Below are 72089 nucleotides of genomic sequence, written 5' to 3'. Positions count from 1 at the left end.
ATTAATTTCAGTATATCGAACCTGGCGCCTCATGATTCACTAGGCACAACCAACTTTACGTAAGATCCGATAATTTAATTTATTTTGTCGACTACAGTATTAATTTATTATTATAATTACATTATTATTTAACGAGTTCTTACAAATATTTTTTTTACTAAAATGTGTTCCCGACAATTCGTCGATGAGCCACGGCAATAAAGTCGACAATCTTATGTTGTAAAGTGTGGTATGTCTTTCACGGTGTGTTGTCTATGGGATCCGGTGACCGCTCAACAGGTAGTACTCGATCTCAACTACAGTACCCGGCGATAAATATTGCACATCGACCGTGGGAAAGAGACGGTTAATTTTTGCTTCGTAGATCGTTATACCTGTCGCACATTACCTAATTGACATTTAGTCTCCATAGATACCGGACCGTTAGTGTTTCACCGCACACAGCTAACGCTCTACAACAAAAACAAAATTACACGAATGTCTCTTTCTAAATATCGATGTGCAATATTTATTGCCTGGTACTACTGTAAACATGTTGGCAAATAAAAACTGGAGCATAAGTATGTTTTCATTTTGTATGCATAGTGTGTATGCATACCGTTATACAGATTCCGATAGAGGCACCCGTCACGTGCGGACGTGCTCATCGTCCACTCGATCGCCCGGTCTTTGTTCGCCCGGCTTTTGTTAGCCCGGCCATTGTTCGCGCGGCCTGTGTTTGTGGTACATCTGCCGACTAAGTGCTCTTTCTGGAAGTTTTTATTTGTTTTGTTTCCTTTTGTTGTTTCTGTGTTCGTGGTACATCTGCCGACAAAGTGGTTTCCTGCAAGTATTTATTTGTTTTGTTTCTTTTCGTAATTTCTGTTTTGTTGTGCTTTTTCTTTGTCCTGTAGTAATCGCGCCGCATTGCCACCTGTGTTCAATAGAACCGCTCAGGTCCGAGAAGTTGGGGCCTCGCCGCAAGGCGAGTGTTTTCAAGACCCGGGGCCGCCCCACCTGGGTACTCAGCGATCATGGACGCTGTATTCGCGGAATTCCTCCGACTTCGCCACCCACAGCTCGCCTCGGAGTTTTTGGCCTTCAAGGCCAATCACACTGCGAGCCCTCTCGAGGACTCCGCCGCGCTCGCTGATCCTGCGTCGCCTGTACCTGCGTGCAGAGCTTCTGCATTGAGCACCGCAGCCTCTGTCGTGCCTGCCGCTCCCGTGTCACCTATACTGGCGAGAAAAGCTGCTGCGTCGTCCGCCGTGACCATCGTTTCAGCTGAGCGATCATCCGCGGCCTCCGTCGCGCCCTCTAAAACACCTACACTTGCTCGTAGGTCGCCTGCACCCGCCTCCTCGTGCTCCGACTCTGACTCGGACATGGAGGTCGACCTCGCCCCCGCCTCATCGACGGATGGATTCACCCTGGTACAGAAGGGTAAGAAGCGTGCCGCGGAGTCTCGAGCTCCCGCGGCCGCTAAAATTAGCAAAGCCGTGAACGCGTCGCGCCCCCGCCCTCAGACTCCCGTTGCGCCCCCAGCCCGTGCCACTCCGTCGCCGCGTCCGGTGGCACAAAATAAAACCCAGACCCCTCCCCCGGTTATCCTTCAGGAGAAGGCAGCTTGGGATCGAGTTTGCCTGGCCCTTAAGGCCAAAAATATAAATTTCACGAATGCCCGTAACCTCGCGAACGGCATTCAAATTAAGGTTCAAACACCCGACGACCATAGGGCCCTCTCTTCTTACCTCCGTAAGGAGCGTATAAGTTTCCATACGTATACGCTCCAGGAGGAGCGCGAACTCCGCGTTGTAATACGCGGAATCCCTAAAGAGTTAGATGTAGAGCTCGTAAAAGCCGACCTGTTAGAACAAGGCCTACCAGTGAATTCTGTGCACCGTATGCACACCGGTCGCGGTAGGGAGCCATATAATATGGTTCTAGTCGCTCTCCAGCCTACCCCCGAGGGTAAGAAAATCTTTAACACACAGACCGTCTGTAGGCTCTCTGGTATCGCTGTCGAAGCCCCCCATAAAAAAGGCACTCCTAGCCAGTGCCATAACTGTCAATTGTACGGGCACTCTTCCCGTAACTGTCACGCGCGCCCCCGATGTGTTAAGTGTTTGGGCGATCACGCCACGGCCCTCTGCGCTCGCGACCAAAAACCGCGACGGAACCGCCTAGCTGCGTCCTGTGTCGAACACAGGGTCACCCCGCAAATTACCGTGGTTGCCCCCGAGCCCCTAAAATAAATCGCCGCGTCGCCCGCCAAAACCGCCTCCGAGCTTCCGGCCCAGACATCAAAGCCTCGGCACCCTCTGCGTCGCAGGCTAAGCCAGCGTTCGTTCCGGCGGCGGTGCCCAGTGTCTCGGCCTGGGCAAAACCGCTGCCGTACACGAACACGGCTACAACTCCCTCCTCCGCGATTCGTCCCGCCCCCGCGACTCGTCCCTCTCCCGCGACTTGCCCTCCGACCGCGTCCGACAATCTCGCTTTAGCGATCGACTTCTTTCAGTCGATCAACTTTGAGCGCGTTAACGCTTTGGGCGACGCCATTCGCGCTGCCTCCACTGCACAACACTTTATCGCCGTTGTGCAGGAATACGCCGACGTATACGCGTCATTAAATACGTACGTCCTCCCCTCACTCCGCCGGTAATCAATGGCGTATATAAGTAGAATAAAGCCCCTATCCGTAACGATAGGATTTTTTAACGCTTACGGTCTCGCAAATCAACGTGATCAGGTTTCTGACTTTTTGCGTGACCACCAAATTGATATCTTTTTAGTGCAGGAGACCCTACTTAAGCCCGCGCGCCGTGACCCTAAAATCGCGAACTATAACATGGTCAGGAACGACAGGCTCTCTGCCCGTGGTGGTGGTACCGTCATTTACTATAGAAGAGCCCTGCATTGCGTCCCGCTCGATCCTCCCGCGCTCGCTAATATCGAAGCATCAGTGTGCCGAATCTCACTGACGGGACACGCGCCGATCGTTATCGCGTCCGTTTATCTTCCACCGGATAAGATCGTTCTAAGCAGTGATATCGAGGCGCTGCTCGGTATGGGGAGCTCTGTCATTCTGGCGGGCGACCTAAATTGTAAACACATCAGGTGGAACTCACACACCACAACCCCGAATGGCAGGCGGCTTGACGCGTTAGTCGATGATCTCGCCTTCGATATCGTCGCTCCGCTAACCCCGACTCACTACCCGCTAAATATCGCGCATCGCCCGGATATACTCGACATAGCGTTATTAAAAAACGTAACTCTGCGCTTACACTCGATCGAAGTAGTTTCAGAGTTAGATTCAGACCACCGTCCCGTCGTTATGAAGCTCGGTCGCGCTCCCGATTCCGTTCCCGTCACGAGGACTGTGGTGGATTGGCACACGCTGGGCATCAGCCTGGCTGAATCTGATCCACCATCGCTTCCGTTTAGTCCGGACTCTATCCCGTCTCCTCAGGATACCGCTGAAGCCATAGACATCGTAACGTCACACATCACCTCGACATTAGATAGGTCATCGAAGCAAGTTGTAGCGGAGGACTTCCTTCACCGCTTCAAATTGCCCGACGATATTAGGGAACTTCTTAGAGCTAAGAACGCCTCGATCCGTGCGTACGATAGGTATCCTACCGCGGAAAATCGTATTCGAATGCGTGCCCTACAACGCGACGTAAAGTCTCGCATCACCGAAGTCCGAGATGCCAGATGGTCTGATTTCTTAGAAGGACTCGCGCCCTCTCAAAGGTCTTACTACCGCTTAGCTCGTACTCTCAAATCGGATACGGTAGTAACTATGCCCCCCCTCGTAGGCCCCTCAGGCCGACTCGCGGCATTCGATGATGACGAAAAAGCAGAGCTGCTGGCCGATACATTGCAAACCCAGTGCACGCCCAGCACTCAATCCGTGGACCCTGTTCATGTAGAATTAGTAGACAGTGAGGTAGAACGCAGAGCCTCCTTGCCACCCTCTGATGTGTTACCACCCGTCACCCCGATGGAAGTTAAAGACTTGATCAAAGACCTACGTCCTCGCAAGGCTCCCGGTTCCGACGGTATATCCAACCGCGTTATTAAACTTCTACCCGTCCAACTCATCGTGATGTTGGCATCTATTTTCAATGCCGCTATGGCGAACTGTATCTTTCCCGCGGTGTGGAAAGAAGCGGACGTTATCGGCATACATAAACCCGGTAAACCAAAAAATCATCCGACGAGCTACCGCCCGATTAGCCTCCTCATGTCTCTAGGCAAACTGTATGAGCGTCTGCTCTACAAACGCCTCAGAGACTTCGTCTCATCCAAGGGCATTCTTATCGATGAACAATTCGGATTCCGTACAAATCACTCATGCGTTCAACAGGTGCACCGCCTCACGGAGCACATTCTTGTGGGGCTTAATCGACCAAAACCGTTATACACGGGAGCTCTCTTCTTCGACGTCGCAAAAGCGTTCGACAAAGTCTGGCACAATGGTTTGATTTTCAAACTATTCAATATGGGCGTGCCGGATAGTCTCGTGCTCATCATACGGGACTTCTTGTCGAACCGCTCTTTTCGATATCGAGTCGAGGGAACCCGCTCCTCCCCACGACCTCTCACAGCTGGAGTCCCGCAAGGCTCTGTCCTCTCACCCCTCCTATTTAGCTTATTCGTCAACGATATTCCCCGGTCGCCGCCGACCCATTTAGCTTTATTCGCCGACGACACGACTGTTTACTATTCTAGTAGAAATAAGTCCCTAATCGCGAAGAAGCTTCAGAGCGCAGCCCTAGCCCTAGGACAGTGGTTCCGAAAATGGCGCATAGACATCAACCCAGCGAAAAGTACTGCGGTGCTATTTCAGAGGGGAAGCTCCACACGGATTTCCTCCCGGATTAGGAGGAGGAATCTCACACCCCCGATTACTCTCTTTATACAACCCATACCCTGGGCCAGGAAGGTCAAGTACCTGGGCGTTACCCTGGATGCATCGATGACATTCCGCCCGCATATAAAATCAGTCCGTGACCGTGCCGCGTTTATTCTCGGTAGACTCTACCCCATGATCTGTAAGCGGAGTAAAATGTCCCTTCGGAACAAGGTGACACTTTACAAAACTTGTATAAGGCCCGTCATGACTTACGCGAGTGTGGTGTTCGCTCACGCGGCCCGCACACACATAGACACCCTCCAATCCCTACAATCCCGCTTTTGCAGGTTAGCTGTCGGGGCTCCGTGGTTCGTGAGGAACGTTGACCTACACGACGACCTGGGCCTCGAATCAATTCGGAAATACATGAAGTCAGCGTCGGAACGATACTTCGATAAGGCTATGCGTCATGATAATCGCCTTATCGTTGCCGCCGCTGACTACTCCCCGAATCCTGATCATGCAGGAGCCAGTCACCGTCGACGCCCTAGACACGTCCTTACGGATCCATCAGATCCAATAACCTTTGCATTAGATGCCTTCAGCTCTAATACTAGGGGCAGGCTTAGGGACCCCGGTAACCGTACTCGTCGAACTCGACAAAGAGGTCGACGTGCAACCTAACCCATGCATCAGCCCGCTGAGTTTCTCGCCGGATCTTCTCAGCGGGTCGCGATTCCGATCCGGTAGTAGATTCATTCGCGAAACAATTGCTCTTGAGTTGTTAGGTCTCCTTCGGAGGCGCTCGGGCAGTTGTTAGCAAATCCCACCCCTCTTGGCTGAGCCTTTGCTCGCCCACCTGTCCTGGTGAAACTGGAAAGGCCTTCGGGCCACCAGTAAACTTTCAATCATAAAAAAAAAAAAAAAAAAAAAAAAACCGTTATACAAACTTATAGGAAATATTCATCACAACGAAAGTGAGTGAGCTTTTTCCTTGTAAATCTACTTTTAAAGCGAACGGAAGTGGTGTTTTGAGTTTCATCCGTCCGTGGGGAGTTTCGTCAATCCGATGCGCGACTGGGACCGATTTCGTGGTCGACTGCTCGTTACACACCGCTGATCAGCAACAATGGATGTCGGAGCACTGCCCTCGCGTTTCATCGTCAGACATACCAAGCTATTGTTTTTGATTAATCACGCATAATATCACAAAACGCTTGACACTATTTCTAACGTAACAAAAAATTTAAAATAGCTTACATCTTCTTTCCTAAGTGACTTTATTTTAAAATGTTCATAAGCTACTTCCAAAGAAAGTTCTATTGCTTGGTACGTCTTCCACATAAAAGCGTCTCATGTCTGGCCGCATTTCGTCCCGATAAATATGAACGTCAGAACCGCTAACGTCATTTTGCTGATAAGGTCACCTGAACTCTAATACTAAAAAGATGTCCTTTTGTTTGATTTTTACTTGATGTAACGTGTATATACCATATATACTCTAGGATTAGCTTCGACATATTATACACATCAAATACGGTCTAGTAGAATTTTATAATAAAAGTTATCGCATACATTAAAAGTTTTTCATTATTATTTCATATGCATTATATTGATTGTAATTAATTTTTCATGCAGCTTTTTGGACACCAAACATAATTGGATTACATAATAAAACCACAAAAATAGCTCAATACTATATGAGGTATAGCCCCTGCTGGTAATCTCCGAAGAATTCTCCGAATCTGTGCCCGTAATTAATTAACTTTTTATCAGATTTCCTGTGTCGTCTCCTTAAGGATTTCTTTGTTAGTCTCACGTGCAAAATGAAACGGAATACATTTAAAAAAAACTTTTATACACATGAAATTACAAAGAGGTCATTTTCAAGAAAAATATGGCTATTTCATAAATCTGCAACTCAATTTTATGAAGAAATTTTATAATTGTATTAACTGAATTGACAATGATCCATATTCTAAAATTACATTAAATTCGGTCGGTTTTCTCATCGCCAATGACGGTAATAAAAAAAAAACTTTACCAACAACTTGCTTATTGTCAATAACTCGTTAACGTATTAACGTGACTTTCATAAATAAAACGGGTGCTCGCATCTGCAAACACTCCTATACTCGTAATGTGAAGAGATGTACGCTTGATACCACGGAATAGATTATTTATCTATTCCGTGCTTGATACGGCAGATCCACAGCGCGTGAATAAAAACGAATCATTACGCAAATGTTTTAGTAAAATCCTGCTAACCAGATTTGTTGTTAAAACAAAAGCTCCCCATAAATCGAGGTCATTTTCTGTTTTAATTGTAAATTAATTAGTTTTTGGGCTGCGGTTGTGTGGTACGCGCACTCCGAACAACTGCCAAACTTACTTGAAACCTTTACACGGGACACATTTAATATAATTTTGTTATGGAAACTGGCACCCAGTATCGTGTACCAGAATTCATGTCTACTACGTTACTCAGAAGTTTGTCTGAACAAGAGCAAGTTAAATCGGTGTCACAGTCTCGACTTCAAACAAGTTTAAACTTGACTATTAGTTTAACAGTTAAATTTTATATCGAAGTCGTGAATTCCTGTTACGCTTCACTGTGTTTTCCGATTTCTTGACACATCTCTGTTTCTTCAACATCTCATACATACGTTTATGATACCTATTATAAGAACCTGAAAAAGCAACAACTGTACAAAATTTCAACTTGAACGTATACACAATTAAATAAACACATGGTCAAATGTTTATAAAGCAAAATTAAATGTTCGTTGATATTTTGATATTCCACCGGAAGATACAAAAGTCGCGATTTTGCATGTCTACTGTCCTAGGAAAAAAAAAAACGTAAATGTTCTATGATTTATGAACTCTTAATGTGAATTCACGTTAAAACAAATGATGAAAACCATTAAAGTGAATTCAGTAGCGTAGTTATTCATATGTGAAACATTTATCAAAGGTCTAAAGTTATTCTAATAGGCAAAAATCGGATAAAAGTTGGGTGAATTTAAATATGTAAGTAATTTATATAAAGATCATTTAATAATATAAATGTGCAAGATTTATAGCTTCAGATACCGTGCTCTAAGTCTAAACGGGAATAAACTACTAATGCTGCCTACTATTATTATTGATTTCTGCAATTATATAAATATATAATACTAGCGACCCGCCCTCGTTTCGCTTCGGAAACTGTAATTTACTATTGATTTCTCCACTATTTAATGGATGTTATTATACATATAGACCTTCCTTTTCAATCACTCTATCCATTAAAAAAAATCGCATCAAAATCCGTTGCGTAGTTTTGAAGATTTAAGCATACATAAGGATATAGGGACAGAGAAAGCGACTTTTTTTTATACTATGTAGTGGTAGGCTTTAACAAACAATGCCACTCATAAGAAATAGCTCGTAAAACTAACTCGTAAAACTAAAAATTAACTAATACATCATCCTTATGATGACCCAAGCTAAGTTGGCAGACTCACAAGCACCGTTAACCTCAGATTACTAATTGACATAGAATATTAATACTCAAAATTAAACGAATTTTAGCAACGAAAACGCATCTATTTATTTATTGAAATGTAATTGGATTCGCAGTGTAACGCTATTTACGTATTATGTGCTCCGAGTTTTCGCGACAGCTTACATTTCGGGCACTAGCAGAGGCTTAATGTTACAGAGCGTACAGTGAAAAAGCTAACTGTGATCCGAGAGAAATTCTTTATTATCAAAAAGGTACTCTAAATCTAAAAGTATCATTTAACTTTTTTTTTTTTATTGCTTAGTTGGGTGGACGAGCTCACAGCCCACCTGGCGTTAAGTGGTTACTGGAGCCCATAGACATCTACAACGTAAATGCGCCACCCACCTTGAGATATAAGTTCTAAGATCTCAGTATAGTTACAACGGCTGCCCTACCCTTCAAACCGAAACGCATTACTGATTCACGGCAGAAATAGGGAGAATTTAAACAGTAAATAGTACATTATAGAAACAAAGATAAATAACATACCAAAGTTATACAGGTCTACAACCGGCCACACACTAATAAGCTACATAATTTGCTCAATCCTCGATATACGCACTCGTACAGAACAGAGCGTAAACTGAGGAACTTCTTTCGAATACTAGTTATACAGAAATAAAATTTCAAAAGTGTGACATTTTTCAGAGCCTTTAAAACCATCATTCGTTGTTGAGTTACTAGTAACGAATCCTAAATTACGTTCCTAAAGCTTTTGCATCAACTACCAGAGTCAAACGTTGTCGATAGCCCTCCTGATATAAATACTCATCCGAAAATGCTCCTTGTCTTTCGCTGCTAAGGAGACCCTGCGTCCATTGACCCCCGAATTTCGATTGAAATAGTTTACGGACCTACAAAATATAAAACTACACTTAGAATTGCAAAAAATATTATATTATTTATGGCCTTGCATACATTGGCCCCTTATTATGTACCTATATAAAATTACCCAATAAATCTACTAGCCTATACATAAAATTAAATGAGTATTAAAATATTTAACTCAAAACTATTCAAGTGTCTCAACCGCTTGCCATTTTAAATTACAATGAGCTTTCACAATAATGGTTTTGTATAACAATCAATAAAGCCTACGTAAAATAAACGGACGCCTTCACCCGAAAACAGTTTTATATAAATCTCAAAGGAACACCTGTTCTGTTAATATATTCAGAACCTCGAAGATGTTGTCCATTATCCTTGGATTACCTTCAAGAGCTACGTTGCTTAAAACTTTGATTACCCTGTAAGGTTGAACGATATTAAATTATCATTATAAAGCCATTCGCCCGATGACTCATTAAGTAGACTTCTAATGAGTGATTTACGTTAACTGGAGTGTACTGTGTCACACTCACTGCGTCCGTGATGTATGCTGAGTACGCGCCGTATTAAGGCCTCTTCATACATAACCAGCCTCTAGATAATAAAGTAACACTTAGCACTAACTATGAATATCCTGAAGGCAGTTTGAAGGGTATAAAGAGTTTTGAAGGATAAGACAGCCGGTTACAGCAATGAAATCTGCTTTTATCAGTATGTATTGTGATTTGAGTTTTATTTATAGTTTTACGACCGACAATCTGGCTGACTTTTATCCTTTTTGAGGTTCGTATACCTATGATTGACAAACCATTTAATTTAGCAAAGCAAAGGATTTAATTAGACTAACTAATTAATCATGTCATAGCATTTGAAGTGTGACAAAATAAATCACATATATTTTAGAAAAAAAAAAACTGAATAAAACTAAACGAAACCGAATTTAGGTTTACAAACAATTTCACTTCACCCGGTTGAAAATCATAAAGTCAACTTTACCAAATTCGTATCTTAGTCTAAAGTTAAACGGGTTTTCTATTTGATGCTACCCTTATAAAGCGTTTAATGCTTTACCTAGGTCGGAACTTAGCAACCTGTAATAAGAGAGCTCTGAACCGTGAAGCTTAGCTACACGTCCCCGTTACCGAAATGGATGCTTTTACTTTTCCAGCACACCTATGCATCAAAAGCATTAGGCAAAAAAAAATCCATCGATATTGAGTTTGATGAACTGCTGCTATTTATTTATAAAAGAGGGCGGAAAACAAACGGGAAATTCAATTTGGAAAATTTTACTAATTACACAAACATGCTTTCAGTACACGAAATGAAGACTACAAGTTTCAATTTTTTTATTGGACTTAATTGCTCCTCAAAATTTAATTAAATGGGTATATTTCCTGTAGCGCTCATAAGTACAGCGATTATTATTTATAGACCCGATCTCATAAGTTACTTATGTGGTGTAGATAGTGGCGAATAATCAAATAGAAACAAGGGATTGATGAGTTTATCGTAGTAACTAAAAGAGATAGTTACCAATAGTTTTCAGTATATTGAATGGATTACGGCTGTGGATGTCTACAAATTTTAATGAGAACTTAGACTTTAAATTTAATACAAAAAATATGAAATATCTATTATTCTACTATTGACAAGTCAGTTTTTTTTACCTTAATCGATCCTTGTGTCTGTCTAGGAAAAAAATAATTAAAATGAACGGGAAAATGTATAAATAATTATTTTCTGATCGGATCTTCTCAACGGGTCGCGATTCCAATCCAGTAGTTGCCCTTGAGCCGTTTTAATGCCCTTTGGAGGCACTCGAGCAGCTGCTAGCAAATTCTATATTTCCTGGCTGAGCCCGTGCTCGCCCACCTGTCCTGGTGAAACTGAAAGGGCCACCGGGCCACTAATAATCCTTCCATCTGAAATAAATAAATAATAATAAATAATTTTCACGCTCAGTTGAGATTTCGTTCGTAATTTATGAATTGGCAAGGCAAATCTGACTTACATCTGGTTTTATTCAATGCATTACTCTTTACACCATACACGACACACGTACAAGACAGTACTATAGAAGATACAATAAATAAAAATTGAGAGTGTCAGTCTGCACGAGTATATACATATATACCACCATTATGCCAATTTCTGGTGCAACATGGTCATGCGTTCCGGTTTTCCGGAAGGGAATTGTATTGTGTAACAGCAGTTACGTAATAAAATTGAGATTTCGAACTCACTTTTCAAGGTGGGAGACCCCATTTATTTACGTTGCGATGCCTACGGGCATCGCCCACCACCATGTGGGCTGTGAGCTCCTTCACCTATCAATGCAAAAAATTATTCAAAAAAACTTTATTTTTTTGGATGGATATACTTTGTCAAGAAAGTATCGGGAAAAGGTGAATTATATTACATAAAAAATGTTAAATATTTATTCAAATCTATTTTATCACCTTCAAAGTATGCTCTTTCAAAAACGACACACTTAGCCAATGAATAACCCAATTATCAAAACACTTTTTAAACGCTTTTTCCGGAATAGAATTCAGTTCTCGCCGCGAATTCTCCTTTATGTTTTCTACCGAATGAAAACGTGTCCCACGAAGTGGTAATCTGAGTTTAAGGAATAAAAGAAGTTGGCTGGAACCATATCTGGTGATTATGGGGGCTTTAGTCAAAAACTCGCTTAGAATCATAGCCTTATGCGAAGGCGCTTTATCGAGGTGCAAAATCCAAAAAAATTCTTTCTACAAATCTTACCTTTTCCGTCGAATTTGCTCTCTTAAACTTTGCATAACGTTCGAATAACATTCTTTATTACCGTTTGACCTTCCAGCAATCACTCGTAGGAGTGCAAAACACACAAGTCAAAGAAAACAGTCCACATAACTTTGACTTTTGACCTACGTTGGTTTTTACAGTTTCAATTCAGTTGTAAGGCGGCGTTATGAAGCTTGTTATCTAGTTTGCATGTCAAACTCATAAGCACACGTCTCGTCATCGGTAATAATGCGTTTCATTAATGTTGTGTCAGAATTTACTCATTCTAGAATGTCCTCAGCCACTCTTATGCGATTAAGCTTTCTTGTGAAACTGGAAAGGCCTCCGGGTCATCAGAAATCCCTCAATCATAAATAAAAGGTTCCCCATGATCTGTAAGCGGAGTAAAATGTCCCTTCGGAACAAGGTGACACTTTACAAAACTTGCATAAGGCCCGTCATGACTTACGCGAGTGTGGTGTTCGCTCACGCGGCCCGCACACACATAGACACCCTTCAATCTCTACAATCCCGCTTTTTCAGGTTAGCTGTCGGAGCTCCGTGGTTCGTGAGGAACGTTGACCTACACGACGACCTGGGCTTCGAGTCTATCCAAAAATACACGAAGTCAGCGTCGGAACGGTACTTCGATAAGGCTTTGCGTCATGATAATCGCCTTATCGTTGCCGCCGCTGACTACTCCCCGAATCCTGATCACGCAGGAGCCAGTCACCGTCGACGCCCTACACACGTCCTTACGGATCCATCAGATCCAATAACCTTTGCATTAGACGCCTTCAGCTCTAACACTAGGAGCAGGCTTAGGGACCTCGGCAACCGTACTCGTCGAACTCGACAAAGAGTTCGCCGTGCAACCTAACCCATGAATCAGCTCGCTGAGTTTCTCGCCGGATCTTCTCAGCGGTTCGCGATTCCGATCCGGTGATAGATTCATTCGCGAAGCAGCTACTCTTGAGCTGTTAGGTCTCCTTCGGAGGCGCTCGGGTAGCTGTTAGCAAATCCCACCCCTCTTGGCTGAGCCTTTGCTCGCCCACCTGTCCTGGTGAAACTGGAAAGGCCTCCGGGCCACCAGTAATCCTTCAACCATAAAAAAAAAAAAAGGTTGAACAACTTTGGTGAGCGTCCCCCTGTTCTGATTGTCACAACGTCAAACTTAACAGTGAGAGTAGCGCCAATTCGTAACGTCATCCTTCTTTCCTTAGTAGCAACCTCCACCATTCTCACAAGCTACTCGATCAAGTCCATTACTGAAAAGAACCAAACTTTATCATATTTTAATGTGGTAGTTCAACCTTCAAGCCTCCTATAGTTATTCGTATCACGTCTATTAATGACCATCGACGCGGCACAATGTTGGAATAACACGATCGGCCGTTTCCGTTGCCGTTGAAATAACTCTGTGAGTTGCCGATAAAAAATGTGTGAACGAATTTTGTCTTAGTAACGTTAATGCACTGACCGTAACAAGAGTTTCTAGTTTTGAACAGCACAAAAACTATTTATATTATTAGTCATGCTTCTAAAAGTTCTCCCTTTTGGAGAAAGATTAGTTTTTTAAAATAATAACTAAATAATAGTATCTATACGAAATATTAATATTTATCGTGCATTAATAGATATTTTACATATTTATTTATCGTGAATATCGACGCTACTGATAAAGGGTACTTACTTTTTTTTTATTGCTTAGATGGGTGGACGAGCTCACAGCCCACCTGGTGTTAAGTGGTTGCTGGAGCCCATAGACATCTACAACGTAAATGCGCCACCCACCTTGAGATATAAGTTCTAAGGTCTCAGTATAGTTACAACGGCTGCCCCACCCTTCAAACCGAAACGCATTACTGCTTCACGGCAGAAATAGGCAGAGTGGTGGTACCTACCCGCGCGGACTCGCAAGACGTCCTGCCACCGAAAAAATATATTTTTTCTCAATTTTTTTGCTTTTCCTAGTAATTACGCAAATTAAAATTTGCGTGTTTGATTTCTATTACACGATGTTATTCCTTCATCGTGGAAGTCAATCGTGAACATTTGTTGAGTACGTATTTCATTAGAAAAATTGGTACCCGCCTGAGTTTCGAACACCGGTGCATCGTTCAACACGAACGTACCGGACGTCTTATCCTTTAGGCCACGACGACTTACTACTGGTAGGCTACTGGTAGAAGTCTTGACATGGTAATGTATTAATAAAGATATTATGTAAGAAACTAAAACTAAAAGTAGTCATTTGTGTATACTTAGTCTGGCCATAAATACTGTTACAATTAAAAATAAACAAAATATTACATTTGAATTTGGAATCTGTCATTTTTATATGATTGCTCATTCAGTTTTCTCATTTTGGCGCTTATACATTGTACAATATTTTGCGATATTAAAATGGAGTGGGGTGATAAAGAGAACCGAATCACTGTGATTGCATTACACAAAGTCGGTATGGAGCCAAATGCAATTTTTAAAACTCTCCATACGCTTGGTATTAGTAAAATGTTTGTGTACCGGGCTATTAATAGGTGCAATGAGACCTTCTCTGTTTGTGACAAAAAAAGATTTGGCCGTCCACGTAGTGTTCGTACGAAAAAGGTGGTCAAAGCAATAAGGGAAAGAATTCTAAGAAATCCTGTCCGAAAGCAAAAGATTTTATCTCGGGAGATGAAGATAGCACCTAGAACCATGTCGCGTATTTTAAAAGATGACTTAGGACTTGCAGCCTATAAGAGACGTACTAGTCATTTCTTAACTGATAATTTAAAAGAGAATAGGGTGGTAAAATCGAAACAACTACTGAAGCGGTACGCAAAGGGAGGTTATAGAAACATTTTGTTTACGGATGAGAAAATTTTTACAATTGAGCAACATTTTAACAAACAAAATGACCGTATTTATGCTCAAAGCTCTAAGGAAGCTTCCCAATTAGTCGACAGAATGCAACGTGGGCACTATCCGACTTCAGTGATGGTTTGGTGGGGTATTAGCTATGGAGTGACTAAGCCATACTTTTGTGAAAATGGTATCAAAACATCGGCACAAGTGTATCAAGATACCATTCTTGAGAAGGTAGTGAAACCCCTTAACAACACCATGTTCAATAATCAAGAATGGTCCTTCCAGCAAGACTCGGCGCCAGGTCATAAAGCTCGGTCTACGCAGTCTTGCTTGGAAACGAACGTTTCGGACTTCATCAGAGCTGAAGACTGGCCGTCGTCTAGTCCCGATCTTAATCCGCTGGATTTTTTTTTTTTTTTTTTTTTTTTTTTTTTATTGCCCTTGTAGGCAGACGAGCATACGGCCCACCTGATGGTGAGTGGTTACCGTCGCCCATGGACTTCAGCAATGCCAGGGGCAGAGCCAAGCCGCTGCCTACCGCTTAATACTCTCCACAAGCCTCGTTTGAAGAAGGACATGTCATAGCGCTCGGGAAACACCGTGGAGGGGAGCTCATTCCATAGCCGGATGGTACGTGGCAAAAAAGACCTCTGGAAACGCACTGTGGATGACCGCAGTGGCTCCAGGTAGTATGGATGAACTCTACTCCGGTGGCGGGCGGTGCGATGGTAAAAACGAGATGCCGGTATCATCTCGAACAATTCCTCAGAGCACTCCCCATGGAACATACGGTACAAAATACAGAGGGAACCGAAGTCCCTCCGCAGACCCAGAGGTTCCAAACGATCCGTGAGACCGGGATTATCGACAATCCGAACGGCCCTCCTCTGTATGGAGTCAAATGGAAGAAGCTGGTATTTGGGACGGGGCTCCCAGAGATGGGAGCAGTACTCCACGCGAGGCCGGACTTGTGCTTTATAAAGCAAAAGCCTTTGTCCAGGCGTGAAGTACCGCTTCGCTCTGTTGAGGACTCCCAGCATTTTGGACGCCAACTTGGCTTTGCCTTCCAAATGACTCCGAAACTGGACATCGCTCGAAATGTCGACCCCAAGTATCCCAATACTCTCGGAAGGTTGCAGGGATACTCCTTGGAATTGCGGCGCCATGACAAAGGGGTCCTTCTTCGCAGTGAACGCGCAAACTTGTGTCTTTAACGGGTTGAATTGAACCAAGTTCAATTCACCCCATTTGGAGACTCGCCCCAGAGAGTTCTCCACTTCAGACACAAGCTTTGATCGTCTCTCTTGCACCACGCTCCGAGAGAGACTCTGATGGCCGATATATCGCGCATCCCCCGTGCTGTCATCCGCATAGCAATGCATGCCATCAATAGACAGCATGTCATTGATATACAGGATGAAAAGCGTGGGGGAGAGCACCGAACCTTGTGGAACGCCAGCGTTAATGGTCATGGTATCAGAACAGTCACCGTCTACAACGACCGTGATGCTCCGCCCATCCAAAAAGCTAGCGATCCACTTGCAGAGACCCTCGGGGATTCCGTAAGATGGTAGCTTCGACAGAAGTGCCCTATGCCAGACCCTGTCGAAGGCCTTCGCAATATCAAGGCTCACAGCAAGAGCCTCGCCCTTGCTCTCCAAGGCTTCAGCCCACCTGTGAGTAAGGTATACAAGAAGATCGCCAGCTGAGCGACCGTGACGGAAACCATACTGTCGGTCACTGATCAGCTGGCGATCCTCCAGATACTTCAGGAGTTGTATATTAATTATTCGCTCCATCACCTTGGAAAGCAAGGAAGTTATCGCGATAGGCCTGTAGCTCGATGGGTCCGACCGGTCACCCTTCTTGGGGATAGGGTGGACGTGGGCAGTCTTCCATGAAGACGGAACCCTGTTAGCGCAATAAGAGAGGCGATACAAACGCGTTAGCGCAGGCGTCAGCTCAGGGGCGCACGTTTTCAGAACCACTGCAGGGATGCCGTCTGGCCCGCTCGACTTATGGACGTCCAGGAGTCGGAGTTCCCGCCTGACTGCACACTGTGTAAAGCAGATCTCCGGCAGGGAACTATCACACCGGAGGATGTTCGGTGGTGTGGCACCCCCGTCGTCCACAGTCGAGTTCGAGGCGAAGAGTTTGACCAGAAGGTCAGCCTTCTCTTTCGCACTATGGGCCAGACTGTCATCGGACTTGCGTAGTGGTGGGAGACTAGACCTGCAAAAGTTACCTTCTGCAGCTTTGGCGAGCGACCAAAAAGCACGGCTCCCAGAGGGATAGCTCTTCAGTCGCTCGCCAATTCTAGCAACGTGCTCCGATTTCGCCCTGGCAATAACCTTCTTGTAGGACCTGGAAGCGGCGTTATATTTCCGCCTTTCCTCTGAGATGTTAGGATCCCGACGTCTCCTAGCATCATCCCATGCAACGTATGCGGACCGCTTGAGGTGTGCAGCATCCCTGCTGGCATTGTTATACCAGGGTCTGCTGCGACCCCCAACGGGCACTTCAGAGGAGGGAATAAACAATTCCATCCCCTGGAGCACCACGTCTTTAAGACGGTCCGCACAGACGTCAGGATCAGCAGAGGAAAAGCAGACCCGCCCCCATGGGTAGGATGCGTAAAACTCACGCAATCCATCCCAATCTGCTGACAAATACTGCCAAACTCTTCGATACCTGGTCGTCGTTCGACGACTAGGACGAGAGAGTGGTGTGGCAGCACGGATAAGGCAGTGATCAGACGATCCAAGTGGAGCGTCGACCACCACACTGTATCCGGCTGGATCAGTGGTCAGCAGAAGGTCCAACAGAGAAGGCTCGTGCCCCTCAATATCTGGGACACGGGTGGGCTGTGTCACCAGCTGGGAGAGGCCGTAGGCCAAGGCGAAATCGTAGGCAGTCCGACCCGGGAGGTCAGTGGTTCTGGACCCCAACCACTCTTGGTGATGAGCGTTAAAGTCTCCAAGAACCACCACCTCCGCAGATGGGTACTGCTCAAGCACGCGGTTAGTCCCCTCTTGCACATGCTCTATCAGAGCTGAACCTGCATCACTGCTGTGGGACCTGTACAGGCACGCGTAGACTCGGGTACAGCCCCCGTGATCTACGCGCAGCCACAAGAGGGATAGGTCCCGTTGTTCGAGACTTCGTAGACGGCGACAACAGACATCAGCCCGGACGAATACACACACCCCGGCTTTACGCAGGAAGTTGTGCTCCAATACGTAGCCGGGGTATTCAAGGTACGAAGTATCATCCGGAGCAGATATCTGCGTCTCCGTCAGAAAAAGAAGGGCAGGCTGCGCCGTCTCAAGATGGTGGTGTACGGCGTCGAGGTTGCTATGTAGACCCCTTACATTGCTGAAATCCACATTAAATGTGGAATGGGGAGTCGCCGACAAAACCCTTTTCCTTTTTCGAACTTTCATTTTTTTTTTTTTATTTGGAGAGTGGGATTGGGCGGGGTAGGATGTTCGAGGCGAAATCGTGACAATACCTGAATAAAGCGCGGAGCACAGTACGTGCTCGACCACGGGTTGCGTGAGCGACTGACGCAGGGCATGGAAGGGCCCCCAGTCCACCCTGCGTGCGATCGCCGGGATCCACTCCGGTCTCCGACTCCGGCACGACGACCGCACGACAGGATTTTACACCGGTTGGCGGGACAGCTTCCCGGGGCGGAGTTTAGTAGTGACACCCGGGTTCAGGTCCCCAACTGACCGGCGGGCGGCGGCGAACACCGTTTCACTGGGTCTCCCTATACCCCCGTCAAACAATCACGTCCCGCGAGCTCACACGCACGTCTGCTCCGCATGTTCCAGGTATCGCCAAGATTCACCCCCAACAAGGAAGAGGAAAGGGTAGGAATAACACTGGCTCTCCAACCCACACGCCGGAACACAGCTAGGCTATTTGGCGGCGGACTCTAGTTGGAGGGTGGTCGCCAGCCAGTCGGATAAGTCCTACCACCGATTATGTATTCGGCTCCCGTTTTGCACCACCCAGGGGTTACTTGTAGGGAATCGCGGGTTAAACCTACGGAAGCGGGAAGCAATCAACCCCCAGATTGGATTATGATTTATGGTCAGTTTTAGAGAGTATGGCTTGCTCTAAACGCCATGATAATTTGGAGTCCCTAAAACAATCCGTACGATTGGCAGTGAAAAATTTTCCCATGGAAAGAGTGCGTGCTTCTATTGATAACTGGCCTCAACGTTTAAAGGACTGTATTGCAGCCAATGGAGACCACTTCGAATAATCTTTTTATACTTTAAATTTTTTTATATTTATATATTAAACTAACACACTTTAAAAGTAATAAATGTTATCTGCAATAGATTTTTTTTATTTTTTATTGTAGCAGTATTTAGGGCCAGACTAAGTACATAATTTTTTATTTAAAAGTAGTTAGTAGTTTAGAAACGGACGTACTCCCACTGCAAAGCAATCTATTTATCTAACAACCCTCTATAAAGATTCTCGCGAGCAGTGCGTAATATTCGTGGCCTTGTTTTGCAGTCGATAAGCGTAGAAATATACCCGGGAGGCGCAACTTCCCTTTTATACAAAATATAGTGAGTTCATTCTTAGATGTAACAATAAAATTCATAAAACAGTCGTCTTAGCACGAATGCATAATTATATATGAATTTATTTAAAAATCATGTTTAAATTTTATATTGATGATTCATGAAGAATTCAGGTGGTTAGTTGATGCTTGCGAAATGTAATGAATGAAAAGTTGTTTCTTTAGAGCAATAAAAATATAACCTTATTTTACATTTTATTATTACAGCGTGGGCCTCATGGTAAAGGTTAAACAATTACAATTTGTGGCAACTGTGTAAAATTATGCTTGAATAAATAGAATTTCCATACTTATAGTTAGTTTAGTTTATTTTTTTGCTCGTACGTAATAATTTTACCTGGGTACTATTAGATTTAGTAATCTGTGCTATTAGCACTATATCACTTTTACTGGTGGTAGGACCACTTGTGAGTCCGAGCGGGTGGGTACCATCACCCTGCCTATTTCTGCCGTGAAGCAGTAATGCGTTTCGGTTTGAAGGGTGGGGCAGCCGTTGTAACTATAATTGAGACCTTAGAACTTATATCTCAAGGTGGATGGCGCATTTACGTTGTGGATGTCTATGGGCTCCAGTAAACACTTAACACCAGGTGGGCTTGAGCTCGTCCAACCATCTAAGCAATAAAAAAAAATTAAAAAGATATCAATTGCGTCCGGGAGGTGGTAAAATATCTGCTCAATAAAGGGAATAATGAACACGTTTGAGAACAAAGTCAAACATATTGGATTAAAAATAAAGTCAACGGTAGACAGTGACTTAGTTTTACCCCTGGTATTGCCAACGTCCATGAGTAACGGTAATCACTCACCATCAGGAAGGCCCCAAAACCCAGCAGATAAAAAGGCAATAAAAGAAACAAAGACTCATAGAAATATAGTGAATTGATTATATAGCGAATATAAAGGGATTATAAGTGAGAAATGTAGTGAAGAAATAAAATAAAAATAAAATTTGATTCAGTGTTCTTTTTTTATTGCTTAAATGGGTAGACGAGCTCACAGCCCACCTGGTGTTAAGTGGTTACCGGAGTCCATAGACATCTACAACGTGAATGCCGCCCACCCATCATGAGATATGAGTTCTAAGGTCTCAGTAAAGTTACAACGGCTACCCAACCCTTCAAACCGAAACGCTTTACTGCTTCACGGCAGAAATAAGCAGGGCGGTGGTACCTACCCGTGCGGACTCATAAGAGATCCTACCACTAATAAAATGGTGTTTTATTAGCAAAAAGCATTTACTTGCCTATCAATCAATCAAGTTAATAATTAGCTAGAAATACAGGTAAGCCTAATGGTGCCACTTACCGTTTCTAAATATGTAAATATTGGCTTCAACTGCAAGTAGATAACCGTAACAGCATAAAAAACGGTAAAATACTGCACAATAAAAGGGCCAATTATTAAGGCGGCATTAGTAAATCAATAATATATAATATTCTGTTCCAAATGCTATAAAGTTGCGAAACAAATATCACCAGATGGTAAAACGTTTGATGAATGACGCTGCCGGCGCTATGGCCACGCAACGCTGTAATCAAAATTAAGAATCTTCCGACGTCACGCAATTGCTACTTTTAAGGGCATGCAACGCCCCTCGCTAACTCGACTATAGTGTAGCCGTAACTTTTAAGGCAACAACCAAAGGCTTTCAGATCGATAAAAATTTACTTATGCATACCCCGGCGAGCTCAATTCCACTTGCAATGATGGATCGAACGATACGACGGCGACAGCGATACTAATACGATATTTATAATGTTGATGTTTTCAGAATTATAATGTTATGTAGTATTTATTACTGGCGTTTTCTGCGATGTTGGATAACTTCTCATTTTCTTAGGTAAGATAAGGATGGAATTTTCTTTGAATATTATGTACCAATGAGTTTCATATTATTAATGTTATAACAAATTTTATGCATAGTTCATCAAAATGAACATTCAAAGCTTAGTTTCATTGAATTGAGGTTTTGCGCAGTTATTGTTGGGTCTACAGGATTTTTTTTTCTTAGACCAGAACATGGAACGTATATCGCGAACGAAGCGTATCAACATACAAAAATGTGTGTTTTATATAGTCATAATGAAGTGTGGTAGTAATTTACGTGCTTAATTTAAATATTAATATTTGTGGCTTCGTTTGTTCTTGCACTACGATTTTGTGCGTCGTTTAGCCGATTCAATTGAAATTTGGGGCGGTTTGTTGTTGGCACATAACGGACAGTAGTCATAATTTGTTTCGAAATAGTCAATGTGACAATCTGTATGTTAGTTGTGTGTGTTATGACCTTAACGTTTCACGATCCTGCCTATATCTGCCGCGAATTGCCGTAATTAAGGCTGACAGTTTATGTCTCGATGCGGATGGCGACGTTCGAATTGTGATATCCACACTCGTGTTTCATAAAGCCTTAACATTATTCGTTTGATACTTGATTAAAAACATACAGCTATAAAGAATAATACTACTAATATTTAAAACGTTAATCTATTCATTTCAAAAATGTTTCTCTCATGAAATGTTGCTGTACATACTTTTAGTTACGCGAAAAGTCTTTCAGCAGAAAAAAATAAATCGTCGTAGAATTGGTAGGTACAAAAGTTGTGAGAGTTCGTTCGTAGGCAGATATCTGTAGCGTCGAGACCACCACTCGCGAGCAATCTGTTTACGTAACAGCCCCGTTATGTTCGGAGAGGGTTCTCGTAGTAGACGTTAAACATATTGCCTCATAAATCGTGAGAATCCCGGCAAACGCTGTACACCCGTACCGGTGTCGATTTGACTACGTTTCCTTTACGATTTCACGATATTGAGCGATCGGGCTCAACATTTTAAGTTTATCACGGGTGAGCTACGAGCTACGCGTCACATATCCAAACAGCCTTCAATGAATCACGTTCTCGATAGGATAAAGCCTTCTATCGAAAATACGTAATTTCCCTTACACTTCTACTTACTCTTTGGACAGTACATATAAACTTTGTTATGCAATACAAATAAAGAACGTTATGAAAATATTTATAGTGCCAACAACATGAAAGCGTTAACGAACACCCGGCTGCCAGGAAGCCTATAATTAAATAATAATTGGCTTTCAAACAAAAACATTTTTCATCAACACTATTTCAGAAGGAGTTTTCACCGCAAACTAGGTTAAACTCAGTTCTATGGTTAAGTTTGTTAGAGATTAGATATCTACACAAACACGCAGGGCCCAACATACCACATATTTTCTCTCAACAATTATGTAAAACTATTGTTCATTTATAAGGAAATGTGAAACTCAAGTATTTTGTTTTGTTTCTCGAACAAAACCATAGATAAAATAAACAATACACTAGAATTGATGTCTGCGCTCATTGGAACTCCTTTCTCATTAAAATAATAATACATTTATTTGACAGTTTAATTATTATGGCGGCCTTTCTTTTCATGTCTCGTCACTAACATAAATTGGTTAAGTAGATATTTTAATGCGTAGACAAATAAACAAGATTAAGGCTCATCTGTTGTTAAGTGGTTACCGGGGCCCATAGAAATTACGTCGTGAATACCACCATACATATACAGACACGAGGTCCAAATTCACATGTATTGTTTAACGGTTGACCCACCCTTTTAACTGGGACACCGGCCGTAGACAGAATATTGGCATTCGATCTTAGGTAACATAATAAAGTTAAATAGTTCTTTATAGTAAGTATTAAGATTATTTTTTGTTTGAAACAAGCTCTCGAACATCCAAACCAATACACGTTTTACAGAGATTTATTTGAGATATTTTAAACTTCTTTAATTCAGAATTTTCATTGCCTTCGAGGTCCTTAACGATGGCACCATGCTTGTTAATGACAGTTATCAGTTAAATATAATAATAACACCAAAATTACACATTAATTAAGATATTAATTTTAAATTAATAAATATTATCTATATATATATAAATGAATTGCTGTTCGTTAGTCTCGCTAAAACTCGAGAACACTGGACCGATTTGGCTAATTTTGGTCTTGAATTATTTGTGGAAGTCCAGAGAAGGTTTAAAAGGTAGATAAATATGAAAATGCTCGGAATTAAATAAAAATAATAATTTTGTTTTCCCTTTGACGTGTCCCCCGTCGGACGGATTCCTTTTGTTTGTTTTGTTTTAAGTTTATTTTATACAAAAGCTTAGATCTTTTAACTATCGATTGAGGCATTACGAAGTCTGCCGGGTCTGCTAGTAAAAAATATTAATATTAATAAAATATTAATTTCTGTTGGGAGTTAGTGAGGTGTTAAGTGGTTACCGAAATCAATAGACATCACAATGGGAATGGCGCCACCAACCGAAGATAGGTCTAAGTCTCAATTGTTTAGTATAATGGCTATCCCAAACCTTTAAACCGTGTACCAAAGATATGATTACACTAGGCCTCTTAACCTTTTCTATGGGCTCCAGTAACCACTTAACACCAGGTGGGCTTTGAGCTCGTCCACCCACCTAAGCAATAAAAAAATGATTCACGATGACATCCTCACACATACAAATATATTAAAAGTGTGTTAGATGTTTAATATAACTTTTTGACATTTTTATGTGCGGGTAGGTGTGGCTGCGTCTGTCGGTTTGAGTCGGTGTAATTTGTAAGTCCGTTCTATTTTACTGTATGATTGGTTCCTTGAGTTTAACTTTGTCACAAAATGGTACTTAGAACATAAGATCTGAGTGTAAATAAATCTTATTGCTAAGGATTGTTTACTTGATATCGCACTTGGAGGTAATCGTCACTTTTTTTAACAATTTTATTTATTTATTTATTTATGTACACACAGAAAAGATGACATAGTACAGAGTAATAGGAAAATTATGTACAAAGGCGCTGCTTATTTCTTTAAGAAATCTCTTCCAGCAGACCTGCGAGAGGATTATGAGAATAATAATTAAAAGTGATAAGTGTGTGTAGAACAAATAACACATAACTAAATAACAAATACAACATGAGAATTATAGTAATGCACATACACATAGCAAATATTGTTAAACTTGAATACAAAATATTATACGTAACACAGTATATACGAAGCGTATAGAACAATGGTCATTCGGTTCACAATATTTCAGTTCGGGTTCCTAAAAATTACTTTTTAAAAATAATATGAAGTTTGTTAAAAATTATCACTATTGACTTAAATGCAATAACGGACAACGGATCGTGCTTTACGGCCCGGTGCGAAAATACCTTTGTGTATGGATCATAGTTTGCTATGGGGCTTAATCACCTTTACACTAATCGTATTTTCAATTCATCGAGATCGATTTTTGAAGTCGCCGTGATCTACAGGAAAATACGCCTTCTGAATGCAGGGTTGCATTGCCTGTTACGAATGCGTAACAGGCAATGCAACCGTGCCGATGTTCGAATCCCGCGGCTAGGCAACAATTTTATAGTGAAATAAGTCCTTAAAAAAGGTTCATGATTGACTTCTACAGTAAATAAATAAAATTTTGTAATAAATATCAAACCCAAAAAATTATAATTTGCATAGTTGAAGGCAGTAGGAGGTCTTGCGAGTCACTACGGGGAGCTACCACCACCCTGCCTATTTCTACCGTGAAACAGTAGTGCGTTTCGGTTTGAAGGGTAGGGCAACCGTTGTATTGTAAAATTTGAGACCTTAGAATTCATTTCTCATAGTGGGTGTTGATATTGACGTTGCTGGTTTCTATGGGCTCGGTTACCTAATTAATTAACACAGGTGACCAGTGAGCTCCTCCGCCTATCTAAGCAATAAAAAAGCCTTTTTTGACAAAAATATGACTTTTTTTCTTTTTTTTATTACCCTTGTAGGCAGACGAGCATACGGCCTATCTGACGGTGAGTGGTTACCGTCACCCATGGACTTCAGGAATGCCAGGGGCAGAGCCAAGCCGCTGCCTACCGCTAAATATAACATGGTAAATAAAACAATTAACTTCATTGGCCACGATTTAGTACGTAGTGAGTTGTCGGCCAGATTTTCGTCTGTCACTAGTATATAACGTTTCATTGTAACTTTCAATAGTCCCATGATATTTACAAACAACCCAATTTTATAAACAAAAACTATTCTAATTGGACGTCTTTGATGATACAGAACATTTACTTAAAATGAGAGAGACCAAAATGCCGAAACAATGACCATACGGCAAACCGAATGGCCGACAAGTCGTGGTAGACCCAAACTCAAATGGTTAGAGCAGGGCCTCAAAGGAATTCGTGTAAAAATTGGTCACAGAGACATATTAGACCAAGCTAAGGCCCACCCTGGGCCCTAAGGCCTAAAACGTCGTTATGTGTATACGTAAATATGCTAAATACTAGTTTTTATTGCACACCTTTGTGAACGAGCTTAGTCTACAACGTGTAAAGTTTGATAAAAATATGATTCTTAAAAAATCTTGAATCTGTGTTTCATGGTAAAATGTTAGGAATACCGAACGATATTCAAACTGTTAACATGTAGATGAAGGGATTCGCGGTTTCTCGAGCGCATTTTTATCGAGAATCAGTTCACGCCTAAATCGTCTACGTAACTATTACGTAGGCTGTATGTATGTAAATAGGTGTAAAGGCTCATTGTGATGGTATTCCGGAACGGTAACATCAATAGGCCGTCGAGTTCGAACCTAGCCTCGGGCGGAGTTCAATCCGCATTTTATTTCACTTTCTTCGCACTGTTTCGTTTTCCTGATTTTAGTTGCCTCTGTTTCGAACGCTATTCAAACGTATCGGAGAATTTATTGGAAATTCTTTTTAATAATTTTGTCCATTTTACATTTACTTCGTTTGTTGTACGAGAATATGGCATTTAGGTTACGAATTACAATATTCCATATTTTACGCCCACTATACGATTTTATTACAAGAAATACACCAGAAGTTTCAGGACATGTATGACAGTTTACGTAACGTAAACGCGTGGAATGGCATTGAAAGAGCACAGCTGACTAATCGAACGAGGTTCCCAGGCAAAGGTAAGTAAACTTAGATAAGGGCGGAAGTGAGGCCAATGTTCCCGTACGTCGTTGATAATGCCACGTCACCTTTCCGTGCTCACAGACTAATGTTGTACAATCATATCGGTAAAGTTTTGTTTCTATAAAAATAACATAATAGAAGACTTATTACTTTTACTACTAAATGATTAATATTATTTTATAAAATCTTCCGTCACCTAATAAACAGTTGTCTGTTGTATATTTATAATAGTTGACCATGTATTTTTGCCAATATTTAATGTGCATTTGCATGTCGTGTTATATAAAACGAAAGAATAACTAATGGAACATCTTGAAACTAATCTAAAAAGTTCGAACTTGAGCTAATTATCGATTTTTTGAGAGTTCTGTTTTTCCACTTTCAAGCTACATGGTCGCCCATAAGATACATGAATGACAGATAAGCTTAATAATGATACGGAAAAACTATACAAGCGTGTCTTGTCAAACTATACAAGTGAATTCAAACTTCATAGAATAGTACCTACATGACTTAACTACATTGTACTTGTACTAAAAAGAACATTGTTTTTGTGAATTACATCACATTTTTATGTCACGTATAAAACATTTGTTTAAGTACTTTTCGAAGGCCGCTGGTGCTCTAAAACGTCCTACGATTCTGTTAAAATGTTAACAAAGCCGAACAAGTCCTGGGAACACGTAGCGTGAAGTTATATCCACTCCATTACCTAAACCGTCCGTAGTACGCCTGTACTGCCAAGTACTAAACGGTTTTTTTTCTATCCGTAAGGATTATTCGCTTCTGTAAATTTTAGATTTCATGTAATACTTGATAATGCTTTGTTAAAGTACGTGTTTTAATTTCAAAATCTTTCATTATACATATTATCTATTTTAGATCAAAAATGTAACAGTCTTATATAACAACAAATATTAATTGTTATTGAAACATTACAGCACAAGAGAAGATCTATTACTCGTAATATTGCAGGAACAAATCGTTTCGTAAAACTAAGACACCAACAATAAATTTTACAGAAGTGAATTTGTCTTTAAGCGTGTCAGTATTTTCCAAAGCCCGCGTTTTCAGATACACGTTCGAGACGAAAAGTTTTTGAGTGGAGTTCCGATCTGTGATCAATAGTCGCTCGCAGGGACTTCATACAGATTACGGAACCATTTACATATGAAACGTTTCACGGAACGCTTGCACTCGGATCGTTGTGCTTTTATCCGAGCGCGTCGAGATCCAACTTTCTATAGTCCGGCTTATTTCCTTAACTACACTACAATAGTTGTAGATATGTCGAAACTTTTAAATGTCAAATACGTATCATCTCCTAAATTAAATATTAAGTGTTTTTTTTTTCTTTTTGATCTTCAAACGAAGAAGAGCTTCTAGTTATTTTATGACAAGAGGTTATTTTTTTATTTTTTAGTTATCCCTTTTGCTTGTAGCCTCACTTGTGAGCTCACGGGATCAATCTTAGAGATGTTGCTAATACTAGCCCTTTTTTAACGCTAGGGTTTTTTTAAACCCCATCGAGCTCCACCACTCCGACTTCACGAAACCCACGGGACGGCACAGTGCGCGCTGAAAGTTCGCCTTCGCCGGTACCCGTCCTGAACAGCAACAAGACCGGATCCGACAATGTGTTCTCCAGTTTCAAGGGAAGAAAAGCAGTTATTCCAGTGATAGTAGCACCTTCTGATTCATGACTCGAGATAAGTTGTGACATTCATGATGCTTTGTTTATAGGTTGAACGTTTAACATCTAATAATTAAGTAAATTATTAAAAGAAAAAAGAACTGTATTACAACAGTCTATATTTCTCTAATACATATTTTATCATACGATAATACATAAATAAATAAATAAATATAAATATTTTACTAACAATCACGCCACGTTAACTGGTCCCGTGATAAGTTCGTAAAGAACTTGTGTTACAGGTACCAGATAACGGAAATAAATGTAAGATTTTTATTATACACATACATATATTTAATATACATCCATAACCCCGGAAAAGACATTTATATTTATCATACAAATATCTTCCCTTGGCGGGATTCGAACCCGCGACCCCCTAGTGTAGTGACCATGTCACTTACCACTACACCAGACGGACGTTAAATGACATGTAGTGAAACATGTAGTGAAATTTTGTCTGTTGATCGAAGAAAAGTCTTAAAAAGGTAACTAAAGAAGAGTAATAAAATATAACCCAACGATATATCTGTTTTTTTTATTATTTCTTTATTGGATAGATGGATTTATGGTCTTAAGTGGTTATTGGAGCCATAGACTTCACAATGTGAGTACCGCCACCCATTTTGAGGCATGAGGTTAAAGTATTGTTTAGTATTATACTAATATAACGGCTGTCTCATCATCATCATCATCATCAGCCCTTATCTGCCCACTGCTGGACATAGGCTTTCCCCAATGCCTTCCACATAATGCGGTCCTCCGCCTTCCATATGCAACGACTTCCCGCCGTGCGCACTAAGTCGTCGGTCCACCTGGTTGGAGGACGCCCCACGCTCCTGGTACCCATCCGTGGCCTCCATTCGAGAACTTTACTCCCCCGCCTGGCGTCGCTGGCTCGACAGATGTGACCGGCCCATTGCCACTTTAGCCTCCTAACTTTGAGAGCTATGTCGTCCACTTTGGTTCTCCGTCGAATTTCTTCGTTCCGGATTTTGTCCCTTAGAGAAATACCGTAAATATAAAAAAATATAAATGCTGTCTCACCATTCAAACATAAACGCTTGCTTCATTGCAGAAATAGATAGAACCTACCCGTACGGCTGGCTTACAATACGATTACCCACTACTAATAAATACGTGATACAAATTAAAAAAAATCCCCTTTTATTTTTATTATTATTTTGATTGCATGTACGGGTAGGTAGATGATTATCGGCTCACCTGATGTTTAGCAGACACCGTTGCTCATGGACATCGGCAATACTAGAGGCACAGCCAAGTCGCTGCCCACCGTAATGTGCTTCCTAGTGGTGCAGTGTAGTGTGTACTTTCTACTTCTAGCTGACATCATCATCATCATCATCATCAACAGCCCACAGTCGTCCACTGCTGGACATAGGCCTCTCCCAATCCACACCACTGAGCCCGGTCTGCGGCTCTCCTCATCCACTTCTTGCCGGCCACCGTGCGGAGGTCATCGCACCACCTAGCCAAGGGGCGTCCCACGTTACGTCTTCCGCTGCGCGGTCTCCACTCGAGAACCCGTCTGCTCCAGCGATCGTCAGTCCTACGGCATATATGGCCAGCCCACTGCCACTTCAGCTTGCTGACTCTTTGAGCTATGTCGATGACTTTAGTTCTCTGTCGAATAATCTCATTCCGGATTTTATCCTTCAGAGAAACTCCGAGCATGTGGACACTCACAGTACGGTTGGTCCGTCAACTCAAAGTCGCTCAGCGAGCCATGGAAAGAGCCATGCTCGGAGTTTCTAGCTGACGTGGTACATTAATTAGTGTTAAGTACGAATTGGTAACCAAAAAATTTGGCAATTGCTTACAAGATTTGAATACTGGCACAGTCACATCTATCGAGACGAATAAACCTGGCGCCTTATCCTTTACGCTACGACTACTTTAAACCTAAATTTAGATACTATAGTTTATTTACCATCATATATTACAAAAGTAAACAAATTGTAGATTATTTCCATAATTTTGATTGGCATCCTCTTGTTGGCGTCAGCGAGCAAAAATATGATGCGAAATAAAGATGAACACGTGTTAATTGTTTCTAAGAAACCGTGTGAAGCCAATGATAACGTATGAAAAGTACGTTATTTTCCCTACTTTTAGAGAGAAAATGTATCATAAATGTACCATATTCGATATGTACAAATAAACTCATAATAAGTCGTAATAAATTAGGATACAGCTCTAGTATTGTTACAAATTTATTTGAATGCTTCCTTGAATTCTTATTATGAATAATTGGCGTTTTTAAAATATTTCACGGATTGATAGAAAAATGTTCAACTAGTTAGGAATCTCTTGGACCACATAACTTTACAATAAATTTTTGTATTCCATACTACTCTTTACTATTCAACTTAAATAATCGCTTTAGTGATGACGTAAAAATATTTAATATGAATTTCAAAACTTCTTTCCTATAAAATAAAAAAATTACTTATTTTAAACAAAACCATCAGCTTGATACTTAAAGCAAAAGATAAGACACAGTGCGTTTCCAGAGATCTTTTTTGCCACGTACCATCCGGCTTTGTAATTAGGTCCCCTCGACGGTGTTTTCCGAGCGCTATGACATGTCCTTCTTCAAACGAGGCTTGTGGAGAGTACTCAACGGTAGGCACCGGCTTGGCTATGCCTCTAACATTGCTGAAGTCCATGGGCGACGGTAACCACTCACCATCAGGCGGGCCGTATTCTTATCTACCTACAAGGGAAATAAAAAAAAAACATAAATAATAAACTAAAAATTTATCAAGCTATGCCGAATTATAAACAACAAACAAACCCTTCAAACAACACGATGTTCAGTTCTCGGTTCTCGGTAAACCTCTTTTCATTTCATCGTTTGTTTTATTGAAATTTAATTAAATATTGAAAACAAAACTAAAATGAGAACAAAACGGTGATTAAGTGTATTTTTTTTACATATAGCGTTTATTAGATTTTGGTAGCTGTAGATGGACGAGCCCACAGCCTATCTAGCGATAAATAAATAAAGTCCTCCTTCATCAATTCGACGACAATTTCAACTAAAAAGTTTATGACTTTTGAGCATAGCTTTAGAATGAAAATCATACCCGTTTTACACGACCAACAATACAGTTAGCCTATACAGTTATATGGATTTAAGTTGTTTTTCCATATTTAGCCGTTTTTGTCAATTATCTCATATCTCATACTCAATTCGTCAAAAGATGCTATGTTATCTTCTTTGGTCTACTTCGTGCAGCATAATAGGAAACACAAATAAATATAAAATTGTTTCCACCTAAAGCTCGTAAATTTTAATTTCGAAATTAGTAGAGGGAACATATTTCGTTTTCACCATCTCTTAATTAAAAAATACAGAATAGCGAAATAGCATCAAAGAATTGCATTCAGAGAGCCTCGAATACAACGAAGTGTAAATAAATAAAGCAGGAATTTAATTTCATCCTCATGTTCCGCGGGGGGAGTGAGTAAGAATCCGAACGCTTGAAGATGTATGGAAAGGAGAACAGGCTCATATTTTAGCAGGCGGTACTCCATTAGTGAAGCGGGAACCCCAACCAATATGGCGGGGCAAATCTGCAATGACAGGGGCATTCACCCCGCGTGCAGCCAACCCCTCGTTTTTGTTATAAAATCAATATATTTGGAACAGGGTTTCTTACTTACAACAAAACACACACATTACGAACAAATTATTCAATTTTACTTGAAACGTTTTTTTTATGTTTAGAAATCAAGCGCGAACTATGAATCTTATACAATATAATAATATTATGTATTTTATTAGAGAAATGCGTTCTCATGTAGTTAGTTCAGTTTTACGAATACCGCGATCGTAAATAAAATTAAAAATTTTTACACAGATCTCATACTAATGGATGTAAGTATTGTCGGATATACCTGTAAAAATGGTGTCGGTGGAAACATACCCACTTGTAAATTATTTTGGTATCTGATGTCCCACAGTAGGCACGTGTAGTTAAGTCGGTATTCACGGTTCTGTTGTTTGTGTTCTCATTATTCGGGGATTATAAGCCGTGGTTACTTCATATATTAGCGGCGGTTTTACATAAGACTTCAAATATTATAACCGACATTTGATTTTTTTTAATAATAGATATACTATATGTATACCATATATGTATAAGTAAATATATACCTACTATAAGTATTGAGGTAATTTTAAACCGAATGTCTTGTAACCGCTTTAACAAAATTTCTATGACAAAGAATACAGAATACAGACATCACGACAGATCTTCCTCCTTGTTTTAGTTTTTTTTTTCGTATTTAATACGTATTTTTGCGTATTAGTGTTGGTAAGGCCTTCCGGATAGGTACCGCCGTCCTACCAATCCCTGCCACGAGGCAGTCATATATTCAAATTTATAAGGCTGATACACAATACAATACATTTAGACCTGGAGCTAGGAACAAGCACGTTATAGACTCATTCAACTATCTCTAACAGGAAGCTTCTCGGATAGGCCTTCGCGTGTGCTACGAAAAGACGGGAAATCTTCACTCAAGTGGTGAAATTCTGGTACTTTGGCTGCACTGTAACAGCTACCAAATGACAGGGAGGACGAGATTGAAATACTTGCACAACATATTCTACGATGCAGTGCAGCACTACATTCGGTTCTCTCTTCGAAGTTACTAAGCAAACGCACTAAGATTGGAATATACAAGACTATAGTCAGATCGTTCGTATTGTATGGATATGAAGCATGGACGCTTACACAGAAAGAAGAGACAAAACTCCTCGTAACTTCTAGAGGTCAAAACCCGTTGCGGGGTCATAGCGCCAGCGCAGTAATAGTAATAATTATGTAATACAATTGAGACTTCGACCTCATGGGTTGAGGTGGTTGGCAGAATGTCACTGGAGTGACCACGAAGTAGGTATCAAGTCTATGAGGTTGTCTACTCATTTATAGCTACTAAAAATAACAATGAGTAAAAATATTTTCATGACACCTAGTTTTTAATGGTTTATTTCACATTTTATTTCAGTGAAATTTCAATCTCCAATCATTAAAGAAATTATTTTGTGTTTTATATTAAACTAGCGACCCGCCCTCGCTTCGCTTCGGAAACATTAAATTTTATTATTGATAGCTGAGTCCCGCGATGCTACCCGCGGTTATTGCCGTACCGCGGGTGGAGACGCAGGGCGAAGCTAGTCTAAAAATAGTAGCCTAAGTTACTCCTTATATCATCAGCTACCTATCAGTGAAAATCCCATTAAAATCGGTCCAGCCGATCCAGAGATTAGCCGGAACAAACAGACAGACAGCCAGACAGACAAAAATTGTAAAAAATGTGATCTTGGTGTATGTACCGTATATATATTCATATGCATGTAGTAAAAAGAGGCTATTTCAATATTACAAACAGACAATTTTATATAAATGTATAGATTAAAACATATTACTAATTGTGCTATAAAACATATTTTTGTAATTCATGTTCCCTTTTCCCTTTTCAATGAACAAAAACAACAATGTATTTGATAATACATGTCTAAAAATTAAAACATTTTTGTATTTTTAATTTTTGAAACCGCAAATCATAGCAACCTTCCTGGATTTTAATATAAATCACACATTGCAAACACAAAAACATTGAATATTTGTTAATATGATTTTGTATGTAAAACACACACACACAATTGCTTTTTATTAATAAACGACCTAAACAACGAGCAAAGAAGGCATATTTAGGGTACAAGGGCGTTTATACATGCTAACGGTCTTCCACACGCCATCCATAACCTTAAAATGGTAAATATTGACTGGCTTTCATATTATAATTTAAATTAATATAAAAGCAGTAAAAGGTTCAAATTAAAAAAAAAAGTAGACACAAGTCTCTTGTCATGATCTATAAAAGTGAGAAGTTAAATTTGGCCAAGGAGCTAAATTAGTATAAAAGGGTTTTTTTTTTCTACCCATGCTGATAGCCTTGAGAGGCTATTTCAGCTTCACCTTAACGTGTGTAGGTGAGCTCACGGGGCTCAAGCCGGAGTGTTGCTAACACTAACCCTAGCAAGAGCAGTGCTTCGCAGAATCTACCACCGGATCGGAAACGCGACCCACTGAGAAGATCCGGCGAGAAACTCAGTGGGCTGTGTCTATGGGTTAATTCGTTCGTCGAGCCCTTCGTCGCAAGCGACGGGTTCGACGAGGACGGTGACCGGTGCTTGTGGTGCCTAAAAGCACCGCTAATGAATCAGTAAAAAGGATTATGTCTACATCGAAACACCACACGATAAAGTCTAAAATGAATTTAAATAGAACAAAACCATTGCTTCTTCGGTGCGACCTACATAGAATCCTCACTAAGTAAAAATAAACATTTCCTGGAAACACACCCTGTCACCGAACGAACGTGACGCTGATAACAGCTTAATGATGCTATTATGAAAATTTTAAACTGCCCGGTTATGGCTCCTAGAGTAAAAATATCATTTGATTTTCTATAAAAATCTTACAAAAAATTACGCGAAATTAAATCTTAAGAGTACTTTTTCGACGAACCGAGAAAACTGAGTTAAAATACTATAGGACTGTTTAAACTGACCACTGAGAATGGGGCCTTTGAGATACCTATATCTTTTTTATTTTAGCTATTTGACAGTACTTGTGAGAAAGGTTTACAGTCCAACAGGGACCACGGAGTTCACAAAGTCAATGTTGACCTCCAAGGATCGAATCGAAGCAGCTATTGCAATCAAAGTAACGACTGTCCTTACTTTTCGAACCGCTAATAATTATGGATGGATATTTTCTTATTGCTTAGATGGATGGACGAGCTCACAGCCCACCTGGTGTTAAGTGGTTACTGGAACCCATAGACATCTACAACGTTAATGCGCCACCCACCTTGAGATATAAGTTCTGAGGTCTCAAGTATATTTACAACGGCTGCCCCACCCTTCAAACCGAAACGCATTACTGCTTTACGGCCAAAGTAGACAGGGTAGTGGTACCTACCCGCGCAGACTCACAAGAGGTCCTAACACCAGTAATGATGGTAGTATTTCATAAAGTCCAAAATTCGATCGAACTAGGGTATAATCGCATCACTGCGAGTGTACCAAACTTTTGATCATCATTGAAGCTAACTAACGTATTTCCTTAACACCTTCTTAAATTGTGCCGTCCAAGATTTTGTCAAATATTATAACACCCCGCTTTGGTATGATTAAGGCCCCCTAGACATTTTCCCAGTAGTAGGCAACGTACTTCCTCAACATAAGTATCAAAAACTCCCTTTGCATTAGCTTGGTACGGCTAGCATTCTAAGTTCAATTAGTACGGTGGGCACTTATGATACTGCAAAAAGCCTTCTGAGTTTAATTGTTTTATTACAAAGAGCCAAATCTATTACTTGTCCAATCACTTCGTAGTCTTTTTTTGTAATTACTGCGGTAATATCTTTACGAAACTTTCATGTACCTATATTATTGCTTTTCTTTGGTGTCCAAGAAATTGTGGATGTTTTTAAAATGCCTCACCATACGTACATCTTCTTTAGAAAAGTAAATACTACGCTTACATCCAAAGGGAGCACGCTCGTAATGACAATGTTCAGTTTATTACTAAGATCTTAATATTCACTTTATTAAGATCGCATCCATTTACCTAACTGATCACTAGATCCCAATTGTTTAGATTAAGTGGCAATCTACTGGTTGAATCGATTGATCTACAAAATGTATTATAATAAATAAACACTTATAGCTCGTAAATCAATAGAACGATATTAACATTTCGTCTATTTTTATGGTTTTGTTGACATTTTACATAACAATTAGCGCAGCTGATAATCGTGTGACGATGAGTTTACCTTATGAAAGATCATGAAAATCTGATTCTTGTTATACTAGAAAATTGTCACTACGGTATAAAATTCCTATTAAATTTTCCCAACCGACAGTCACTGGTTTCGGTCGTTAAAATTTGCCGTGTAATTCGATTTGATTGAAGCGTAATCAATTATTATTGACGAGAATCCTGAAAAACTTAATAAAAGAATATATTTCGGTATAATTAGTCGGTGGCAAGCGAGCCGGCGACCGAGCGCAGGATGAAAAATGCCAATGAAAATTGATTTTATTCCTGGTTGATCGACAACTTCTGGGATAATTAAACACGCAACGATAACGTTTCGCTTTTGATATTCATTTTAATAGTCCTCTATTGATAAATTGAATTCAAAATGTTCACTGTAAGTTTCACTGCAATTTATTATGAACAGAACAAGTCAAGAAAATTCAAATTACAATTATAGTAGTTTAATACATTTTAAATACGTGGGTAATTACGTTCGTCTCCATAATTTCTGATTCACACAATGTGAATACTAGAAATAATACATAAATGTCATCCAGTTTGACACGCGACACTAAGAAATCATTACTTAAATCAAAGACTACCAGCTCGTGACTCACTTTATACTCTCCAAGTTCGAAAAGAGCTTTTGGCAATAATACGTTCAGTCCCCGTATGGTGCGATAGTAGTAAAATAAGTGAATTTGTTGTTAACTACGATTGAATTGATTGAAAGAGTAGCGTGTTGCGCGCAAAGAAGCAAAAGTAGAATGGTAGTTCCAAATTTTAATTATTCATTTTCGGATACTACACGCTTTCAAGGAGGTTTCATTGGATGCCATGAAGGTAGTATCGCAACTCAACTCGAAATTCAAAACTGTGTTGAAGAAAAGACAGCGCTCAGAAACTGGCCAATTTTACGTGGACAATTATCGATTTATTAAAATATTTTTTGTCTGTTTTTGAGTCTGTGGTACAGTTAGTTCTTTTAAATATTCACATTGCTAGCGTGCATGAGCGATGGTAACCACTCACCATCAAATGGACCGTATGCTCTAGTCTGTCCACCAAAGCATTTTTTTTTCATTACCATAGCATATATTTTGGATCATGTTCCTTGCTTTTCCGTATATAGATATTCGATATTTGCATGTATTTAAGTAAAAACTATCGTAGCCAATGTCGGAAGGACATCAAATATTGTCGTACCATATAATTAAATTTACCTGGTAGAATAAACGTGAATGAGCCAATGCGTTCGTACCTAATTATATACACGTTGCGGCGTATACACATATGTTTGTGAATAAATTAGTCATGTGTGAATACTGTTCACATTTCAGTAACTTATTTACAAACTATGCTATTTGATGTGCGATTTTACTTTCATATCTCTATCATTACTGGTTTCTCAGTAATGTATCAAAGCTTTGACTGCTGAATGCAATTTAAATGTTAAACCTCAATCTGAACATGTTACAAAACATTGGACTGAATTAAGCGGACGGAGTTATTTTAAGCTGTCGAAGAAAAGCGAGGATGCTGCCCAGGCATACCTTGGCTGCTTTTCGTCGAAAATTTTCTAAAAACTTCACATGTATATTTTTTAAGAATATAAAATAATAAATTCTCACCTAAGTTTATGAGACTCGGGCGTAAAACACTCAGAAAAACTTTTGAATTGCACCGATCACAATGATGATTTAATTCTTCCAATTACAAAAAATACGTGTTATCGACCCACTCCAACAACTGGTAGATAGGAGACTGACTAATAGACTCCCTTAGCTACTTACAAAATGTAATTAACACCTACCTTGTCGTAGATTAAACTAAAAAGACTGAATAACAGGACTGAACAAACAAGTTATTTACACATCGATTTAATAGTTCACAATCATAGTAATTACGAGAAAACGATGTTGTAATTAGGTCGACAGTAAATAAATCATAAAGTTACAATAAAGAAATAAATTGTAATTAGTATTATTACGAACTATATAGTCGAATTATAGAGATCGGTAGCGGCGGCCGGTCACCGTTCTCGTCGAACCCGTCGCTTGCGACGAAGGGCTCGACGAGTAAATTAACTCTCAGACACAGCCCACTGAATTTCTCGCCGGATCTTCTCAGTGGGTCGCGCTTCCGATCCGGTGGTAGATTCTGCGAAGCACGGCTCTTGCTAGGGTTCGTGTTAGCAACGTCATCAGGTTTGAGCCCTGTGAGCTCACCTACAAACGTTAGGGTTACGCTGAAATAGCCCCTAAGGCTATCAGCTTAGGTAGGAAGAAGAAAAAAAAAAAGGTAGCGGCGGCTTAATTGAATAGCCTACTGACGTTAAATGTGTAAATCCGTCAAGCACCTATAAATACATATAATAATATGGGTTAATATAACGTATTAGCATGTTTTTATGAATAGTGCTAGTACTCAAAGGACATTTATTCCTGAAATAACCAAATCTTTGAAGAGGCCTTCACTTCTACAACACAGGTATGTAGCTATATGGCTGCATCAGAAAATACTCGTGTAGCTGTCAGCAAATACCATACCTCCTTGCTGAGCCCGTGCTTGACCACCTGTCTTGGTGAAACTAGAAAGGCTTCCAAGCCATCAGTAATCCCTGCCTCTTAAAAAAAACAGGGACGTCACAGAAATTGTACAATGATATATTTTTTGTGAATAAAAAAGAAATACACGTACTGACCAGGATCGAGGCTATATTTAATAACTCATATTTATTAACTATGAAGTTACCGTTACAATAATGAACATTTGAAACATAAATATATGGTTGGTAATAAATTTTAATACAAATTAATTTTATTTTGAAAATATGAAATTCTATTTTCTAATTCAGTCATTTGGTTTTTTGTTTTTTGATTAGTGCTTTATTTTAATTACATTTGTATATTTTTCATCGATATGGACACGATAATAATATGAGTAATTATGGAATACGCGTTCCGTCATGATATCAATGCCGCACATACGGCTCACAACATTATTGACGTGTACGGAGTGAGCACTACGAACGGATGAACGACTCGTTATTACTTTGAACGCTTCCAACATGGAAATTTTATAAAAGAAATAAACCCCGTAGTCGCCTAAAAACTAAAGTCAACAAAGACGAGCCAAAGAGTACAGTGGAAGCTGACGATACTTAATCTGCCGCTCAATTAGCAGCAGTTTTCAACGTTAGCATCAAAACAATATTGGCTTATTTACGTCAAATTGGCGATTGGTTAAACCATCTGATAAGTAGGTGCCCCACGAACTGAACGATCACCAGCGCGACGAACGCGTTAAGGCATCTCTTGCGTTGCTTACACGGCGCAGATACAGAAACGAAGGAGTTTTGAACCGCATTGTCACTGGCGATGAAAAATGGATTCTTTTTGATAATCGTAAGCGGTTATCATGTCGGTTAGATCCTGGTAGGCAATGTCCCAAATGAAAACTTACTTCACTTCGACAAAGCGGCACGACACGAGAACCCTGTCATCGTGGCCGCCGGTAACTACATTCCCGATCCTGCGGACAGAATGGAAAGCAGTCGACGTCGCCCAAAACACGTCATTTCGGATCCTCCCGATCCACTAACGGTGCTTTTAGGTACCTCAAGCACCAGTCATCGTTCTCGTCGAACCCGTCGCTTGCGACGAAGGGCTCGACGAGTAAATTAACCCACAGACACAGCCCACTGAGTTTCTCGCCGGATCTTCTCAGTGGGTCGCGTTTCTGCGAAGCACAGCTATTGTTAGGGTTCGTGTTAGCAACGTCGACAAGTTTGAGCCCCGTGAGCTCACCTACTAGTTATGGTTACGCTGAAATAGCCTCTCAAGGCTATCAGCTTAGGTAGGAAAAAAAAGCAGATGTGTACTGTGAGAAAGCGGATACGATGATGGTGAAGCTCGCTAATCTCTGACCAGCCTTGGTTAATCGCTCGTCCCCGCTACTCCTACACGGCAACGCTCGACCTCATACAGCACAACAGACGGTCTCTAAGCTACTAGACCTAGTGCTGGAAGCTTTGCGTCATCCACTGCACTCACCAGACCTTGCGCCGACAGACTTCTATTTTTCAAAGCTTAGACAACTTCTACCTAAGAAAAAAATACAATACTCGAGAGGTACAAAATGCCTTTGAAAAATGTATTGTCTCCCGAATATCTGACTTCTTTAAGAAGGACATTGAAAAATTACCACTGCGTTCGTAGACGCATCGATACCACGGGTACATATTTTAATTGACAGAAATAAAAAAAATTTCAGAAATGTCTTAAAGTTATTGTATTTATACTAAACGACAATTTCGTAGGTTAAAACCTAATATTTGTACGTATGTACAGGTACTGTAATAATTATTTTTTGTTAAATAAACTTTCAAATGAATATAATCCAATGGTCCAATCTGCCTCGCCAAGTCGTTTGAAGTTTAGAAGTAACATACATATCTTGCTTGGCACGCAACTATAACCGTCCTAAAAATAATTTTGATCGAAACATATTTTTTTAGTTTGCTCCGCCCGAAGCAGATTCCACGAAATTTAGTAACTGAGCGTGCCTCATTCAGCCTCTATCAGAGGGAGGTTCGTGTACTATTTTTTTTCATTTTTTTAAACATTCAAAGGGAGAATCTCATACTCCGAATGTTTAAAAAATATATATAATAATATGTATAAAATATATTGGAAATGAAATAAAATGAATATTACAATTTCTCTACATTTTAAGTTCAATTCAGACTAAAAGTAATTTTCTTACACACAGAAATAAATAGGAGAACAATAAAATGAGTTTCAATTATACTGAATACTTTGCGATAGCTAAACCAGTCTGTAGGATTCTCATATGTTCTGAGGTGGTATTCGTAGTTAAGTCCGGGATTTAGCCGAGCCACCTTAAGGCTAGAACTGGGATTTTCTTATCCCGCTGCCTCGCGGTCAGGTCCGGTCTCGATTTATCAATTAGCACTCCATTGTGTCTTACAATATATCGCGTACAGCTTTGCCGGATACATTTTAAGCCTTCCAAAAGCAATATTTTAATAAGGCTAGTGAATTCCTGTTAGCTGCACGCTTGGCTGTGTACCTCTGAATTAAATATTTGTAAAACACCCGTTTGATATAATTATTAGTCCACCCATTTATTCTAGGTTGATGTTACCTACAATGACAATAACATTATTTAAAATATCAACGATATCAGTACAAAACTTGTACGTATGTAATTAATTAGTTTCAGAAATACAAAGACATACACGTGAATTTTTTTTTTATTTAATTTTATTGCCCTTGTAGGCAGACGAGCATACGATTCACCTGATGGTGAGTGGTTACCGTCGCCCATGGACTTCAGCAATGCCAGGGGCAGAGCCAAGCCGCTGCCTACCGTTGAATACTCTCCACAAGCCTATATTTTGACTATGATTTTTTTAATCATTAAAATAGACGAACTTATTATCAGTAAAGACATATAGCGCTTATTCATATCAATTAAAAAAAAAACTGAAAAACAAACACCTAAAAAGTAAAACGAAGGCAGAGATGGTCAAACTTTAGTGAAACGAATTTGGTAAACGTTCTAAGAACCACTTTGACCTATTTATTATTGGGACGCAAACGTAATAGATAAATAGACAGTTTGTTTTAAGCCCTCTATATCAGTTAAACTGCCTATCTATATAATTAACATATTTTACAAACCATAGTAATATACTGTCGTAGTTAGGTCTTAGGAGCAATCTTTTTCTAATATTATTTTACTGGACTCTGTTACACCTAAGATCTATATATATAAAAATGAATTGCTGCTGTTCGTTACTCTCGCTAAAACTCGAGAACGGCTTTACCGATTTGGCCAATTTTGATCTTGAATTATTTGTGGAAGTCCAGAAAAGGTTTAAAAGTTAGATAAATATGAAAATTCTCGGAATTAAATAAAAATAACAATATTGTTTTTCCTTTGATGTGTCCCCCATCAGACGGATTCCTTTTGGTTATTTTAAGTTTATTTTATACAAAAGTTTAGATCTTTTATTTATCGTTTAAGGCACTACGAAGTCTGACGGGTCAGCTATTAATAGAATATTTTTATTATAAAAATTTCTCTTGGTGATGGGAAAATATGAAACCAGTGACAAGCATTGGTTTGACTGTGGAACATCCATTCCAAACACAATCAAAACTAAATGCATGAAGTGTGGTCTTTACTAAAAATAATTTATTGCAGAAAGCAGTGAATCGAACGAACAATTTCAAAATAAAAGTATTCGAAAAGTTTGTGGTGCATTCTAATTTATTAATAGGTCTTACAATCATTTTATTGTATGTATTGGTTTTTATTAATTTGTTAACAACATTAATAAGATGATGGCATGAAAAATTTGACATCTCCCAATAACATATTAATGGTGGTAGGTGAGTCCGCGCGGGTAGGTACCGCCATCCTGCCTATTTCTGCCCTGAAGCAGTAATGCGTTTCGGTTTGAAGAGTGGGGCATTTACATTGTAGATGTCACGGGCTCCAGGAACCACTTAACACCAGGTGGTGTGAGATCGTCCATCCAATTAAGCCGTAAAAAAAAAAAAAAAAACCATGTGTAACGTGCAATATTATCCACAATATTTACGCAAACTATGTTATCAACCAACTTTTGTGTTATTTACGTTGGAAAATTTGTGAAATTATAAAAATTCGCTCTGTTTTCTTCTTAATATACTTAGAAGAATAGAAAATGGGAGTAATAATGATATCATTTCTTGTTTATTTGTCTCTTAGGGTGGATTCGACCAAACTTAAATTTATACTCGAGTAACCATACGAGGAATAACCTATTCCATGATTTTAATCTCAATTGGGAATAACAATACGCGAATAGCAGAGTGAATGTTATTCCTAGCGCAAGTATACTCTCGTTTACGTGGAAAAACGACTATGGATTTACTCGAGATTAAAATCATGGAATAGGTTATTCCTCGTATAGTTTTACTCGTGTATAAATTTAAGTTTGGTCGAATCCACCCTAAGTGTGTTTATTCATACTCTATGATTTCACGCACGGTTATTCACATTCCGATTTGAGCAACCGACGCGCGTGGACGTGCTCATTGTTCGTTCGATTGCCCGACCTCGGTTCGTGGCACATCTGGCGTCCAAGTGTTTTTTGTCGGAAGTGACTACCGGTGATAATAGATCATTGTTCGTGGCACATCTGTGGCCCAAGTGTTTCTCGGAATTTGTACCTGCGCCTAATTGCAAGGCATTGCCGCCCGGAAACTGTGCAGTGGTTCTATTCACTCTAATTCTATTCTATTTATTCTATTCACTAAAATTTCTAAAATTCCTAGAATCGCTTCGGTCAATTTAGTGTTACCGACGCAGGGGCCTCGCCGCAAGGCGAGCGCGTATTTAAGTCCCGGGGCAGCCCCCCCTGGGCAGTCCGAAGAAATGGAGTTTTCTCCAACCAACACACTGCTCGCGGAATTCTTAAGCGAGAAATACCCGGCCCTCGAATCAGAATTTTTAGCTTACAAAGCTAAACGCGCCGTGAACTGTTCTGCCGTGCCCGCCGCGCCCGCCGTTTCCGCCACGCCTGCCGTTCCCGCGTCCCCTGCAAGCGCGCGCAAAACTCCCGCGCCGTACACCGCAGCCTCCGTCGCGCCCAGCACACCCGTGTCCCCCATACTGTCGCGAAAAACTGCCGCGTCTACCGCGGCAGCTTCCGTTCTACCTCAGCGATCGTCTGCGGCCTCCGTCGCGTCCGCCGCTCCCGCGCCTTCCTCCTCGTCCTCCGACTCTGACTCGGATATGGAGGTTGACCTCGTTCCCGCCTCATTAACAGATGGATTCACTCTCGTGCAAAAGGGTAAGAAGCGCGCCGCGGAGTCCCGAGCTTCCGCGGCCGCTAAAATAAGCAAAGCCGCGAACGCGTCTCGCCCCCGCCCTCCGACCCCCGTCGCTCCCTGTCCTCGTGCCACGCCGTCGCCGCGCCCGGTGGCACAAACGAGAAATCAGGCCCCTCCTCCGTTGATTCTTCAAGAGAAGGCTGCTTGGGACCGTATCTCCCTGGCCCTTAAGGCCAAAAACATAAATTTTGTCAGTGCCCGTAACCTCGCGAACGGGATACAGATAAAAGTAGCAACACCCGACGACCATAGGGCCCTCTCAAGCTACCTCCGAAAGGAGCGTATAAGTTATCATACGTATACGCTCCAGGAGGAGCGTGAGCTCCGTGCAGTCATACGTGGCATCCCCAAGGAGTTAGATGCCGAGCTCGTAAAGGCCGACCTACTCGAACAAGGCCTACCCGTAAACTCCGTGCACCGCATGCACACAGGACGCGGGAGGGAGCCATACAATATGGTTCTCGTCGCCCTCCAGTCTACCCCCGAGGGTAAGAAAATCTTTAACGTCCGAACTGTCTGTAGGCTTTCCGGAATCACCGTGGAAACCCCTCATAAAAAAGGCACTCCGAGCCAGTGCCACAATTGTCAGTTGTACGGGCATTCTTCCCGTAATTGTCACGCGCGCCCTCGATGCGTCAAGTGTTTGGACGATCACGCCACGACTCTTTGCACTCGCGATCAAAAAACCGCGACGGAACCACCTAGCTGCGTCCTGTGCCGAACACAGGGTCACCCCGCGAATTACCGTGGATGCCCCCGAGCCCCTAAAATAAATCGCCGCGTCGCGCGTCAAAACCGCCTCCGAGCTTCCGGCCCTGGCATCAAAGCCACGGCACCCTCTGTGCCGAAGGCTAAGCCTGCCTTCGTGCCGGCGCCGGTGCCCAGCGGCTCGGCCTGGGCTAAACCGTTGCCGTACACGAACACGGCTGTAGCTCCCTCCCCCGCGATTCGTCCCGTCCCCGCGATACGTCCCTCCCCCGTGATTCGTTCCTCCCCCGCGACCAGCACTCCGACCGCGTCCGACAATCTCGCTCTAGCGATCGACTTTTTTCAGTCGATCAACTTTGAGCGTGTTAATGCTTTGGGTGACGCCATTCGCGCCGCCTCCACTGCACAACACTTCATCGCCGTTGTGCAAGAATACGCTGACGTATACGCGTCGTTAAATACGTACGTCCTCCCCTCGCTCCGCCGGTAATCAATGGCGTACATAAGTAGAATAAAGCCCCTATCCGTAACGATAGGATTTTTTAACGCTTACGGTCTCGCAAATCAACGTGATCAGGTTTGTGATTTTTTGCGTGACCATCAAATTGACATCTTTTTGGTGCAGGAGACCCTGCTTAAGCCCGCGCGCCACGACCCTAAAATCGCGAACTATAACATGGTTAGGAACGACAGGCTCACTGCTCGTGGTGGCGGTACCGTCATTTACTATAGACGAGCCCTGCACTGCGTCCCACTCGACCCCCCCGCGCTTTCTAACATCGAAGCATCAGTATGCCGAATCTCACTGACTGGACACGCGCCGATCGTTATCGCGTCCGTTTATCTTCCACCGGATAAGATCGTTCTAAGCAGTGATATCGAGGCGCTGCTCGGCATGGGAAGCTCTGTCATTCTGGCGGGCGACCTAAATTGTAAACACGTCAGGTGGAACTCACACACCACAACATCGAATGGCAGGCGGCTTGACGCGTTAGTCGATGATCTCGCCTTCGATATTGTCGCTCCGCTAACCCCGACTCACTTCCCGCTAAATATCGCGCATCGCCCGGATATACTCGACATAGCGTTATTAAAAAACGTAACTCTGCGCTTACACTCGATCGAAGTAGTTTCAGAGTTAGATTCAGACCATCGTCCCGTCGTTATGAAGCTCGGTCGCGCTCCCGATTCCGTTCCCGTCACGAGGACTGTGGTGGATTGGCACACGCTGGGCATCAGCTTGGCTGAATCTGATCCACCATCGCTCCCGTTGAGCCCGGACTCTACCCCGTCTCCTCAGGATACCGCTGAAGCCATAGACATCTTAACGTCACACATCACCTCGACATTAGATAGGTCATCGAAGCAAGTTGTAGCGGAGGACTTCCTTCACCGCTTCAAATTGCCCGACGATATTAGGGAACTCCTTAGAGCTAAGAACACCTCGATCCGCGCCTACGATAGGTATCCTACCGTGGATAATCGTATTCGAATGCGTGCCCTACAACGCGACGTAAAGTCTCGCATCGCCGAAGTCCGAGATGCCAGATGGTCTGATTTCTTAGAAAGACTCGCGCCCTCCCAAAGGTCTTACTACCGCTTAGCTCGTACTCTCAAATCGGATACGGTAGTAACTATGCCCCCCCTCGTAGGCCCCTCAGGCCGACTCGCGGCGTTCGATGATGATGAAAAAGCAGAGCTGCTGGCCGATACATTGCAAACCCAGTGCACGCCCAGCACTCAATCCGTGGACCCTGTTCATGTAGAATTAGTAGACAGTGAGGTAGAACGCAGAGCCTCCTTGCCACCATCGGATGCGTTACCACCCGTCACCCCGATGGAAGTTAAAGACTTGATCAAAGACCTACGTCCTCGCAAGGCTCCCGGTTCCGACGGTATATCTAACCGCGTTATTAAACTTCTACCCGTCCAACTCATCGTGATGTTGGCATCTATTTTCAATGCCGCTATGGCGAACTGTATCTTTCCCGCGGTGTGGAAAGAAGCGGACGTTATCGGCATACATAAACCCGGTAAACCAAAAAATCATCCGACGAGCTACCGCCCGATTAGCCTCCTCATGTCTCTAGGCAAACTGTATGAGCGTCTGCTCTACAAACGCCTCAGAGACTTCATCTCATCCAAGGGCATTCTCATCGATGAACAATTCGGATTCCGTACAAATCACTCATGCGTTCAACAGGTGCACCGCCTCACGGAGCACATTCTTGTGGGGCTTAATCGACCAAAACCGTTATACACGGGAGCTCTCTTCTTCGATGTCGCAAAAGCGTTCGACAAAGTCTGGCACAATGGTTTGATTTTCAAACTATTCAACATGGGCGTGCCGGATAGTCTCGTGCTCATCATACGGGACTTCTTGTCGAACCGCTCTTTTCGATATCGAGTCGAGGGAACCCGCTCCTCCCCACGACCTCTCACAGCTGGAGTCCCGCAAGGCTCTGTTCTCTCACCCCTCCTATTTAGCTTATTCGTCAACGATATTCCCCGGTCGCCGCCGACCCATTTAGCTTTATTCGCCGACGACACGACTGTTTACTATTCTAGTAGAAATAAGTCCCTAATCGCGAAGAAGCTTCAGAGCGCAGCCCTAGCCCTAGGACAGTGGTTCCGAAAATGGCGCATAGACATCAACCCAGCGAAAAGTACTGCGGTGCTATTTCAGAGGGGAAGCTCCACACGGATTTCCTCCCGGATTAGGAGGAGGAATCTCACACCCCCGATTACTCTCTTTAGACAACCCATACCCTGGACTAGGAAGGTCAAGTACCTGGGCGTTACCCTGGATGCAACGATGACATTCCGCCCGCATATAAAATCAGTCCGTGACCGTGCCGCGTTTATTCTCGGTAGACTCTACCCCATGATCTGTAAGCGGAGTAAAATGTCCCTTCGGAACAAGGTGACACTTTACAAAACTTGCATAAGGCCCGTCATGACTTACGCGAGTGTGGTGTTCGCTCACGCGGCCCGCACACACATAGACACCCTTCAATCTCTACAATCCCGCTTTTGCAGGTTAGCCGTCGGAGCTCCGTGGTTCGTGAGGAACGTTGACCTACACGACGACCTGGGCCTCGAATCAATTCGGAAATACATGAAGTCAGCGTCGGAACGATACTTCGATAAGGCTATGCGTCATGATAATCGCCTTATCGTTGCCGCCGCTGACTACTCCCCGAATCCTGATCATGCAGGAGCCAGTCACCGTCGACGCCCTAGACACGTCCTTACGGATCCATCAGATCCAATAACCTTTGCATTAGATGCCTTCAGCTCTAATACTAGGGGCAGGCTTAGGGACCCTGGTAACCGTACTCGTCGAACTCGACAAAGAGGTCGACGTGCAACCTAACCCATGCATCAGCCCGCTGAGCTCGCCGGATCTTCTCAGCGGGTCGCGATTCCGATCCGGTAGTAGATTCATTCGCGAAACAATTGCTCTTGAGTTGTTAGGTCTCCTTCGGAGGCGCTCGGGCAGTTGTTAGCAAATCCCACCCCTCTTGGCTGAGCCTCGCTCGCCCACCTGTCCTGGTGAAACTGGAAAGGCCTTCGGGCCACCAGTAAACTTTCAATCATAAAAAATAAAAAAAAAAAAAAAAAAAAAAAAAAAAAAACGGTTATTCACTTTGAGTTGAAACTTTGTTGCTTTGTATCAAAGTTGTTGTTGGCATCTCAGGAAAGGTTTCTAGCATCAACGTAGGTACGTCTAGGGAACGTGCGAATATTTTTATACAAAATACACGAATTTCTCCGACGGTAATTCAAGAGCCAGATTATAGATTACATTTACGTACGTATTATAGATTATATTTAGATTATAATGTACGTTACTAAACAGTACATCAGAGTGTGATAATAATAATACTAATAATAACTGGGCAAATCACGCATGATCATCCGGCCTCAATTTAGAATTCCCCGTGTTATGGGTACCAAAGACTGATAAACATACTTATACGTGTTTAAATATATACATAAATAGATAATTAATACCCAGAGAAAACAAAAGACAGCAAACAAACCTGTTCATGACACAATGTTTTCCCGACCGAGGGAATTGAAATCACGACCCTCGACGCAACAGTCAGGGCCGTTAAATACTGCACCATCGAGTCATTTACATGTTATCACTGAATGTGAAGCCATGAACTTTTAAAAAGATATTCGAAATGTGTGCACAATTGTAATATTCTGGTGAACAATCAAGATTGCTGTGTCGGAGCTTTCATTGTGCGTACAAAGTAACATTTATTGCAAGCGAAAGTATGGCGTCTGTGAAAAGAAAGCGTAAAAACAACCATCGGTGCCAGCAAAACAAAGTAAATGGTTGCCCTACTAAACTTGATTTGAGTAGTGTTCATAATAATTACTATTAATGTGTATGTAAAATAATAATTTCTTACAAATCGTGGTTTTGAAAATAAGCCAGACCAAGGTACGTCCAAAAGTCGTCCACGAATAACGTGTATATATGTGTATATTATTATTATTATTATGAATCACTTTCTACAAATTTCATTATAATAGTTACACAGAAAATCTAAAAAAAGCAAAAATAATTATTAAGAACCGTTGCCTAGAAACTCACATTCGAAAATCTATGACTATATGTGTATAATAAAGTTATACACAAAAAAATGTTATATGTATTTATTATATGTAATTATATGAAACCCCAGGGACTTATTTAAATATACATAGAAACATAAGATCTGAAAGTATGGAAAAAAATCACATGTTTCATTAATAAGCTTCATGATTCATTCATGAGATCAACTTCATTCAATCACGTGTCGCTAATGCAATTTCGTATGTTTTCACAACAGATAGTAATTGCAAAACAGGCTGGGTGTTAAATCTGTTCAAAAATAAAATGTGTTATAATACTATAGTCAACGGTGGACCACTTGAGGATGGCATTATATATTTGAATAAACATTCATATGGTCTAATTCCTGATTCCCATTTATGTCTAGTTTGCTAATTTTTTTTTTTTTAACCAATGTTTTTCCAAATGTTTAGTTCGGATCGACATTTCCTGATAACCTATGGTTCCTGTGTCACATGACAATGTTTTTTCAAACAAGTTAACATCTCATGCACATTTAAGTCTTTGAAACAAACACTCGTCCTAACAATGTTAATTTTACTAGTTTGCTAATATTTGTTTTGTTTTTTATTAACAAATGTTTTTCCAAATGTTTAATTTAGATCGATATTTCCTGATACCCTATTGTTTCTGTGTCACATGACAATAATGTTTGTTCAGAAAAGCTAACATCTCATGCACATTTAAGTCTTTGAAACAAACACTTCGTCCTAACAATGTTAATTTTAAAAATATTCCCGTAATAGGAACCCGTTTATGGTTTGGTTCTATACCTACAAAAAAAGGTGAATTGAACGGAAATGAAGTAACGCTAACCGGTTTTCTTCAGTGGGTGGAGCGCTTGAATCTTTTATACATAGTTGATTTTTGTCTGTGCGACACTTGTGTGTCTGTTAACTTAAATAAAGATTTTTGGATTATTCTTCTTGAAATCGAATTTCCAGAACAATCAATTCACTGTTAAAGATTATTTTATGCCAAAACAAAAGTTCTACCTCGCTATTCTACCGGCTATTCCAATTAATTGGGCCAATAACGTCTTTGAATTTATTCATGTAAGTAGGTCATGATGTATTTTGGAGATTAAAATGAAACAATTTATTTTTGATAATCGCCTGTTTTATTTTCCAACATTAATGCTATATTTTTTTAACATAAAATTCACTCATTAGTTATCGCACATCGAACAACATTAATAGTGCATCACATAGCAACACGAAGTAATGCTTTCTAGTTACCTTGGGGGATAAATAAGTAAATTGATAATCTTTGGAGACGAAACGTACGTTATAATATACAGTTTGAGTAGTATACATAACACTTTCTTATTCATGTAACATCATCATATTTTAGTTTCAACAATCAAGATACTCGTAATATATTTATGACATTTATAAACTATTTTTTTGGCGATCAGATACCGTAGATACCCATTCCAATATCACTTATTAATTTACACTAACACTCTTCAACTAATCAGTCGTGGATCCATCACTTCGGGATCCAATTTAACTTCCCGTGTTTATCTAAATAAATTATATCATACAAAAAATATTACACTAATAACCTGTGTGTTACCAATTACACACGTCTTACGTATAGGACTTCTAACTTAGATACACATTTACGATAATTCTTACACAGTAACGTTTGCCGATACGCAACACTGATATTGTTTAGATCCATTTAAACGATTTAGTATATTTAAACGTCTGTAGCACAGCCATCTTGAAAGCCGTCATCTGCAGACGGCCTGGTGATTGTAAGAACGCGTTTTAACGCTGACACTGGAGGCAGAACCGGGGGTGCACGCTGCCACACACGGAGAGTGCGCGCGCCTCCTACTGGCAGGCCATAGTCGGGTGGGTAAGGGGCATCTGTGGATACCACTGTATTTGTGGCAGAAAGCGCATGAGATCGTGGGAAGGTTCGACTCATATAGCCCAACTCTTCCTGAGAACCGTTCACACTTCCATTCTCGATTATCGGTGTTCTGTCGTTATAGTATGTGGGTATAGCTGAACTTATAGCCCGAGACAAATTATTTGTCTGATTCAATTTAACTTGATCCCACAATCCAGATGGATATAAAGAATCAGAAGCCTCGCGTGCGTACTCGCCGCTCCCTGGCCTATTAGCACTATCCGGCCTTGTGTCGTTGATAAGATCAGGGTCGATCGAAGCGGACACCGTCGGTGAAACCACAACAGGTCCGTTCGCAGTCACAACGCTTCCTCTTCCCTCGTAGTGGTTAGTCGTATATGGTATATCATTCACTCTTGGCGGTTTCATCACAGGATTACATTTAGAATCACGGTAATTCGATGATTCCTGTCTATTAGCCAGTACAGCTACTTGCGGACGGTCATTATTTGACGGATGAACTTCGTTTCCTGATACCACGCGATCCAATGTGTTAGGAGTTTTAGTATCACAAACAGGGGTCGTACGAAGCCGCAGAAATGTAGCTAGAGTTGCCAAACAAACAGCGATGATTATTAAAAACAATACCGCTCCCAAACTCGCAATCTGAGCATTACCAAGTGACGCCATTCCGACTGCAATTTGCGTAACGTGTACTGTAAAGTTAGCTTCCGCGTTACCACCCTTGTTTTCGGCAACGCAATAAAATTCACTGGAATCGGATTCCTGTGTGTTCGTGAGAATCAATATTGACCTCTTTTTTGCATCGCCTTCTTCGAAAATGTATATTTTTTGATGGGAGTTAAAATGACTACCATTTTGAAGTAATCTACCATTCCAGTACCAGTTTATTACTGCACTTGGTATAGCTTCAGTTCTACAAGTTATCGTGGTATTTTCCCCCACATTTGCTTCAATATGCCGACTTATAGGTAATATTTCGGGCTTACACGCAAACTCTTCAATAGCTAACTCTGAAAATGGTCGACCCGTCAATCTTGCTGGTGCAGAACAACTAGGAGTTGAAAGCATTTTGTTTTTGGCTAACCATATTTTCAGGTCACGAAGCCGACAATCACATATCCAAGGATTATCCGATAAATCAATAGCTCTCAATTTTTCAATTTTTTCAATAGAATTCAATGGAAATTCTCGAAGTCTGTTATGATCAAGCTTAAGTGATTCCATTGAACGTAAATTTCTAAATGCATCTGCAGCTACATCTCTAATTTCGCATCTGGATAAATCTAGTTTAATAACGCTTCCAAGATTTGTCAAAGCATCAGAATGAACTTTTAATATCGGATTTTGAGCCAGGGTGAGGTCTCGTAAAAAAGGTGCATCTTTGAAACTGTTTGATGGAATCTGTGTCAATAAATTCTGCGACAAATCTAACTCCACTAAATTTGTCAACCCTTTGAATGCTCTGTCATGTATCTGACCAATGTTACAACTTCGAAGATATACTCTTTGTAAATTAACCAGTCCAGTTCTCGCAAAAGCCTCCTGTGGTAATATTTGGAGATTATTTCCTGAAAGGTCAAGTACTTGCGTGGCAGGATCCACCGGTTCTGGTACCGTGATGAGAGCTCTATCTACGCATTCCACGGTTTGTTTGCCTCCTTTCCATTTGCACGCACAAACAGCAGGACACGAACCGGGAGGCGCTACCCCAGCCAGTATTGTTTTTGATAACATCACACTGATTGTCACTATTAACCACCTCATGTTTATAAAATCCAATTGAAACACAGTAGATCTCGCTTTTAGTTCACTAAAGCTCACCGTACTGATCCATGGCTCACTTATTTACACTAGAAAAAAATACAAAATTCATTAATACATTTCGTTTACATTTCGATACCGAATCACATCACTACTCGAGAAAGTTGGCGAGCGACACATGACGGTACGGTGTGCGCTCGAGACGACTCCGAACAAACTGAGAGGGAGGGATCGTCTGATCGGCTCAGTAAAAAGCGTTGGGCACGCATGCGTGTTAGTGACTCCCCTCGCCCCGCTTTGCGGCTCTCCTCAACGTCCGAGTAGCCCCACTCGGTATGTACAATTGAAAGAATTCCAAAAGTATAATTTCGTACCTGACTGTGACCGCAGCCGATAATCCGACTTGGCGGCCCCTCACGTTCATTCATAAATACCTGGCACGGAACAAAGCATTGGGTCTGCACTTCGAGATGCAACAAACAACATACACGATCCATTGTGGGTTACAAACTGTTCTAAATCTTTTACAAAACATTTTTTTGTTTGAAACACGTCGTGACGGAATATCAGGTAGAAGCTAATAATAGTAAACTCTAAACGCTTCTAGGGTACAGGTAACAATAATGGAGCAGGATACAGAGTCACAATGAATGACAAAATCATTCATACTTTTGTGAAAATATTAGTTTAGGGTGTGATATTTTGTAAAATTTAACCAAAAATCTTATCAAGAATAACTCAGACAATCAAGCTGTAAATACTAAAGCAAACTTATCTCAATGCTTATGAAAATTACAGCAAAATTAACTGGATTTTATAATCCAAGCTTCAGAGTTTCTAGGTCTCAGTAACTATTGTGGTACACAAAATGTACAGAAGCCGTAAAGGGTACACGGTATCCTTATAACAAACGGGTAACAACATTACTAAGACTAAATTGTAAAATGTTTTTTTTTTTAATGTAAACATTTCTTTCTACCCTCATTACACAGTACCTATCCCATTGCAATCTTGAAAACAGTACTATATATTTATTCGTATTTAAAACGTTAAACTATCGTTATATTAAATCAGACAATATCATCAATTAGAATTCCAAGGTCAATTCAGGTCAGGTCTTTTTAGTAATGCTAGATCGTAATTTAAATTAAAAACCCTTATTTTAGATTTAGAAATCTTCAAATCCCTTTTTAAGTAATTAATGAATGAGCATGGGGCATGTGGAAGGTGAACGGGCATTCCTGCTCTGGCACGCTTCGCCATATGCGACCGTGTGTCATATTATATAACAGTCGTCAGCTGTTTCTTGCTACACCTGGCTAGTGGAGCACGACGGCTGACGAAGCGTACGCTACACCAGCGCACCCATTCTCCTCACTGCTAAGGCTTCTTAATAAAAGAGCTTTTTAATAAAACTAAGGGAGGCTCTTAAAAGTAATAAGTCGACAACAACTAATTTTACTTCAGAACCTAATAATTTTCAATAACTAAAACCTAACTTAAAACTTTAACAATAATGGGTAGAGTTGAGTTGGTCCTAAATATATTATACCTGTACGTATATTTATGAAATCAGGGGAAATTAGACTACGTATGCACCATTCTAATATGAAGGTATACAACATGCACATTTGTCCGATTATTCATTGTAATATGTGAATAGATGCTAAGGATAACTAAGTTTCATATACCAATACAAACTCATGTATGACGTAATATAGTATTTATATCCTAAACTCGTGTATATGATAAGACCTCCCAAACTTTCTTCATCAAATAAACATAAAAAGCGTAAGTTACAAATACAGCTGTCTCTAGATTTCTCAAAATAACTTATATTGATAACAGAAAGGATACATCTTTGAAAAACATCGTTTTGACGTTTAACATCTGTACGATTTCAAAACAAATTTTAAAAGGATATGTTATTAAAATACTCTAAATGAAACTTAAATTAAGGCATAATCTAAAGTGTAATTAAGCAGTTTGATTCTTTGAAATGTAACAAAAACATGTTAAATATGCATATTATCTTAAATTAAGAAGTGGTTTTATATGGAAAGTCACGGTGACTAATGCATGTGAGACACTTCGAAACTGAATTCATGGCAAAACATATATGTATATACATCAAGAACAGCAAAAATGGAGATTTTTTTTAATTCAAATCCGAATGTTTAAAATTATTAGATATATTATTATATTATATAAGTATTATCTCGTATCTTATCGTGGATCTCGTATTTGAACATAGCATGCTAATACAAATTTAACCTCGTCGGGTTTATTAAATTATATAAGAAGCAACAAAATTTAAAAATTTTTGTGCATTTTTTGAATTCATAAAACATGGATAGTTGAATTGAAAATACTTGTTTCATGCACAAATTAATAGTCATAAAAAAACGTGCCGCTTAGATAATTACGCCAAATTCACATCTGTACATTTTTTCTCAAGCTTCTTAATGAGCATTGAGCGTCGGTAATAATGAACAGTTAAACGACCCTCCCAATTTAATGATTATGAGTAAGTTCCGGTGGTCAATGAACGCAACTAAATTATATTTGTGCGAAACATACTATTAGTCAGCTGCCCAATTCGTAAATAATAAATAAATAATCGTAGAGCATAGAATACTAATGAGATAATAAGAGTGCAAATTTAGAAACAATGTCTGTCAAAGCAAAATATGAACCTGGTCTTTTTTAAAAGCATTAACTTAAAAGAAATGTTTGGCCATTGATCGGTCCTTTTTTCCTATTTTTAGATAAATGATTCTTAGAAACTGCCACAGATCAAAAATAATTGGTAGACAACACAAACATCTTTGAAAATTTTTAACACATGAGATGTATTTGTTGCCATTCCTGTATATCATTAAACTACTCTTTTTTTTCACTTTACTACTAAGGTCGTGCACACGTAAAATATAAGAGTGAGTGAAAAGTATTTTACATGAAAATGAAACACAGAAATGCAACGAAAAATTATGTTTCTAAAAATTTGTTCGTAAAAAATGACTTTTCTTAAGTCTCGAAACACGAAACTTATAAATTCAGTCTAACTCGAGTATTCTATTATATATTATCTAACGTAGGCTAAAAGCGCAAGCCAAACCGAACAAATCCTTACCTTTCGGATATTTTTTTTTTCGGGCCGAGGGCCGAATCTAACTTAACTATATAACGTAACTATAGAACTTATATGTCAAGGTGGGTGGCGCTTTGTACGTTGTAGATGTCTATGGGCTCCACTAACCACTTAACACCAGCTCGTCCACCCATCTAAGCAATAAAAAAAAAAACGGAATAATTTTTATTATAACGAACAAAAGGAAAATTAAAATTTTACTTTTAAAAAAATCTATATAACTTGTGTGAAAGAATATGAAATAAATATTGAAACGTTATAAAGGAATTTAATTTTCGGAGCGCTAAAATTCCCAAAATATACATATATGTATGTATTTTAAATTACATAGATGAGTAAAAGAGCTCACGGTTCATCTAATATTCAGTAGCCATCAGAGCCTATAGATATCACAAAGTGAACGCCACCACCCAACTTGAGACATAGTCGAAGTCCTAATGGTGACGGCTGTCCGACCCTTCTAACCGAAACGCATGACGCTTTTCAGCATAAATAGAGCAGAGGCTGTCCACTGAGTATCTCGCCGGATCTTCTCAATGGTTCGCGATTCCGATCTGGTACTAGATTCTGCGAAGCACTGCTCTTGCTAGGGCTTTTTTTCCACAGGAGAAAATCGCCGGATACCCACCCGCAAGACGGGTGGGGTATGTGGGACTTGAACCTCACTAAAAACTCCTGCCGCTCACAGCCAGCGCCCTACCCCGGACCGGACGGGAAACCAGTCGGAGCTATTGAGTCGGCAGGACAGAGTTTACGCAGAGCATATTACATCCATCCCGCCGTCCCCCAGATGCCGGACCGGTTCCCTCGGTCCACGGCCCAAGAGCCCGCATTGATGGCGCCGCGCTATACCTTCCCCCGGATCTTGCTAGGGCTAGTGTTAGCAAATTCTCTCACGTTGAGTCTGTGTGCTCACCTACCCGTCAGAGCGTAGCTGGAATAGCATCTTAGGCTACCAGCGAATATGTAGGGAAAAAGTAGGATGGTAGCGCCTACCGGTGCGGGCTACACTTGAACAATACACCCTACCACCAGTAATTACACAAACTGAACACAAACTACAATTACATTGAAGTCGTCGTGGCCTAACGGATAAGACGTCCGGTGCATTCGTGTGTAGCGATGCACCGGTGTTCGGATCCCGCAGGCGGGTACCAATTTTTCTAATGAAATATGTACTCAACAAATGTTCACGATTGACTTCCACGGTGAAGGAATAACATAGTGTAATAAAAATCAAACCCGCAAAATTATAATTTGCGTAATCACTGGTGGTAGGACCTCTTAGGAGTCCGCACGGGTAGGTACCACCATCCCGCCTATTTCCGCCGTGAAGCAGTAATGCGTTTCGGTTCGAAGGGTGGGGTAGCCGTTGTAACTATACTGAGACCTTAGAACTTATATCTCATGGTGGGTGGCGCATTTACGTTGTAGATGTCTATGGGCTCCAGTAACCACTTAACACCAGGTGGGCTGTGAGCTCGTCCACCCATCTAAGCAATAAAAAAAAATAAAAAATAAAAAACTTTGATTTTTATTAACGTGGTGGTATACAAGTATGTACTACATGATGCCTACGGTAAATGCCTACGACATTTCACTACTGGCATAGTCGCATTGCTTGATAAGATTACACATGGTCACACAACCGACTAATCGTCGTCATGTGGGCTGAAAACATTATTTTCCTAACTATATTTTTCCATCATGATACCTTTTTGGATTTAATACCTAACTATAAATTTTCTATTGTTTTAAAATAAGCATTCAATCTTAACTACAAATACACCTGAATGTTGACTAAATCAAAAGCCAATTGTTTATTTGTATTTTGACCTTTACATGACGAAATAGGACAATTCTAGTTTCAAATCATAGTTTAAAATTATTAGTCTGACTGAATCGCTAAATAGTTTTGGGATTTGACTGAGATGTTATTAAGCCTAATTATAAGGTAGACAAACGTGTATACAGGTTGCATCCAGGCACTGAAAGTTTTAATTTAAAAATCATCGCAATAATGAAATACATAAAATAATATCAATTAATGCCAGTGGTAGACGGAGAGTGGCTTCCATTGACTGTAACAGCTTACGAAAATGATATTGATCATCGTTCAAAATCCCTCCGTTTCTGTGTCTGTTTAGCACCGTAACGCATTCATCGTGCTGCAGGCCGTTCAGTTCGTGCGGCACCGACGAAGTTTCTTTACCTTGATAATTTAACGTAAATGGATCAATATTGTTTTGATACTAGAATACGTAGAAAGCTGCTGCTAGCTCAGCGGTAGATTGAGTATCGACAGTTTCCACTATCGCCTTTGATTTATCGTTGTTCAGTTTAGTTTTCGGGCAACCACGGGGTTCATTATTTAGATCAAAAAGTATATGTGTCGGAAGAGTTCAAACCATTAAAAGTCATGCGTTCGCTGACAGTGACACTCTGTACATGTCATAAATGTTGTGAGCCATTCGTGCGGCATTGCTACCGTGACGGAACTCCTATTCCGTAATTACTCGTATTTTTATCGTGTCCATATTGAGGTAAAAGATACAAATATAGTAATCAATAAACAAGTGACTGAATATGAAAATAATATTACATATTTTTTAAATAAATTTGATTTAAATTTCAAATTTATTACCAGCCATACATAAATTACGTTTTAAATGACCTGTATTATAAAACGGCAAATTCATAGGTAAATACCTATTATTATATTATTTCTATTATTTATATTATATAAAGAAACGTAGAGACATTAGTATTGTTGAGAGAAATATGGGAAGTACAAAACTGAAATAGGGTATTGTTATTGAGAGAAAGTAATTTCAATTCGAATAGGAAACCTTTTCACGCACAGATATATAAATAGGGTGGTATATACACCGTCGTACCTAAGCAGGCCATTACTAGAAACATTCACCTAAACCTTTTTCAGGGATTGCGCATAACGCAATCTCGGAGTTATTTCTAATTTGCTACCCCGCTTCAGACTTCGCCTAATAAGAATCCCTTTTACAAAAATATAAAATATGTGATTCAATAAACTTCAACGGCTATGTCAGAAAACACAATTAAAATTCTGATTATTAGTCAATTTAATATCTAACTTTATGGTCCTTACGACCAACTGACAGAGCCACCACTGTAATGCATGTTACATAACCATTATGTATGTATATTGTGAGCTTTTAGGGAAAGAATACTTAAACCACTTTAGTGTTAATCTTATTGTTATAAATTTACGGAAAACCTGTCTTCTCGTGTACTAAAAATAATATAAGACATACGCGCTTTTATTTGCACATATCGTCCTTGTCACATTATATACAATGTAACGATCCATAAAAATAAAAATTGCATGTCATTAGAATGTTCTTGACTTGGAAAAGTCGTGTCAAGCGAATTCAAAACATCAGATGAAAATCAATTAGGCAATAGATCTAAGCAATAAAAAAAATAAAAAAAAAAGCTTAAAAATCCGTAACCAGACCTCGTTGCGTGTATCTAACGCGAAAAAGTCTTACTCTCCTTTACATGTTTAAAGGTTTAAAGGATGGTGGTATTCACCTTAGGATCACTTCAAAAATCAAATGTTCCGAATCATCACGTTTATGTCCAGTAATCTCCATTTTACATTTGAGTCGTCTATTATCAAAGGTGGCAATCTGTGCATTCGGAAAAAAAAATGTTATTGATATGTCAATACAGATTGATTTGAATATAATCGTCTCCTTCAAAGAATACGGTTCAAAACCTGCATTAAATAAAGGTTAATACTTAACCTGTTATTTATCTAAGATGTCGTTCAGAAGAGTTTTGTGACTGCCAATGGAATACAAAGTCAATAATTCGTTTTTCTGATTTACCAATAATTCTCCAAAAGTCACATTGCCGGCTTTGATAATATTCGACTCATTTGTCTATTTAGCCTAATAATTCGTGTGTTGGCGACGGTAATTATTGAACAAAATAAATTACACGATAAGCGATTATTATTCTCAAGAATAAAAGCTTATAATAACACGAAAGATATTCCTACCGACAAAATATCTGTTATAATAAAGTGGCTCGAACAATTCGCGTACAGAAATTTTAGGCTATGTTTTTATTGTACAACATCTGACTTTCAGCATCCGAGATCCCGAGGGAATAAGTATTTTGCTTACCTTCGTACTTACTTGAAGTCAAAATAAATCTATTTTATTTCGCTAAAAGGTAATTTCACCAACAAAAATATTAGAGGTAGAAATATAAAACCGGTAACCTGTATATTCACTGTTGACTTGATCTGTTAGGTTATGAAGATGTCGTTTGATTTAAAACAATAATTTGAAGTTTAATCTTAAGCCAGTTTTATTAACCTAATTCAAATCAAGAAACAAAACCTCTTTTTTTTTACACCAATCCAATCCAAGTCCTATATATTTTTTCAATTTTCGAGCTTCCTAACTTTCAAACACTATGATTTTCATACCTTTCACTATCAAAGATATAATATAATTACTTCAAAGGTTTTATAGCAAGTTTCCGTCCATATAATATTTATTGCAATAGGTTAATGATAGACATGAATAAAATTAGGGCAACTGAAAACTTGAATTTATGCATGAAAAAACATTCTTTAATAGATAAATAACTAAACATTTCACATTCATAGGCCCCAAGCTAGAATTTTCTTCTGTTATGAGTAGTAGAAACACATGTCTATACTAATATTATAAAGAGGAAAGATTTGTTTGTTTGTTTGTTTCGAATAGGCTCCGAAACTACTGGACCGATTTGAAAAATTCTTTTTCCATTAGAAGCCGACATTGTCCCTGATGAACATAGGCTACTTTTTTTAATTTTTTTTTTTTTTTGTTTCATGTGTGTTTTAATGTTTCCGAAGCGAAGCGAGGGCAGGTCGCTAGTATGAGATAAGAACGAGTAAACGCAAACCTCGAATGCCAAATGTTTTTAAGAAACCTATTGACTCCCACTAGACCCCGTAGTATTAAGTAAGGAAAAGAACACAATGAAAACATCATCTTAAAATCAGCGCCAGTTCAAGTTAAATCGTACGTTAATTTAATTAAATTTTATCTAAAATTAAATGACTGCATACTTGATTGTAATGCATCTTCGCTCTAAAAATCTCAACGTGCTATATAATATATATTTGAAGAGATAAATATGATCAATGTACATTAAAAAATAATACCAGTATATCTGAAAATTAGTCAGAATAATTTCACCGAACTTTAATCTAATAAAAAAGTTGTTGGCAAGTATTCGAATAAGGATCCGAAGAACATTTTCGACGTCATTGAATATCCTGACTCCATTACCTTCCCGCCGCCGGTGGCCGGCGATATTAAGCAAAGACAGTTTCCAATCTCTCAACCCGATTATCCAAAAGCCATTTTGAGCTCAATTCATTCTTTTCTGTTCATTGACTTTACGCGTCTCGATCACTTTCCAGATTTTCTCTGCTTTCAGATATCGTCCTAGAAATGTTTAGATTCAAATTTGGTAGTGATATTTCGATAATTTTTTTTGTAAAGCGACAATTACTTTTTAGTAATACTGCCATGAATGCTGTGGTCGAAATTCATTACGCGAATGTAAAGGCATTTCATGGGAACTTAATCTTTATTTTTCTAAGCGTATTTCTTCAAGCTCATACTTGTATATTAACCTTGTATATAACCATTTAACAATGATGACAAGTATGTGGAAATATAACAAAATAAATCGACAAGGCTTCTCTGGTTCTTTAAAAAATATATTTTACCGAATCAATACGCTTAAAAATTAAATAATAGAGATAAAAATTAATGTATTACGTAATTATTACGTACGTAAATATTAAGTAAAGAAAACGCGCTTTCCTTAATTATATTATATGTTTCTTCCTAATATAAACCGGATCAATAATAATTGTATCTTAAATCTAATATTTTGATACCAACGTCAGCTTCCTTTTTTGGGTGTTTGTTATGTCGAAATGTCGAAGCTGATTTTCAAGTCAATTTTAATATTACAAAGCGTTCTGGCGTATCTTTATATTTTAGCAGGCACCAAGTCCAACATCACGACTGTTTGCCGTTCTCATTGTGAACAAAAGCGCCGGCACGGTGAGACTTCGTACGCAGAACCAGCGAAGGGGGACACAAAACCAACATCCTTCGCATCACCTCACGTATTTATAACCCCACATTGGCTTCCGGCTTTTTGTTGATTTCTACTAAAAGTACTTTTGTAAAGCTTTACCCAAACTATTTTAAAGTTTCATAAATCGTTTTTTTTTGTGATTATATTAGTATTTGTAGTAGATAATTTAAGTCTGCTAATGAAAATAAAAGTTCGTAGTTAGTTTCTGGTCCAATCACTAAATTAAAGACAGCATACCTTTTTGAGAAATAATTAATGAATTTTGTAAAAAATTCACAAAAAGAACAAATATACTTCCAACACTAAAATTTACAGAATCGAGAACGACGAATTTTTTGTTGTGAGAAATAATATTTTCATTATTATTGTTATATACATGATACACGTCGTAAGCTAAACAGTAACAAAAACAAATAAAAAAAATTAAGCCTGACATACTTACCTACTTAATTGTGTTAAAATTTGTGTCAATATGGTAGTTTTTATTAAAATTATTTCAGCAAATATAGTTAATTTTTTTGCCATATTGTTTCGATATATTTAAATAAAAGTTTTATTTCCTAGTTTTTATATCCCCGTGCGTCTTTTTAATAGTAGTTGAAGCACTATATAATATTTGTATAATCGAAAATATGTATTAAATAGGTATTTAGCCTCCCATAAATATAATTCTTTTGAGATTATAATGATGTTCACGGGAGGGAGCTCGTAGCAGATTGTCGCTCGGTATTATCGGATTGCACAGATTTAATTATATGACGGAATATTTTCTTAAATTGTCTGTCCCATCGTGTGTGCAAATATCTATATTGTCGTTTTTCTTCCCTTAATTAAATTGTTTGATTTTGTATAGCTGTTTTTTTCTAGCGTGTCCAATTTTGTATATCTGAATTTTATCATTAATTGTGTATTATTTTTCAATGATATTTATATTTATTTAGTTTGCCCAGTTATAAAAGTTTATCAATGCTCACTTTGTATATGCAACTTGAGCGCGCGTGACGATTACGGAAGGGGTGCCCATTACTGCCCATACAGTTATTTAATTACAGTTTTGATGGCGTAAATATAAACACTTCTAAATTTAATGATTAATATTCTTCTAAGTAGTGTTTCGGGGAGCTATCTCCTATTTTTTTCCATACCTATTCGCTACCAGCGATAATAAGAGGCCCTGATGGATAGGTAAGTTCACGGGATCAACCTGAGAGAATTTGCTAACACGAACCCTAGCAAGAGCAGTGCTTCGCAGAATCTACCACCGGATCGGAAACGTGACCCACTAAAAAGATCCGGCGAGAAAATCAGTGGGCTAGCTACCTGCGCAAACATCACTAGACGCATTATTTAAAATTATAAGCTTTGGTAGGTACCTATTGAGGGCAGTGAGTTTTAAAATGTTCTGTTTTATAAAGGAAACATAATATTATTGTTCAACATTTTAACACATTTGTCGATTTTCTTAATATTGCTATGACTCAGTGATATCGTCACAAAAACTCGTTTACATAACGATAAACCAGGCGGCAACGAAGGAACAAGGTTGAATCGACAGGTTAGTACACGTCGCTACGAGTGCCTGTGTGTCCGTGCTCGTATATACGTATATAACAACACAAACACAAATTTGTCGCACGGGAGACAGGATGTCGCACACAATGAAATTCTCGTGCTGCTATCTGAATTGCTCACTCATTCGTAAAGTGTAAGCACAGAATAATTCAGTGTAACCCGTAGGTATACTAACAACTATGCTTCTATGTTACTAGGTATTCGTTTAATTCAAACTTTTACCCATATACGATGAATAAGGTTAATATGTATGTTCATTGACAGACATGAGTCGTCTATTATCAAAGGTGGCAATCTGTGCATTTGGACAAAAAAAATTTATTGATATGTCAATACAGATTGATTTGAATATAATCGTCTCCTTCAAAGAATACGGTTCAAAACCTGCATTAAATAAAGGTTAATAGTTAACCTGTTATTTATCTAAGATGTCGTTCCGAAGAGTTTCGTGACTGCCAATGGAATACAAAGTCAATAATTCGTTTTTCTGATTTACCAATCATTGTCCAAAAGTCAGATTGCCGGCTTTGATAATAGTTGACTCACATGTTAAAATCATAATTATCATAGAACATATTTGTATTAATTAAGTATATGAATTATACCTTCTGATGGTTCGAAGATCTCACATGATAATTACACGATTCAGTAGGCTTTCCAGGTATTAATCAGAAGATATGTATGTGTAGGTGGCTGTTCCGTCTTCCTATAACTACTATTAATTTACACTAGTAAAGTTACTAATTTTTTTTTTTTATTGCCTTTGTAGGCAGACGAGCATATGGCCCACCTGATGGTGAGTGGTTACCGTCGTCCATGGACTTGAGCAATGCCAAGGGCAGAGCCAAGCCGCTGCCTACCGCAATACTAGTTTTCCATTATCTGTTCGTAGCAGTGTATCTTTTACTAAGCCCACCTTTAATTTCTAGGTAGCTATTCGTATACAAAGCCAACCTATACAAAGTCACCTAACAAGTATATGCTTGTAAGTAGTATTTGAAAAATATTTTTATGACGTAGTACTAGTTTAACTGTTCAATAATCTGCATATTTTTAAAACTAAAACTTATTTTTAGAATAAATATTGAAATCCAGATTCCGTTTTAATACTTGGAATACATTAAATAAATACTGCAATTCACAGTGTCAGTTCCTAAAATGTACTTCCACGAATTATTCTTAATTTTTTTATTTGATTAACTCAAATAAGCTTAAATATACTTATTTTTATTAACGATGATTCAAATAGTACCTACCTACTTGAGAAACGTATTGAAATAAAAAATGTGCAGATAATTGGGTTTATTCAAACTGCTTAAATAAAATAAAGCGCAATAAATGTTTCCTGGGTGACAGGTTTGGAGTCGTTGTTTTCGTAAAATGTTAAAATAAATAAATAAACTTACCTACATTTGTGGGCCCGGACCGTGAGATCATGCCATTGATAAATACTGGCCACAGAGTCCGAGCTAAAAGGGAAATTGTGTTGGAATGTCTGCTGCGGTTAGGGTTGCTGTCACTCCAATGCTCTTCGAGCACTACTAACGACCTCTTAATAACAATTAAGTATTCTAAACCTTTTTTGGAATGAAATACCTACGCAGTGGATTTTTAAATAAAAGTTATTTTTTTGCATTTTCTAGGTACGTATATATTGATATCCCTGAAAAATCAAACTAGATAATAAATTTACGAAGCATATTTAAGGTATTTTTAAATTAGTTTAATATTTAGATTAAACAGAAGTTGAAAACTAAATGTTATGTGTATGCACATAAATGTGGAAAAAAAAAAGATAAATGTTAAAGTTTGAATTTTAATATATCTAGTGACATCCCTGCATGCTGAATGATGTACTCCCACTCACTACAGAGACTCGGTTGACGACAAACCTTGTAATTCTTAATCTAAAGCACTGTATCCTAACATGGTAAATACATCCTGTTTATAATGATATCATACGTGTTACACTGTAAATGATAGCTGCTCGACCCAAACTATGGGCATGGCGCGAACTTTAAATGTCCCACGCAAGAAAGATAAAAATGCAATAGCCTTAGGCTCGTAACATCAACTGTAGTTTAAGCCAAAATCAAAAGTTTAAGCGATCACTGGCGATCAATTCGTAATTTCAATAATAGATAAACTCTCTTTCGGAGTTAAAACTACCTCAAAGTTTAAGCAGGCTACGAAGGAGCAACAAAACTGTGAAATTGGACTTAGCCGTTCTTTTCAAAATGGCCGCTCACAATCAACAGCTGTTGTTTTGTGACAGACTCACTAAATAGATAGGTACATCTATGAACATGTTCTTAAACTTTTTATTATTATTTTGTAATATATTAACGCATTGGATCAATGAATTATTATATTTTCGATTAAACTTTGTTTCCGATCAACATATTTTTTGGAAAAACCTTTTCATCAATAATGTAAAATTACAAACAAATTTTAATTGAACACCTTAGGTACATAAAAATACCACTAAAGCATTACCGATAAGAAATCACATTAATTGTATCAATTACCTACCTTAGATTTTGATTTAAGATATCAACACATTCAATTCTTACGTTATATTATATTTCTCTGTTCTTATTTCACTATATATGTGGACTTAACCTGTAAAACTTAAATTGTTCCACCTGCACATCGGCATCCTTTACCTTATTTTTAAGTATTTAGTCGGAAACCATTCAGTATCGTTTTTATAATACCAAAATAATAAATTACATCCCATAACAAACGCATGTCGGATATTTTCTGTATATTAGAATATACATATAATTATGTAAATGTAAAATAAACTGTTATTGATTAATTCATGACTTTTTTATTTAATATAACAAAAAATAATATTTAGGTATAACGGATGACGCTCCAATCTCAGACAAAATGTATTACACATCTCCAGCCAGACATTGTAGTTTCTTTGAAATTTAGTTGACTCACACTACTAATGTGACAAAATAATAAATGACGTAAATAAAAAATCTAAACTACTATATATAAATAAACTGATAGTTACATTAAAACAATAGATGTAGGTACTTGTCGCCTTAGAAAATAATCAGATTTTAAAACATCTATTACATACCTAAATGTGTTAAAAAAACTAACAAAATACGCTTTTAGAGAAAATCCAACCAAAAAATAGAAAATAAATTTTAATAAATATGAATTAAAAATAGTGTAAGAAAAAATTTATTTATTGTAAAAAAGCATGGTCATATCAATAGTTAGTTTGGTTTTCGTGACTTGACAAGCTCGGACAGTCATAACTAGGCTCATAATATAAATGCCGCACCAACAGTTTAACGTAAATAAACCAAAACAAAATCAAGAAATGAAGTAACTCCAGTACTTTTGCAAAATATACTTGCCCTCATAATAATCAAGCATTACAACTGTAGCATTTAAGTTTAATTTAACTAGTCTCGAAATACCTAACCAGTATTGTAATAAAACTTAAATTTCCGGGGCATTGCACTATCCCAGAACAACGGAAATAACATATCAGATACGCGTCATGGTTCTCACTGCATTTACATTCAACGTAGCCGAGTCGTGCTAGTGACGAACATTAAAAAAAATTGGTGCCGTCTTGACCGACCGTGGAAGCAAGACAGTGTGGGTAGGTACCAGCAGTACAGTCACGGGAATTCCTGTCGGCCGTGCAACACAATGACGTCTCGTTCGGATTATTTCTTTATAGCAGGCGCAGGTAATATTGTTAGAGGTGTACAATGTTTGAATTGTATCGACGCAAGACCAATATTTTAACGTATCAAATAAAATTGACAATTAAAATTTTAAGAACGAAATGATGTAAAAATGTAACGAAGTATGTAATAGTATTTATTGTCTTTGATTTTCGCCAGTCCTGAACATAATTAAACATCTCTTTTATTACTTTTCTAAGCGCGAGATTAAAGCTTGAGATGAAAAGGACGATATTGTCAGATTTATACAAACTAGTGGTCCCTCAGTAGTCGAAATTCGACTATAATAACTAATTGAAATTATAAGTTTGTATACTATTATGATTCTATTTAATCACAGATTTCGCCAAGACTATGTACACTTTAGACAAATAATAATAAAGACAAACAATATTTAATATATTCTCAGTTTGATCACAGACTATATGCAATAAGAAAAGTTTGACAATAAACAAATAGTATGTATGCGTGCGTGTGTCAAATACATGGTAGTGTGTGTAATGTTTTTATTATTGATTTAATGTATTTTTTATGCATAATTTTAAAGAAATATTAGCAGTCTGCACTCCTTCTCTTTATTCTCTCTAAGTGTGGGAAATTTCATACTCCTCCGTCTGCACAATTTTCGTAGAAACGGGTACAAAGTTTTTGCTTTACGTATTAATATATAGATAGCTTAAAAACATTGTATACTTATACCATGTAATTGTGCGTAATACCCTGCGTAATTTTAGACACATAACCTGTGAAGATTCCGAATAATCGACAAACATCGTTGAAATCCCTAGTCAGACGGCAATATCGCAGCGGTGCTATGTGATTGGCGTGCGGCGTGGGCGGCTGCATAATGAACCGTCGGAGCCTGGCTGCTTAGGTGTGGGTGGGACAGGTGGCGGCAAGGGTGAGATTTCGTGCCCGCGTCTCGTCCCGTTTGACGCTAAATTGGAATCTGCACGAGCCAGCGCCTCCTGCCGTCAAATCCGTCAACATCTCTATCCGGATTTCAAAACATCAGGTGTAATATTACATCATAATTAAAGTCAAGCTACGTTCTCACAAATCGTTCCCTTTTGAAATATATGCTTATCCGAACTATAAGATTTAAACCAAATTTGTGTTTTCTTTTCGTATCTCTATAGTATAAAATAAAATGTTTTATTTAAATTACATCTACTAATAATTGAATCTGATATGAATAGAGGATCGGTGGCTTTGTAGCTCTTTAAAAGTATTATATGCACTTTTAAAATAATCTTTGTGTATGCTCAAAATATGCTAAAATAATTTTCAGGGTCTGTTAAATAAACATTAATGTGTTGCATTATTTAATTGTACTGGAAGCCCATATCGGAATAAATTAATTACGACATACGCGTCCCTGTCGTTAAAAACGAACATAAAACTCCTTAGAGAGATGTACGAATGAACGGTCAAAGCTCTCCAGCGCGAGCTACTTTTCCCTTCGATTGCGGCAGCCGCTTCCGGTGGCCTTCCGGCAAAATTCTCCGCTCACTTCGAATTTTCTGCAAGATATTTCTCTTTTTAACTTGTGGACTGATTGCTAGGGATGTGCTTACATTGAATCAATAACAGTGTAGATCCGTTATGTACACCTTTTAATATGTAATTTGTTTGTAGCTGGTGTAATCCAGCAAATTTGACTATGCATAGAATCAAGCAATTTACATTGACAAAACGAATAAATCGCGTAGGACAGTAAAGTACGAAGGTATTGTAAAAAATTTTGGTGGACACGCAATTCTTTGCAGCAGATAGAAATAATTTGTGGCACCAACCCGTACGGAGCCACAAAGCTCCAAACTGTTTGTTACTACAAAGAAAGGCTACTTCTTGTGTTAAGCAGCTGAAAAAGCTTATTGCCGTCAAAAAATGAATTCTGATATTGAAGTCTCCTCAATAACAACTATCCTAAGTTACTTGAAATAATCTTTATAGAGAAAAACATGAGAAAACCAAATCATTGAAAGAATTAAATTCTAATAGAGATCCAGGTGATGTTGCAGCCATAATTCTACTTGAGTGCAGCAGTTCAATTCCTAATTTGTCAATTCAATATAAATACACACTGCTTTACAAACTGATCAATTGAAAAATCCACCTAACCTCTACGAAACTAACTATGTTTCTTTCAAGAACACTGTTACATCCCTAAAAGAGGGCTGGCTCTTACAGCTTGATCACAGATTACTTCAGAGTTTGAAAGTGGCTAAGAAACAAAGACAATTCTTAAGGTAAATTAAATGCACATACACATACAAACACCTTTGGATTACGGAGATATGTCGCTCTGAACATTTTTATAATAAAATTCAGAGAACAATTATTAAAGAATATTCTTGCGATATATTATATAAATAAGTCAACGTTCACTAACTCTACGTTTGTTTTTGTCTATATTAATAATATTAAACAATCATCAATCTATCACATAATGAAAATTTAATAAAGACGAACATAACAGCAAGGCATAGTGAGTTTCTCTATCTATTCACTTTATCATGCATACAAAGTGGCTAATTTAATTAAATTTCATTAAACCTTTGATGTGCTAAACACGGTGCAGTATGCAACAAAAGTTAATCTGCAAAATTGACAATCTGTAAGGGCGCCAAAGGGGACTGCAATATCAGCTTCACTGCTACACTGACTCCAAGGACCAACACAGCATATACTCTGGAAGCTTAACTATATTTTTTCCTTTTTCAGCTAAATATTTACAGTGCCGTTCAAAAGTATTACAATTACAATTACGCTGTTATTTTTCTATAAAGAATATGTACTAGAACTTATTATTGCTATTATAATTATTATTATGGACATATATTTCTCCTAATATGATAGAATAGAATAATTTCTCCTAAACTTAAATAATAATGAAATAAATACAAATAGAATTGAGAAATAGAGAATATAGAATAACAGAGTGATAGAGAGAAATAGAGAATAATAGAGTGAGAAATATGAAAAATATAAGGGCAGTGTTAGAATATTTTGAAAGCGAAAAAGAACAAACATTTTCGTTGTATTTAAACAGACATAATATATTAAATTAAGGTAAAAGGAAACATTTAAAAACCGTTTACGTGGCACGTTGGTCTTTTGTTTCGCGGACTCACATGGGACGGTAAATCTGTACATGGGTTGTCTGTTTGCTAAAACGGGTTTTTTATTTGCAGACGTGACGCAATTTAACGACTTATACTACCCGCGCACATTTACCCGAATCACGCTATAAATTACCTATGTTATGTGCCTCTGTATTTTCTTTGCTCGCACGTCAAAACAGTTTCCTTTAGTAAAATAATGAAATTGTAAGAAAAAAGCAAACGTACGAAACGTTCTACACGCTTTTCCTGAAATAAAGTTGTACCTCATTTAAAGTAACTTTAAATCTTCATAGCCTTACCGTTTCCAAGTATCTGATGTTTCGCTGCAATTAAGCTGCACTAACTATGCAGGGCCAGTTCCTTTTAATCCTTCAAAAACATCTACTGGCTATAAGCGCTGCAGACTCCACGGATTGTAATAACACTAACTCTTTTAAACTAGGATTATACCACTCTCCGTAATACGACTTTAATTCAAATAAGTATTTTCTTTAAAATATTATAAGTAGATATGTTCGTTAAGCACAGTGTAAGACTTTGCTATTTAAAAAATGTGTTTTACAGTTCAGAAAAGAGAGTAATTTTACGCGTTCAATCTAAAAACGTTTAAGTACATGAACCGTACATATAAACATCCACGATCAAACAATCATAATTTACAAGACATTGTTTTAATAATATTATAAGTACATTAATTGATAATTATAAATAATTTATATTATTGAAACACATTCTTTCGAGCGAGAACTACCGAACAAACAAGAAAATGTTTTTAATCGAACGATAACACAAGCTTAATTTGTATATATTATATTAGTCGACTATTATCAAAGCCGGCAATCTGACTTTTGAACAATTATTGGTAAATCAAAAAAACGAATTATTGACTTTGTATTCCATTGGCAGTCACAAAACTCTTCGGAACGACATCTTAGATAAATAACAGGTTAACTATTAACCTTTATTTAATGCAGGTTTTGAGCCGTATTCTTTGAAGGAGACGATTATATTCAAATCAATCTGCATTGAGATATCAATAACATTTTTTTGTCCAAATGCACAGATTGCCACCTTTGATAATAGACGACTCATATATGGATTGAGTGATGTGTGCTAAATTGAACTAAATTAAACTAAAAACAAAAAAACTAAAAAAAAAAAATCTAACTATTAATGGCAGAACATCTATCTATTGATATTGTGAGCACAGATGGATTGGAACCGTCATTCTGTCTACTTCTGCCAAGAATAAATCATGCGTTTCGGTTTCAAATAATACACAGAAACGGCCTTTATTCCAATGCAATAGATACTTTAACCTTCACATAATTGTCTGTTTTTGTAATTAATCCGTTCGTCATTTTCAATATTTAGATTGTGACAGTTTTGCAACAGTTTCATAATATAACATTATTCAGTATTAATAGATGTAGAAAGTAATTGTTAC

At 39.2% G+C, this 72089-nt stretch overlaps 1 protein-coding gene and 2 long non-coding RNA genes across 3 annotated transcripts; 1 reads left to right on the top strand and 2 right to left on the bottom strand.

Annotated features, from left to right (window-relative positions):
- Positions 1 to 50363: 50363 nt before the first annotated feature.
- Positions 50364 to 52007, bottom strand: Noki (protein). The gene is given in 1 exon segment (NM_001043818.1): positions 50364 to 52007. A coding segment is annotated over 1 exon segment (849 nt). The 5' UTR covers positions 51816 to 52007; the 3' UTR covers positions 50364 to 50966.
- Positions 52008 to 58032: 6025 nt separating this feature from the next.
- On the bottom strand, positions 58033 to 60430 carry LOC134199858 (uncharacterized). The gene is made up of 2 exons (XR_009974508.1): positions 60234 to 60430; positions 58033 to 58273 (listed from the first exon to the last, which is right to left on the bottom strand). It is a non-coding gene; the product is annotated as an uncharacterized LOC134199858 (long non-coding RNA).
- On the top strand, positions 58532 to 66613 carry LOC110385078 (uncharacterized). Its single transcript, XR_002430424.3, has 2 exons — positions 58532 to 58762; positions 62121 to 66613. It is a non-coding gene; the product is annotated as an uncharacterized LOC110385078 (long non-coding RNA).
- The last annotated feature ends 5476 nt before the right edge of the window (positions 66614 to 72089 follow it).

This window comes from Bombyx mori, chromosome 12 (genome assembly GCF_030269925.1).
Source record: "Bombyx mori chromosome 12, ASM3026992v2".
Classification (NCBI taxonomy): domain Eukaryota; kingdom Metazoa; phylum Arthropoda; class Insecta; order Lepidoptera; family Bombycidae; genus Bombyx; species Bombyx mori.
This window is presented reverse-complemented; position numbering and strand designations above follow the sequence as displayed.